Below are 72,089 nucleotides of genomic sequence, written 5' to 3' on the forward strand. Positions count from 1 at the left end.
TTCAGAAATTATTATTAAATTAATAAAATGTAACTTTTTGAGACATGACAGGAATAAGGTTATACAATGATATGCAAAGTCGAAATCTTAGAAGGGAAACTTAACATTGTGAGAATAACGTTGAATGAATGAATGACAAAATATGAGTGAAAAAAGTTGCAATATTAGGATACGTTTAAAGTTTTAATAAATAAATTGGTATGCATGAGAATAGTGTTAATTTGGCAGAACAAATTGTAATTCAATGTAGGGGAAAGGTAAAAGTTAACAACACGGGTCGAAAAAAAATATGAAAAAGTGAATCAGAAACATTGACAAGATGAAAGTCATTTTCTAAGAAAACGATAAAACTGAAGTAGTCATAATTCCAACAACCGCAGACTCTCTTTGACGCCCCGCTACAGCAGGCAAATGAAGCAAACAGATCTTATTCATGCAAATAGCCTCCAAAGCCACAAACGTCGTTAAGACGTCAGCAAACAAAGCCTCTTTTAACAAGTCAAATCTGCACCGTCTACATCATCCCCCCCACCACACCCAAAAAGATTTCATTTGGTGTATGTCTGTGCAGTTGTTCCAACTGGATGAATGTCATGTTAATAAAGCCCTTCTGATTTTTCAAGGAGACTATTTGCAAGGTGGGGTGGGTTGCAACTTGCCGCCACTTGCACCTTGGCATACAAACTATTTTTTGGGATACACACGGAGCTGCCACAATGAGTGATGTGTCGTCCGCGAACGAGCCCGTTCTCCTCACAAGAAAATGGTGGCCGACTGTTTTGTCCTCTATTCCCCGCCCCCAGTCTTCGGTTAAAGGCACGTGATTGGTCAAGAACGCAGCAGTGAGGGGGTGGGGGTTACAGACAGAGAGACAGTGAGGCCGTTCTCCCAAAAACAAAATGGCCTCTTCGGTAAAAGCCATGTAATTGGTTAAGAAAGCAGTGGGGGGGAGGGGGGGGGGGTTTAAACATTAAAGAGACAGGCAGACGACAGAGTGCCGGAGGGAGAAAACACACACACACACACACACACACACACACACACACACACACACACACACACACACACACACACATGCACACACACACATACACACACACATACACACACGAAAGGGAGACGACAGAGCTTGAAACGAAAAAACAAAAGTGAAAAAAAACAAGTGAAATGCGAGAAAATGCATAGAAAACAGTGAAATTTGAACTTGCTTCAACTTTGAGAGTTCAAAAGCAGAGTGCAGACTGGAAGGTTAAAATATCCCATCAATCAGGCTCCACAAATAACCCGCACAAGCCATCTGTACACTTGATGCAAAAAAGCTATCAACCCAGCTAAACAGAACACAATTGATAAGGAAAAACGTAAAATTATCGCAGAGAAAGCACCTCCAAGGGATCATTCCTCAAGATGGTGAAAGAAGAAGTGTTTCATTCTGATGAAACCGGCCACTCTATTACATCATGCCATCAACGACCATCACAAAGGACCATCACAAAGGTAAATAAAACGACTTTATTATACAGTACAGTTTATTTTTTTTTCTTATAATACCATTTATTATACATAAAAAAAGTATATTTTGTGTAGTTTTAAGGCTTAGAAAATTAGAAAGTAGAAAATCATGTTTTACGGGGACCTGGGAATGGATTATTCTCATTTTAATGGTGTCCTGAGGGAAATTATTTTTGGCATACACACTGATACACACTTTTCGCCTTACACACTGTCTGGGAACCAATTAAGTTTGTAAGCCAAGGTATCACTGTATATACAAAAGCATAAAATAAAACACACGTTCACTTTCAAGGAAGAGACATACTTGGATGGTTTTGGATTTCAAACAGCTTAATGTACCACTATCTCACCACACCACCTCACTCTACCCTGTCTAATGAGGCATCTGTCACTCTTGTTTTTGAAGTTATTATCGCTCTGGCTCCCTCTTGGATGTGGCTGCCGAGTGACGGCACCCACTTTAACAAAGTAGAAGCATTTGAATGGAATCCAGGAATCTCCCTCGAGTACCTGCAAACACGTTGGCGTCTTGTAAGAAAACAAATATATTATCAGGGAGCTCAACGGCGGCGGATGAGAAGTCGCGGTGGAGCGGGGGGGGGGGGGGGGGGGGGGTAGCAGGAGCTTACACCTTTGGTGGCAGTTCACACAGAGCGCTATACAAAACAATTACTGTCATTTCCAGATGTGTGAGCATGTCTGTGTGTAGGTTTAAGCATGCTTGAAACGTGCACAAGCAAGTCACGGTGATGCCAGGCAAAATGTGCAGATGATTTCCTTTTGTTCTAAAGAGAGAGAGAGAGAGAGAGAGAGAGAGTGTGTGTGTGTGTGTGTGTGGGTGTGTGTGTGTGTGTGTGTGTGCGTGTGTGCGTGTGTGCGTGTGTGTGTGTGTGTGTGTGTGTGTGTGTGTGTGTGTGCGTGCGTGCGTGCGTGTGTGTGAGTGCGTGTGTGTGCGTGTGTGTGTGCGTGCGTGTGTGCGTGCGTGCGTGTGCGTGTGTGTGTGTGTGTGTGTGTTAATGAATACATATATATCGGGTCATCTCCTTCAATGCAATGTAAAACAATACAAAACGTATGTGCAAAAAAACACAAAAAAACAAAGATTGAAACTTATAAAATGTGTCTGTTTAAAACAGATAATTGGTTGTTATTAAAATGTTGTCTTTTGTATCTGGCTCCAAAGAAAGGTAGAAAATACAAATTCTGTCGTGAACAAGATTGTGTTGTAACAATATGAAAACGTGTCAAGTTGGTAAATTGTGTGTATAAAAAAAATTAACATTAAAATAAATCCATAACATGAGACGTATGAGTGGTGATGAACAAAGAAATGGAAAGAATCAAGTATGAACAAAACATTGTCCCTGGCTCACAAGAACGTATGGCTCGCCAGCCTGATGTCATGTCAATGTGGTGTATTTGATGAAAAGGGGGTCTGAGTGAGTAAAAAGTATAGTTAGCAAAGGCTGCCACCCCTGGACACTTTTATTCTGCTAAGTTAGATCAAAGGTCATCAACATGGACTACAGGCACCATCTTGTCCTCAAGGACCATGGGAATAGCCTGCAGGCACGCTTTAAAATTGAGTCACCAGTAATGGCATCTTGTGATTTCCTTAGCATTTCATAGAAGTGATTCTCTGAAAATATTGAACACACAAACATGTAGAATAAAGCTGTAATGATATGTTGGCGCTCATACTTTGCCCAGTAAAATGACAAATATTGCTAATTTTAGGGACATAATAAATCCTGAATAGATCAAGAACAAACAGAGCATTTATGAGAATAGTGCACGGTATTGTCACATTGTGATATATTAAAAGGTAAAAATAACCTTATATATACCTTATAATAACCTTATATATATATATATATATATATATATATATATATATATATATATATATATATATATATATATATATATATATATATATATATATATATATATATATATATATATATATATATACAGTAAAGTCTCGTTATATCGATATTCTCGGGAGTCCGAAAAATATCGATATAACCGGGACTATCGATATATCCGACCCTGCGCGCATGTAATTTTCTCCTTGCGTGCATAGAAATACTATCGTAATAAGCGGGACTATCGATATAACCGATATCGATATAACGAGACTTTACTGTATATATATATATATATATATATATATATATATATATATATATATATATATATATATATATATATATATATATATAAAATCATGTTTGCGGGTGAGGATAGTCACGATACCATGGGTGCCTCGTAGCGATAAAAAGTGTCTTTAAGGAGGGAGTCCTTCCCCAGTCGCATGACCTGACCATGTCTGGGGTGCTTAACCTTCAGGGTGACTGAGACGGGACCATGATTGTCAATTAACTGCAACATCACTGTGCCTTTCTCAGCAACAGCAAACCAATGAGAGATATGTGATATCTTTAGGTCCACCAAACAGCTCGCTTGCCCACCACTACCTGCTATGTTATAATAACCTTTCAGAGAGTTCAAGTGTCACACGGCAATAAGAACCTTTTTTCCATCCCACTGCGGGAAAAATGAAAAGGAAAACAAGTAGCTGGAACAGAGGGGCTCCTGGAGGGCCGCTCATAATGTAAGGGAGATTACTGAACCTCGATCTGTGTGTGCCTGTTAGTATGCAGTAGGCAAAAAAAAGAAACGGAAGAGAGCGCTTCAGAAAATCAAAGGGTCAATGTTGATGATATTCCTAAAGATTAACAAAAACACAGTGTAAAAGGTACATGTGGTAAGGTCACATGAAAACCGTACCTAAAAAACAGATCTCTTCTTATGCCAAGAAATGCCTTATTTTTAATCATTGTTGATGCAAACCTCAATTACTCAGATCGTTTCTCTAAGCATTTACTTTGTAAACTGCAGAGAAGATTACATAAGTTGTAAAGACTTAACTTTTTTCTCAAAATTGTATTTTAGACTCAATATTAAATGTCAGCTTTCCAGATACCACATCATAGCTGTGGGCAGGGTGAGATGGAGTGAAGATATATAAGGAGCCACCCCGTGGTATCTGTCATAACGAAAATAACCATTGTCTTCGATAATGTATTTGTCCTTAGGAGGAAGTACTGGGAACCATTTGGGGTAAGCTATCATATGCACTTGTGGTCAGTATACAACAACTTAACGGTTTTGAAATAGTATCCAATGGTGACCCTTCTGGCCCCATGTAACCGTTCGGATTATAAAATCAATACATTGAATTAACATACCGGTACATAAAAATATGTACCGGTAGCCCACTGTCTGGACAAATGTAAGTGTTTTGCTATAAATCACGGAATCTGCACGTTTAACATGGCCTGCTCCTACATTTCGATGTGCATTGGAATTAATTGGTCAGCCCTCCTGGATATATGTAGAAATACTAAATACGTGTTTTGTTTAAAATCAACATCAGGTATATGTACACCATGTCACAGGTGCAAGAGGTTTCAGTTGTGATAAAAAAGATTCAGATAAATGTTTTAACAATGATCTATTTTCTCTGAGATTTACCAAAGCTTATCAGCTTTACAGATGCCACGTCTTTACTGTGGTAACTCAGGACATGGTGGCATTACAGCCAGCAGCACCCCCCCCCCCCCAACTCTCTCAAAACTAACATACACACGCACACACAAACACGTACACACACCAGGGTGTGGTATTTATTTACTGTATTTGTAAATAATTAAAAGATGATGTTAACTTGAGACAGTTATTCAGTACCTCTATTTTGTTATGAAAACTCAGACTGCCTCATCCTGTAACAGGAACTACATCTGTAGCTTCACTGTAGCTTTTATTGCAAGATTAAACATAACTGTCCAACAAAAAGCATGTATCCTGAAAGTTTGTTTTTGGTTGCCCTTTTTTTCTAAAAAACATGTTTAGCCTGGTGTTTAGGAATAAAAGCAAAAGAAAAGGGAAAGAAGTGTGTTCCTGTTGTTAACATTTTCTCACATTGACAGCTAAACTTTGCAACATGCTCGACATCAGAACGAGTTGTATGAATCCAAATTATTTCTCAGAGGCAACAACCATTGGTGGAACAGTGTTGAACTGTGTTTATTTAACACAATAGACAAGCGGTGATGGACAGGGGAGTAGGGGGGGGGGGTTAATAGCTGCATGTGAAATAGTGCAACCCCATTGTAGTCGATACACAAGTATTATTCACCTCATTGTTTCGGAAATAAACAAGAGCCGCAACTGATGGGGAAGCGAGACGATTTCCAGAAGATACTTTTTCATCTGACGGGTGGGAAAAAAGGGTGGGGGTGGGCAACCTGTTTACACAAACTGACCATCTTGTCAACAGCAGTTCAATCAAACACAAACACGCCCTCCACACGCACACACATCCCCGGCAAATAAAATCATTGTAAGCAACAGAAGCCTTTTATCCAGCAGATGCCTCTTGCACGTGATGTAATTCTCCAAATGGGACAAGCGGGCGCACGGACGCTCGGCCAGGCAGGCCTCTTCTTGACTGATTGATTTGGAGCCCAGCACCGACCCGCAGGACCTGGCGGCTTTCACAGACAATTACAGCGCTGTGTCCGTGCGCACCGAAATGGCTCGGCACTTTAGCGTCATTAAAGCGGTGCGAGGCACTGCATTATCCTTTCACCCAAAGCAATCCACCAAAGCAACACACACACACACACACCTACACATCGAGGCATTCGACTATGTCACCACACAGGAAACGGGTGATGCGTGTGTGTCAAAATTTGCTCATTTTAGCTTACATGGTTGACTAAAGCCTAATAAGAAGTGTATGGGGGCATGGGAGGTGGCGTAACCTCGGCAACCACTCAACCCATTGGATCCTACACAGGAATAATTTTGAAGCTCTAATTTTAACATGAAATGCATGGTCGTAAATGACCACAGCGTATCCCATGGGGCTTTCTATCAGACGCCAAATGATGTGGATTGACGCCGTCATCGAATGAAAGGCATGAAATGTATGTATGTACAAATTTTAATTTTTAAATCAGTAAAAGTCAAACACCCCAAAACATGGCACTCACTTGTGCACATCACATGGGATAATATACATTTTTGATGGTCATATATTGTCTATATATTCAGTATTGGTGAAATCTGAATGGGTTCTCCAACTTTATTCCATTTAAACATAATAATAATAATAATAATAATTATTATTATTATTATTATTATTATTATTATTATTATTATTATTATTATTATTATTATTATTATTATTATTATTAATAATAATAATAATAATAATAATAATAATAATAATAATAATAATAATAATAATAATAATTCTTGACATAAAACGTGAGTGAGTTAATTTTTGTGATTTAAGCAGTGGACAAAATGTTAACGCTGACCAAGCGCCTTAAAGTGTTGCCAACCTTTCCGCCACCTTTCTATCATATTTGCATTTTCTTCTTGTCTCCCTGGAAACTGTTGGTGGGGGGGGAATCGATACAGAATCAATCACAATGATAGGTGAGAGGGACAGTGTCACTGGTGCGTGTGAAGGGAGAGAAATAATCAACTATTGATCTGTGGCTTTTTAATCATGTCATATTAAAACATATGGAGGTTCAAAATTATTCTGATTGCTAATATGGAGTGATGGATTTATTCCCTCCTGAGTGTGTGTGTGTGTGTGTGTGTGTGTGTGTGTGTGTGTGTGTGTGTGTGTGTGTGTGTGTGTGTGTGTGTGTGTGTGTGTGTGTGTGTGTGCAAATGTACTAATGTATCTGTGGTGAGCTTTTCTACAAATGGAGGATGTTTAATTGAGCATCGTTAATATCTCATCATAATTGCTGGCATGTGCACTTGGTACATTTGTAATCATTATTATGGAGTGGACTCATGGCAGTCAATTTATGTAAAAAATCCAAGTTTTTTTGTTGTTTTAAAAGTGATTGTAAAAAAAGTGTTCCACTGGGCAAAAAAACTATTTACTGAAAGTGAATACATGAATTGAATAATTTGATCATTAATTGAAGCCCAGAGTAACTATATTCGACAATGCCGAGCAAGAGGGTCACGTTTGTAAAAAATGGTAACAAGTTGAAAAAGAGTTGTTGGCCTATTTCTACACTACTAGATGTGCCCCCTATCCAGACTTCTCCAGCACTTTTTGTGTACCGCTTTTCATCTGACATCTCTCCTTCATATATATAAGACATCTAACTTTTATGTCTTTTATAACACCCTCCCATGATGTCACAACTTGCAGATGCTTAAAACACTTTTGCACTAAAAACAATATTCACGAGAAATCAAGGAGATCATAAAACGAAATTCAGAGCACTTTACGCGCAAAAAGCGCAGACCACAACGGACCTTCATCCCCCTCCGCCCGCACGCAAATACACACGCACACACTTCTCGCAGTCACCTGGCGTTCGTGCAGTCGTTGTAGAGAGTCTCGAAGTCCTTCCTGGAGATGAGCTTGCACCGGTTGACGCCGGGCTGGATCGCACCGAGCCCGCGGAGGATTCGGACTTGCTCCACGTTGCACACCACCGGCGTGATCTCCAGCCTCTTGAGCTTGGTGTAAACTGTGTGCAGGCCCCCGACTAGATGCTTGAGGAACAGGTCGAACGCTTGGGGTAGGCAGATGAGCTCACAGCCGTCCACCGTGAATGAAGCCACCTTGGCCCCGCGCAGCTCCACCATCCGACACTCATTATTCTGAGGAATGTTCTCCACTGGCGACGGAGTGGAGTAGACGGGTTTGCCGGCCGCCGCGATGCCCGCCGGGCTGCCGGCGGCCAACAGCTCAGAACGGAAGAGCGTCTGTGCGGCTCCCACCGCTGCCGGCAGGGGAGGCAGCGAGGAGGAGGAGGACGGAGACGGAGAGGAGGTGGCAGACGGCGGGGACGCGCTGATGCCGGTGCTGCTGGACGCGACCTGGGGTGGAGGAGGAGGCGGCGGTGGCGCGACCAGAGAAGTCGGCGGGAGGAGAGCAGCCGGGACGGCGGCCATGGTCACCTTGCAATCTTTCGGGGGGGAGGGGGGTGTGGGTTACGGGGACGAGTCGCCGAAGTTCAAAGTATGCGAGCCAGCCTGGCCAAATATAAGAATCCTCCGGAGTTCTTTTTTGTGGTGTCGGGAGCTCCTCAGATAAGTTGCGTGGAAGTTGTGGCACCAAAAAAGAAGAACAAGAAGAGATACGTGAGTAGCTCGTGATGGGGGTGAAAGGAGGAGGAGTAGGTGGAGGAGGAGAGGAAGGAGGAGGGGGGCAGGACAATGATCAAAGATAGGAGGAGGAATGACAGCAGGAAAATGAGCTGAAAAGTGAAGCTCGGCTCGCTCGATGACTTGTTGTTGTCACACGGTGCGCGAGAAGGGGTGGAGCTTGGGGACAGTGCTACAAAAAGCCTTTAGAAGAGGACACACGCACATGCGCATGCACACGCGCGCGCACGTAGTTAAGACGCATGCCCGCTCCGATCTTGAATATGTGTTTAAACAAGTACATAAAACGTTTCTTTCCCGACTGTGGATGTCATAATACGCCTTTGTTTAATTTGCTGATTTTGAAATCTTAGAACCAAGATCGGGATTATCAAATTAAAAGTTAACAGGAAAAAGTCATCAAGGCAGCGTGGATCATACCGTGGTTTAATTCCAAAGGTCATACTCAAAACTCAAACGCGCTTTAAAAATACTTTGCACACACGCACACAATCATGTTATGATTACTTTTTTTTAAACAAGCACAGGAAACGCTTGTTAAATGTTTCCAAGTTATTTTCACCAGTGGAACCTTTTTTTTACTTACTCATTTTGCATCACAGCCTAAAACAGGAGTTATGGTTTGAAAGTTAAACGGAAAAAAAGGGCACACGTTTACACTAAATACATGTTCACTCTTATAATAAATATGTTCAAGTCAATGTGTGCACACACACTGCCCTATTATGGATATTTTAAACAAATGCATGAAATAACTGCTCAGTGTATCCAACACCCACATACCATCATTATACTGCTTTCCGTGAAGTGACAACTATCCTTTTGTTGCTACCTACAATGTTTCTTACAAAGTTACAATTAGGGCTAGTACTTTAAAAATTAAAACTAAACCGCCTTTAAGTTTTCAAGTGCAGCAAGCATTACAGTTCAATCAGATTCAATGTCACCCAAAACACCCACACAAACTTTCAATGCGCACACGCATGCGCACTTTCTATATTTTTGGAAAAAGTCAGTGAAACATTCTATCATTTTATGTTTACATGAAGATCAAGATCCTTTAATTAATTTAGAGAAAAACACGTTTTCAAAATGTATTAAATATAATGCATCACAACTCAACAGTCAGCTGTAACTACATTTTTGTCATCAAATGACTGTCACAATGAAAAACCACACATCATTTAAAAAATGATTTAGAATGCGCGTGCACTTCACAAACACACTCACCCACAACAACTCAATTCATGCCTGCTCCTCAATATTGCACGTAATGTTCAGGAAATAGTTCTCCTGAGTCCAAACCACCAGAACCACTGTGGTTTCAATTGAAGCCTCAACACTCTTAAATTTTTTCATGCTTTTTAAGCTTACAGCAGGGGTGCCCACACTTTTTCAGCCTGTGAGCTTCTTATAAAATGTAAAAAGTACAAAATACTTTATTTGTTTATTTACTGATTACCATATTTTACGGTGTATAAGGTGCACCAGAGTATAAGGCCCACCCCCATTTATTGGTGTATTTTCAAGCTTTTCCCATATAACGACTGACCCAAAAAGATGCGTACACATGAAAATGTGCATTGTGGCTTTGATTAAAAAGCTATTTATTTCAAATTACAACCACACATTATTCAGTTTATAGAAGACCATTCGCTAGAGTTTCAGCTATTTCTGTCAATTTTTAGTCAATGTATGGCTTTCACAAGATGTGTTCCAAATGTGTTCCATTTTGTTGCAAGCAAACCTGTACTCATCAGACTGCAGCGATGTTTTTTTCCAAAAGAGGAGTGTGTAAAAGTGATTGACAACTTTGTTAGACGAGTACAGGTTTGCTTGCAACGAAATGGTGGACATTTGGAACAGATCTTGGGAAATCCATAAATTGACTAAAAATTGACACAAATAGCTGAAACTCGGGTGAATGGTCTTCCATTAACTGAATAATGTGTGATTGTAATTTGAAATAAATAGATTTTTGATCAACGCCACTATTCAAATTTTCATGGGTATGCATATTTTTGGGTCAGTCGTTATATGGGAAAAGCTTGAAAATACACCAATCGATGGGGGTGGGCCTTATACTCTGGTGCGCCTTATACACCGGAAAATATGGTAATCAGTAAATAAACAAATAAAGTATTTTGTACTTTTTACATTTTATAAGAAGCTCACAGGCTGAAAAAGTGTGGGCACCTGTATAAGGCACACCAAACTGTAAGGCACATTTTCAATGAATGAACCAAATGTCGGAATATAATACATTAAAGTCTCGTTATATCGATATTCTCGGGAGTCCGAAAAAATATCGATATAACCAGGACTATGGATATATCCGTCCCTGCGCGCATGTAATTTTCTCCTTGCGTTCATAGAAATAGTATCGTAATAAGCGGTACTATCGATATAACCGATATCGATATAACGAGACTTTACTGTATATAAATATATGAAAGTTTTCCAACTATCAGGCACACCACATTATTGTCACATTCGGATTCGGCAGCAGGTGGCGGGTTTGCACTTCCTTGCATGAACACACCTGCTGCCAATAGCCTCATCCTTTCACCGGGTAGTTAAAGGACAACCGACACTATTTTTTTTTCCTAACTCACATCAGAAAAAGGTTTTATATCATCTAAAATACCGAAAACACACAGGCTGATATTTTTAGTCAAATGCAAAACACCAATAAAAATTACTTTAAGTGTCCCAAAACTGCCACAAAATGAGCTTTGAACTGGGCAGATTCAGAAAGTCCCGCCCCCTTGTTCGTGACCTCAATATTGGTCACACACTGCCTTGCTCCAGAATCAAAACAATGGCTTCAGAGAGTTCAGATTCGGAGAAGATGCTTTCTTGTTACTCATCCAGTTACGAATATCAGTGACGTGCAGTCGGGGGAGGCAGGTGAGGCTGTGCCTCACCTGTCATCATGGAAATATCAAATGACAAAATAAATTAAACAGTTATATTTCTTGAGTGATTTGTACTTGAACGTTCTTTTCCATTTAACTTCACCATTTTTTGATTTTTTTTTTTCAAACTCGCTGAATTTCAACATTTACCGTTCAAATACTAAGTGGAGACGAGCGGTGAGGCAGCAGCCGGCTGAGCTGGTTAGTCTGAAGTCATATTATTAATGTTTCCCCCATTCAGGAATAATAAAAACAAACACAAAAAAATATCAGCATTTTACATCATATTCTATGGAATAAACATAAAATTGCATTGTGATACTGTGATTGGAATGCCAACCAGGCCAGGGTGTATCCAACCTCTCATTCCAAGTCAACTGTTTTTGCCTTCAGTTCAGCTGCAAACAGAATATGGATGAGCAATCTAAAAGTGAATTGATGGGTGGATTTCTTGAGATAAGCTTGCCTTTTATCGTGACATATGGTGTCTTATAAAGATGAGAATTGACTTTGTGAGCAGGACAGAGATTCCCATAGCATTCATAGCTGTCCACTGGCACGTTCTATTCAGAGTGCATGCGACTGATTGCAAAAATGGCTGGTTGCCACAAGCCCATCTGCCAGCATTGTCAACCTTGCCTACATGTGCACTACTGTGTGCTATCCTAGTCATGATTCTATATATATTTTTTATTAATAGGACCCTATAACATAACACCCATGTGCCAACTTTAAACTGCTTTTCACATATCTTAAATGTCTTCTTTTAAATGACTTTTGGAAAGCGTGAACACATTACTACTCCCACTGGGAGGAAAGACTGTGTTGCCATCCAAAACGATACAGATGCTCTGATATTCGGTTGTGTCAGAGGACTTGAAAGAGATTCGGTTGTGTCATTTGAAAATTATCATTCAAGAAAAGAGGCGGCCTGTAGTTTCAAAATCAATAGCTGCTTAAAATTCATTGGGGTGGCAATCCATTTGCCCTTTATGTTGGTAACCTTTCACTTAAATATGCACTGTATTAAGATTGCATTGTATACGAAGAATGCCACAACAGTGTGCAAGTATTGTTTGCATGGGTTAATGCCGTTGCACTACTCACATTGGTCAGAAGAAAACAAATGGAGATCTATATTTAACATTGTATCTTGTGGGAAGGATCTGTATTAAACAATGGTTGTTTCAGCGACTGGTGTCTATCAATAAAGTGGGTGGTCTGCCACATTTTCCTTTCGGCTTTTCCCTTCAGGGGTCGCCACAGTGAATCAATGTCCTCCATCTATCCCGGTTTTGTGCATCCTCTTCTCTCACACCAGCTACCTTCATGTCCTCTTTGACCACATCCATAAACCTCCTCTTCGGTCTTCCTCTCGGTCTCCTGCCTACAGTTCAAGGCTCAGCATCCTTTTCCCGATGTAGTCACTCTCTCTCCTGTGGACATGTCCAAACCATCTCAGTCTGGGCTCTCTGACTTTCTCTCCAAAGCCTCTAATATGAGGTGTCCCTCAAATGTACTCATTCCTGATCCTATCTAACCTGGTCACTCCCAAAGAAAACCTCAACATCTTCAGCTCTGCTACCTCCAGCTCTGCTTCCTGTCTTTTCTTCAATGGCACTGTCTCCAGTCCAAACATCATGGCTGGTCACACCACTATTTTATACACTTCTCCTTTCATCCTAGCTAAAACCCTTCTATCACACATCACACCTGACTTTTTTCTCCAGCCGCTCCAGCCTGCCTGACCTCATGTTGACCCTATTTTTGATAACAGAGGAAAACATGCATCTACAGTACAGAGATTGTAAAATAAAATCAACAAAAGGAAAGGGAAAAAAGTAGGTCAGCATTGCACATGAAAATTAAATTTTCTTAAAAATCTGCAAGCTGCCCTCATAAAATCTGTTGTAGTGTCAAACTCTTGATTCAAATGTTTATTTGTTTTTTTGTGATTGACAGTTTTAAATTCTTAAATGAGTAAATGAACTAATAGGGATGGTCATTTCCAAACTCAGGCTTTTGTGACTATTGTGAGACATGTAATCATTTTTATACCCTTCTGGCTGTCAGAATGGAGGTTGACACCATTTATGATACATATGAAACTATGCTTCTGAGAGTCCCAAATGACCACCAGATTTTCATTTTATTTTATTTCTTGTGTTCGTGTGAGTAGATTCTGAGGTGTCATAGGGGCTCTATATACGGTACTTTGTTCATGCCCGGAATCATCTGGGGGTGGCCATGTTGGTTTGCATTCTCGACCTGTTTTGTTCTTTTGTCCTCCTTTTTTATTCCCTTGCCCATTTTGTGGGTTTATATGAAAACAAAATCCCAAATCTTCATCAACTGTGGGCCAGTGAACTCCTTTGAGACTTTGTTGTGATGAAAGGCTGTATAAATAAACATAATTTGACTTACGTTTCCAGCGTTCTTTGCCATTCATTCTTGCACTCCTGAAACGATCCTTCCTCTGTCATCTATTTCATCCTAATGTTGTCCACATCTTCAAAAGTTGTTGATAAAGAGGGGGGGAAAGTAAATCACATAGACCCAGTCAGATGACTTGGGTAGTATTTTCTTAGACAGCAACACTTGGATGCCAAAGGAAATGTAAGTACACGAGTTGTGATTCCTCCAAATGGGGTGCAGAAAGTTCAAACTGCGCCGCAGTTTGGCTTGAGCCACAGGTGTTTCATCTCAAGCTATTGGCAAATGAGCTCTTGCATTAAAACACCAGTTGTCAAAGCCATTATTTTCTGGATTTCTGGATTTGCCACCTCTGCCTGTGCCAACACTCTTCACTCACACTGAATGGAGCAAATGCATTTCACAAACTGAGAGTGAATAAGCAGGACTATTCTTGGTTTCAACCAAATGTAAACTTCATATTGTCTCATTTGCTTCTACACATGATTAATTAAGAGGTTCCACAAACTTGACAAATTCATAATGCTGAAATAATCAATCATTATGCTCATTGATTATTCTAGGAGAGAAAAAAGAAATCAGCAAACTATTTCAAAGTAAATCAACAGCCACTCTGCCCATCCATATATTTTCTCGACCGCTTAATCATCATTAGGGTCGTCGGGGCTGAAGATGAAGCCTACCCCAGTCGTCTTCAGGCATTCGGGAGGGGACACCCTGGATTTGTTATCAGCCTATCGCAGGGTACACATAGACAAACAACCAGTCACTCTCACACTCACACCTTCAGTCAGCCTGCCATGTATGTTTTTAGAATGTGGAAACCGGAGGACCCGGAGAAAACTCACGCGGGCCCAGGGATATCATGCAAACTCCACACAGGGAGGCCGGACCGGGTCTTGAACTTATGACCTCTGCACCGTGAATAGCCACTCTGCCAATCTCAGTCAATGTGTCCCCTTCATTTAACATTGACTGTGCCCATGCCTGATAAAAATTGCATAAAACAGATTAAAACGGCTTGTATGACATCTGATTGACACCGTAAACACCGTAAATCACAAAATACATACATTTATTGACGGTGTAACAAAAAACTCTTAATTGGAAAATTCTTTTTTGGATTTTAAATAATCAAGTGCATTGAATGCAACCAAATCAAAATGTTACACTTTATATATGAAGAGAATGGCCTTTCTAATGGAGTGTTACATGGATCCTGACATCCTGACAAGTTCATTCAAATTTATGACAAATTAGATTAAAAAATAATTGCCATACTGTAAACAAATCAAATAATAATTCCAATGAGTCAAACAGAAATAATTTGGTGTACTTTCAAATTGAACCGGAATCATTCTTGAAACGTTTCACTCTTCACATTTCAAAAACTATATGGGATTTTAATGTATTATTATTATAATTTGATATTATAAATGCTAACAAATTTGTTTTGATACTTTCTATGAAATTCATTGTTTTGGCATTACACAGAGCAACTTGGACACTTTTTTAATGTCATTATCATTGCGTGGTTCTCAAACCAACCTGAAAGAAAAGTAAAATCCACTTGCCATTTACAGAAAAGTTTCATCAAATTCCAAATTGGGTGTGATGAAAAACAAACTATTCATTGAAATACGTTTTCAAGAAGTGCACAGATGTGTCGGAGGTCGTATGAAACAAATGACTTTGTCAAAAACGTAATCAGCGTGTATGATGTATGGAGAAGGGCAGCCGTTTGAAAATGTACATTGCTTATGATCAATGGCACAGTATATTGTTTCTAGTGATAATTTATTCAGGCCGCAACACTTTGATAAAACAATGTTGAAAAGCAATTTAAAGGGAATTCATTTAAATGTCAATTCTCATGCTTAAGACTTTTCTATAATTGGCTATTTAATTAAAATAATTTTCATAGTCATTAATACGGGCCGGGCGACTTGTAGTGTGCTGACGTGTTTTAATTACATGGTATTAACAAAATTGATATGCTTTCGAAAGCATGGTGAATAAGAAATAATTAGAGCAATCATGCATCATCCTCTTATGGACATTAAGTGTAGCACAATATAATTGATGAAGTTGTGCTGGGGAGGGGGTGGAAAAAAGAAAGCAGAGAGATAAATAACTTTAATTGTGCAGCTGTACTGCGCTCACAATAAAGAATTGTATTGTTTCGTGGTTAATTCATAATCTACGACATCGCTTAGCTCTTCTTTAACCTATGATTACATGACATTTGAAAGCAGCGGCGATATGGCGCCCTCGTTCTAAACGTCCTTTTGCCTCATACGAATAAATCTCGCTAGAAAACGGGGCCGCATCGCCGCGCACTCTAGAATCATTGAGATGCTCGGAATAAAGCGACTATTGATCATGAATATTTGTTTTCCCCAAGGTCGCAACACCTTGAACTCATCTATTCCCGGGCAGCATCAAACACAAACATACCACACCAGAGGTGACGGGGACACTACACTGGAGCATGTGTTTTATGAGAATTAAGATGAATTTGGCTGTGAAACACATGCAATTTTTCAGAGGCAGGGGAACAAATGAACTACAAATGTGACACACATCATTTAAAAAGTGCAATCACCTTTGTTGATATCATTGTCAGGTCACATCATTCACAGTTCAACAAACATTAAAACTGCCTGAGTAAATCTGAACACCATTGCAAACCAAAACAGCTATATTAACTGTAGTGTTTGAAATGAAGGCTCATTGTATGTTCTTTGGAGCAGTTTGAAATAAAATAATTGGGTTTGTGTTGAAGGAGTCTATAAGAATGATTAGTATCATAGGTCAATCTTGCGATTGTTACACAATGTTGTCTTTATCCATACTTTTATTCCAGGGATCACTTTCAGTAGCAGTATTCATTTTGACCACTAGTCCATTAGCCATCTTTAGTCAAATGCGTGTCTGTCAAAAATGGGCATAAAGTGCATTTCAAACAATGCAGCAAGCTGACACTAAAAAAAACCTGCTTGTATATCACGTGCCATGTCATTAGAATCAGAATCAGGAAGCCTTTAATCATCCCACAATGGGGAAATTTGCAGTCCACAGCAGCAATTTGAAAGGGCGGCGGGGGTGGGGGTGTAGGTGAAAAGATAAAAAAACAAGGTATTCTAAGCAAAATGAAAATATATTAGAAGAGTGAGGTGTATACTGTAACTGTGCAAAAAAAATCATAAAAAACTGTATAGTGCAAGTATTAAAGAAAGCATAAAGATATAACTGTATTGCATCAACATTAAGTGGCTGTGCTATTTACACACGAGTCTTTTTTTTTTCTTTTTTCTTTTTTTTTTTTTTGTGTATATTGCAAACATAATCAATGTTACAACCAAGCGGTGGAAAAGTGTTTAGTGCAGGGGTGCTCATTACGTCGATCGCGATCTACTGGTCGATCGCAGAGGTAGTACTGGTCGATCGCAGCGTGACAGTAAAAAAAAAACATTTGTCAGCCTATCAAACGTCCCGTCACTTGATTGACATAAATGGCAACCATTCAGATGACAACTGAATTTTTACCTTTAGGTCGCCGTGCATGCGTAAACAACGGCGATAAATGCAGCAAAATTTACAAGCCAGTCAGCGAATTACCTCAGATTTTAAGCCCTTGCTAAAACATATGGTGATCAAAATGAGTGAGAAAGCGGGACCACTAAGGGGGCAAAACATATTACTTTCATACGGAATGGGAAATGTGGAGCGGCATTTTCGGACTGTTCATGGAAAATACGACATTGACTTCCCGCCGAAAAGCCAGCTGAGAAAGAGAACGGTGGACGAACTAAAATCCCAGTTGTCCGGACAGCAAGGTGATATTTCTTCTTTTTTTTCACTCCAGCCGCTCCAGCCTGCCTGACCTCATATTTGACCCTATTTTTGATAACAGAGGAAAAAATGCATCTACAGTACAGAGACCCAACAATCAAAGTCACGCCATCGTTAAAAACAATAAGTCCTTCCAAGACAGAGAGATGGTAAAAGAAGCATTCGTTGAAGCAGCTGACTCCTTGTTCAGAGACATTAAAAATGAGGCAGAGCTATTATCTTCAATCAAAGCTCTGCAGCTGTCAAGACATACAGTTACGCGGCGCTGTGAAGCCATGGCTGAGGATTTAACCCAGCAAATGTGGAAAGACATCGGAGATTGTGAGTGTTCTCACTGCTGAGGTCCAGGGCTCATGGACAGTTCTGTAACTTACACAGTAAAAGTACCCCAACATGAGGAAATGTGCTACCTCCTTGACGGCATTATTCGGCTCCAATTATTTATGTGGTCGGCCTTTTCCTACATGAAGATCATTAAGTCCAAATACCGTTCCACCATAAATGATGAACATTTGGAAATGTGCTTGAGGCTGGCTGTCAGCAGCTACTGTCCGGACTATGCATCCCTGGCTGATTCAATTCAGTGCAAGTCATCAAAGTAAACTCAGGTAATTACATTTTTTTTCATAGTTATTTATTATGTTATGTATATGTCGTTATTATGTGTGTTGTGCAATATTGGCTTATTCAGTTATGCAAGGTACATCAACATACATTGTACATACAAAGAATCCTTAAAACATTTGAAAATAATTACAGTAAAGTCTCGTTATATCGATATTCAAGGGAGTCCGAAAAAATATCGATATAACCGGGACTATCGATATATCCGACCCTGTTTGCATGTAATTTTCTCCGTGCGTGCATAGAAATAGTATCGATATAACCGGGACTATCGATATATCCGATATCGATATAACGAGACTTTACTGTATGTTTTGCATTTTTGTCGTGGCTAGATCATTTTGACCTGGTAGTTTTTATAAGTAGCTCGTATGCTGAAAAAGTGTGAGCACCCCTGGTTTAGTGCATGAGGCTCAGGGTGGAGAGGATCTGCATGTCCTCCCGTGTCATTGTGGATTTTCTCTGGGTACTCCAGTTTCCTCCCACATTCCAAAACCATGTGTTGCAGGTTGATTGAACATAATTTGTTCCTAGGTCTGCGGATGGTTGTTCTTCTCTGTCTACCTTGAAATTGGCTGGCAACCCGTTCAGGGTGCCCCCCGCCTACTCGCCGGAGACAGCGGGGTAAGACTATATAATTTTACTTGTATCTTTACTTTTTGTTTACAAAAGTTATTTTACTTTTAAATCTCCAGTTTACACAGCACAGTTGCAGAAAATTGACCTGAGACCATTGAGTAACTGTGGCTTGTGCCCAATGGGAATCATGGGAAATGAAGTACTCTATATAGATAATTGTCTTATTTCTCTGGTAACAATTCAATTACCAAAAGAGATCATTTACTTACGCTGTGTTTTCACACTTAAAAGGCACACTTATCGAGTGTTGGTGTTGTACATAAGACTAATTTAAGAGCTCTCTCTGCCAACACTCGAGGCAAGTGTTAACTTACAACACACAAAAGTACAGTTAGACATTGCCTTACGAACTTAATTGGTTCCCAGACAGAGTGTGTAAGGCGAAAAGTGTGTATCGCAATTTTCTTTTCCTATAGGAAACCATTACAATTAAAATAATCCGTTCCCAGGTCTCCATAAACTATAATGTTCAACTAAATAAGCCTTAAAACTACACACAACATACCTTATTTTATGTATAATAAATGTGATATTGTATTGTAATGAAAGGAATACACTGCATTGTATAATAAAGTCACTTTATTTACATTTGTGATGGTCGTTGATGGCTCTTAATTGACACCTGTTGCTTTCTGACTTGTAAGATCTTACGAAACTGAGGCATCACATTATCATTCATCATGTTGCTGATTTTCATCGCCTTTTCTGGATGGAACTGTTCAATAAAAGCCTGCACATCAACTCCTGGATGGCCTGCTTCTGCTTGTCCTCTTGAAGGCAAATCAAATCCTCTGTGTTGAGGACCTCATTATGGTCAGCAACAAGCTCCTCGATGTCATCTGCATCCACTTCGAGTCCCGTAGGTGCTGGCAGAAATGTTATTACAACAAAAGGCGCGAGTCTGATGATTCCACGGATGCGGAATAAAACGCGACAAAAGAAGGCGGGCGGGGCGATCCGTCCAGCACATTCACAATCCTGGAAAGCACCAAACTTACGACATCGCGGCTAACAATCACCTCCGGCAAAGCAAACTGTTGGACTTGTCAGCACAAGCGTCGTAATCATGTCACTGGTGAAGTGACAGCGACTCGTTGAAATGAAATGAAATTGAAGTGTCTTCTTCGGCTGGCAGAGGTCGCGAGCGGTGGCCCCGCTTCAGCTGTCAACGCGCACGTGACAATTTCGGTGTCATTAGTCACGTGAAAGCATCGACTAAATAACGCCTTTGTGTAAAGCTTTTAGGCGAAGGATGGTAGCAATGGTGAACGGTACCGGGCTCTTTATTTGTAGAATGGTCGTAGAAAGTTACTCTCAGGGAAGTGACACACAGCTTGAGAGATGTGTTAGGCTGAGATTCACATGACAGCCGCGGTGTGCAAATGTGACGCCACAAACGCATACCTCGTTCGTGTTTCTCAATGATTTTTTTCTCCTCGACGGTGATTATTAGGCAATCATCTAAGATTCATTTCCTAATAATAAAATTATCTACAAAAAGCTCCTCGGAGGCGATCGACATGTGAATTCAGAGAGAGGGGGTGTGGAAAGGTGCGCCGGCTGGATTATCGGTAGTGTGCTTCCGCTGAATATCCAAAGATCACTCCGCCAGATCCGAAGATCACTCCGCCAGCCGTGGTGGGTGTGTATCGCGAAAAGTTCAAGGTTTAATTTTCATAAATTTCACGTTCGTAAACCTAAAAGTTCGTAAGATAAGGTGTTCGTAAGTTGAGGTCTCACTGTACGTCAACTGACAGCTTCCTCGATGAATGCGGCCCCGCAAAATGAGGCCTGCATCATTTTCAGTTGCATTTCATTTAGCACCACACTGCTAAAAAAACACGAACACGCTGAAGAAACGAGATATGTCGATCTCCAAATTGCCAGTGAACCAACCTGTATAAACAGTTGTAATTACCGGCCCATTGACGGCACCGTGGTGCTGCGCTGCGCTCGTTCTGGCAACAGCCGCACTGATTAAAATGAATCCTCATCGACTTCTCCATTAAAGCACTGGCGGCGGCGATCTCATGAACTTTGCGCATTGATTGGACATAACAATCACAATTCAATTGTAATGCAAAGAGGACATTTGTTATAATGTACACCAGATGCATGAGCCATTTCCTGTGAGTTAATCAATGGAGCGACTCTTGCTGGGATGCACAGAGAAGCAGGCCTTCTGATTCATACTTGAGAAAACAATCATGTGGATATGGGCAGTCTGTTGTTGTTGAGAAACCAAGAAGCACATTTTTCCCAGGTGCTAATAGCCAGACACTGAGCGTTGCTTCACATCACTGCATATGACCCACAAGTGGAATTTGATCCATGCTGCTGTGCATTTTAAGTTGATAAAAATAAATTATTTTAATCACTTAAATTGGGTCAGCAGGAGGAAACCATTCACATGCACGCCCATGGAGAACTCAGCATCTTCACTTAACCAAATATTGATCGGCAAAACATGCAAACAACAAGCTGCGTGTTGAGAGATGCAGGCAGTCGCAAATGTGCCGACTGAATTGAATGACATCGGACAATCTGCAAGGGTCCAAACACTTGACGTGTTGTTCTGTCAATTCAGATGATTCAATGGCAGTCAAGAAAGTACAAATTTGCGCAAACCACGCAGAAAAGCATAAAGTGCATAAGCATAAAATGTCTTTAAAAGCTGCACTCGACGGAATCTTTCAAAGCCTTCTGATGAAGCCATGTTGCCAATGATGTCCTGAAGGGGTTTTCTTTTTAGAATCAGGAGATAATAGTTTACACGGACATTAAACCGGATTAAACCGGGCTGCCTTCTCAAGGCATTTCATCTAATAGAGGAAATGTGCTATGCTAATTGAGAAATTCTGTTGGTAAAATTATATTCAAAGCTGTCTCTCTCTTTCTTGCTCTCACTCTGCTGGAGGATTTGGCGTGATGAAATGTAGTGGCCAGCGGCAAGATGTCAGCAAGACGGAGGTAGTGAGGGAGGGGGGGGGGGGTGTTGTTTGCTAAGCTAAAAGGTAATTGTCTTTGAAAACTTCATCGATGACAGATTCAATTCCATTTGGCAAATGTTGAATAAACGCTCTACAAACAGCGGTGGTGCCTATCTGGGAAAACAAAGGGAAACTTTAATTGCTTTCATCATCTTTGACGCGGCGGTTGCCCTTAAGAAATAGCAGTTAACAGAAACTATCCCTACCAGGAAATTGAACCGCATTTGGCAGAACGATGCGTAATTAAGATAGCACATTCTGAGCAAGGGGGCAAACTTGTTGTGGCTAGGAACAACATTCCGAGCCTATTCAATTAACGGATGGACGCAAAGGAAAACAAGCAGCCTATTACGTATCGCCTGCTTTTAATCTGATCCAGAGCAATCGTATCACTTTTTGAAAATCCTCCAACACAAACATGTTAATTAACAAATAGGCGGGTGGAAAGATGTAATTTTCATTAGTGGGTGAAATAATGTTGAACAACAAGGAGGAGAAAATAATCCAGTGCGGTTAAAACTAGTGAGTAGTGTAGATTCCCCGCCAGCATTTTTATTTAAAAGCTCATTACTGTGTTCAAAGCTGCACCTTTAATCTGCACTAAAAGGAAATAATGTGTTTCCTGTTTTATTTACCAGCCATATTTAACAAGTGTTCCTGTACAATTAGAATTGTGAAGAAGGATCTGGGAAACAAAAGGACTTTGAAGGTGGCAAAGTGCTGACATTATTTCTCACGGGAATACACAAAAGAATCAAACAAAAATGATGCTGATATTGGTGTGAAGGGGAAGGCAGTTATTTTGTGAAAAGATTACAAGATTTGTATTCATGAAAATGTACTGTCAAATTAAATAGGAACAATGATAAAAACAAAACAATTCTTGGACGAGGAAAAAAAATATTCACAATGTCAGATTATTTTTCACTAAAATATATTTTAATGTGTCCAATGTCAATGAATTAGGAATTCAAATGATTTGTAATTCCTCATAACGGTAAATCGTCTTTTATCAAGCCAGTAATGTAGAGCAAAAGCCAGTACATCTGAAAATGAGTTCATGAACTGACAAAATGTACACTAGACATGTACATAACATCTGTTGACATTCATATTGTCTTGATTTTGGATTTGTTTACATTACATTTTCGGGAATTTGTATTTTAGATTTACCAGTATTTTTTAATTTGTTTTTTATTATTACAGTGAGACCTCAATTTACGAATTTAATTGGTTCCCAGACAGAGTGTGTAAGGCGAAAAGTGTGTTTTTCGCCTTAATCCCATAGGAAACCATTAAAATGGGAATAATCCGTTCCTGGGTTTCCATAAAATATACTTTTCAACTAAATAAGCCTTTAAACTACACACAACATACCTTATTCTATGTAGAATAAATGTGCTCTTGTATTGTAATGAAAGAAATACACTGCATTGTATCATAAAGTCACTTTATTTACATTTGTGATGGTCATTGATGGCTTGATGGAATGGTGTTGGAGGTCGAAGGTCAAAGGGAATTGCTGTTTGGAAAGAGAGGCACATTAGGACTGTAATTAAAGAAATAAACTGTGCTGTAAAATAAGGTTTTATTTACCTTTTTGATGGTCGTTGATGGCTTATGGAAGGAGAGTCACCTTCCATAAGGACTGTTGGTAACTGAACCTCTGGTGTGGCTTCTCTTCTTTTTTCTTTGGAGACTGCTCATCATTTTTTCTGATTAAAAACCTCTTAATTGACACCTGTTGCTTTCTGATTTGTAAGGTCTTACGAAGCTGAGGCATCACATTATCGTTCATCATGTTGATGATTGTCATACCACAGTCTTTTCTGGATGGAACTCTTCGGTAAAAGCCTGCACATCATCCCACTTTGCCAACATTGCCTTTATGAGCTCACTTGATGCTGCAGCCATCTCCTCCTATAAATATATATAAATAAAATTATTTATAAAATAAAAGTATTTATTTAGTCATTTATTTTATTTTTTAGAAATAAGGTGCAATATAGCAGAAAAAAAGTTTTATTTTTTCAAGAATAGTCTGAATTTCATTACAATTCTTCATGCATATTCCATATTAATGCATATTCCAAGAATACAGTAATAGTATTACATGCAACATAAAAAAATATAATGAAGTGAAATGTTTTGAATATTTTCTATTCAATTGGGAGAAATGCAACTTCTACAAAGGTAGGAAAGTGCTGATATAGAGAATTAAGAAAACATCTCAAGCATAAGGTGTGAGAAATGTATTTTCCTGGCAGAAACGCACACTGAAATGATATCCTCGCAAACATCATAAATCAACCCGTAAAACATTTCACTGCCACACAACACTAAATTACACAGATTCTGTTTAAACATTGTAATTTTGCCTCATTCACATTAAACCAATGCCCGCTCTTTACTATCCATAAACAGAGTATCTGCAATAAAAGCTAATAAATGTCAGAATTTGCATTTGCAGAAAGACAAGGAGGGGGAAAAAAACCCTGTTTTTTTCCTCTGCAAATATCAATCTATGAACCTTTCAACATTTTGTCAGACAAAATGCTAATTGTACCTTTAGGAATTTTAGACGACATGTGACAAGAAATGAGATGCAATGTCCTTCACAATGAGGAGAAGATGGAATATATTAAAGCGTCACACGTAAAAAAAAACAAAAACAAATTAAATCGTATGATACATTGTCACTGCTGTGCACATACAGGATATGTGTCTTTTTAATAACACGCTTGTTTTTTTTGCCACATGATCACACATCATTTAATTGCGTTAAAGTTGTAACAGTGTCTTTTGATGGCATCCTTCATGCTTCTCAACTGTCTCCTGCTCTCCTCTTTATTGAAAAATGCTGATAAAGGATGTACTGAATTATTCATGAGCACAGATGAGATTATGGGAGCATACATTGACAAAATGCAGAAGATGCGTTTGAAAGTTCATCTTTCAGTTGTTCAGTATAGTCAATTGAAGGGCCACACTGTCAAGGAAAAGATTTGACGCGGGGAGGATTTGTGTGTCTTTGTGTGTGTGTGGGGGGGGGGGGTATTCTGAGGGGAAAAAATGAACATGCAAACTACCACAGGTCCAGGCAAGAAAAATATAGTACTTTACTCTAAATTCAGATATTTGTTTTTTTCTAAAATAGTACGAGAATAATGTCACATAGACGATTAATGTTTTGATGTTAGAGGGACAAAAATCTTATGTTACATAGAAAAATTGTTTTAAATGAAAACAGTAGATGACTACAAAGTTATATTATCTTCACAAGAAAAAACATTTAATGAAGCAAGAATAAAATTACATTTTGGTGGTAGAAACTATACTGAGATTCATATTTTTTCACTCATGAGAAAGTTGTATGTCCATTTTTCATGGAAGAAAAATGATGCAACAAGACAGAGGTTTAAGACTATTATATTTTTTATTACAGATTTTATTAATACATTCTCAATGAAAAGAGAATAAAGGCTCACCGTTAACATAAAGTCATGTATGTTCCGCACTACACTGTAAATCACACTTAAAAGCCTTGCTTTTTTTTCAAAAGCGGATCATGCACCTTATAGTCAATCCTTCTATCCTTCCATCCATTTTCCGTACTGCATAATCTTCATCAGGGTCGCGGAGGTGCTGGAGCCCATCCCAGCCATCTTCGGGTAGTAGGCGGGGGACACCCTGGATAGGTTGCCATATATATATATATATATACATAAATGGTGAGTATAGTTTTGCTTTTTTGATTGTTGCTGTGCTCATGACCATTTTGTGTTTGGGAGCCTTTTACTGAGCGTGTTGCTTGTTCTGTAGCCACAAAGGGACATAAGTCTTCTTGTGCCGGTCCCAAGCCCGGATAAATACAAAGGGTTGTGTCAGGAAGGGCATCCGACGTAAAAGCTGGGCCAAAACAAACATGCGTGAAGATGGAGGTTACTGATTCGCTGTGGCGACCCCTTGAAGGGAAAAGCCGAAAGGAAAAGAAGAAGATATATATATATATATATATATATATATATATATATATATATATATATATATATATATATATATATATATATATATATATATATATATATATACACCTCACGTCGTCACAGTCAGACTTACATACATATGAACTCTCCAGAGAAACGTATTCACCATTTGATTGGCAACAGTTAATGTGTTTTGTATAAAATATCATGTCAGCATTCTTTATATAAACTGTAGCACAGAAAAAAAGAATTAAAAAAAACGTTATTATCGTGTCACCTTTACTTATAAATGAAGTCCATGCGCCGCTCCTTCTGAAGAAAGGCATCTATACCTTCTTTGTAGAAACCTTCCTTATCTTTCTTTCAATTTATTTTCTTTCGATGTAGATATGTTTTCAGTCTTTTGTGCTGAGAATGACCGCTCCACTGATGCTGTAGTAGCTGGAACAGTCAGCACGAGCTGGAGCAACTTTGTCGCTTCAGGAATAGTTTCAATGAAATGCTTCTTCGTCAAAAAGCTGAGAAGGTGTCCAGGAGATTTACATTCATACCTCACCGTTTCTGAGCTATACAGTCCGGTGTTGGTCTTCCTTTAAATATTATCTCCTGCTTCGATTGAAAGTCCAGTTTAGAAAATTATTTCAATTAGGAGGATATGTAATCCACCATTCTGAAAATAAGGCCAAGCAACACAAAAAAATGACTGGATGGTTGCAGTTAACTTGCTAACTGTTTACTGTAGCTTGCTCTCACTAATTCTATTATTCTACAGCCGAGGAGGCGCAAGAAGAATCTCTGTAATCCCCAGCGCCCCCTGTCATGAGGAAAGAGAACTGTGTGTAAAGTGGGCCACTCCTCACACATCTCATTGATCTATGTCAAATCACTACAATGGGTTTCTGTGAGTCTTAAAACTTGCCGCTGGTTCTGAAATCTTGAGGAAGTGTGTGACAGTGATACGTGCCAGATGTGTTAGTACTCAATGAAGCTCCAGACTCCTCAGATTTCTGGCTCAGGTCTCTTCTGTTATTAGACCCAAATAAATAGTGACGCACCATTTAGTTACTATGCTCCTCCCTTCTAAAAAAACAAAATAACAACAACAGAAAAAAACATTCCCTTAGACTGCAACTGCTCAAACTGGTTATTTTTATGGAAACATAATTATTGACTGCAGCGTTCAGATCAATCTATCATTAATTCTCTTGTTTTATCACCGTTTGCATTGACTGTTTTCATTCATCCAGCCTGATGCTTGGTTTTCTTTTTGGTATGCAGTTAATTTGTTTTTTTTTTTTTTTTTTCGTTTTGTTGAGTTTATTATGATTTTGGTCATGTCTGAATCTTTTTTTTTTTGTCATTCCATAAAGACCAATGTTTTCTTTAAAGGACTTTGAATCTTTGTCTCCATGAAGTGTGCTATACGATTAAACATGCCTTGCCTTTAATTTGTCAAGTAATAGTTTCAGATCATAATCCACCAAATAGTACAAATTGGATTGGATTTACCTTCATTAGAATAATGAAGGTAAGAAGTGAAGAAATTTACATTTCACAGCAGAAAAGTTATGAAAGGAAGATTAAAGGAATGAAAGAAGTAGAAAAACAAAATACAGGAGCTGCTGGAAAGGCAGCCACTCTCGCGGTGCCATCTTGAAGTCGAAAGAACCAAAAAACACTAAATAACAAATAATATGACAACACAAAGACACAGAGAGTCATTCATTCTTAAGCACTTTATGTACCCTCTTTATTACATGAAGCAGTTCTAGATGAAAGAGGAGAGATCAAAGTGCCCTTTTCACTAGTGGATCAGGGACGTCATGGATGAATGTGTATGTCTACTATAAGCTAAATGTTGAAAGCAAAATGCTAATCAATTTGAGAAGTGTTTTATGAAGAAAGAACTTTGTGGACTCTCACTCAGTGTACTTTTTTTTATCTCACCAAAGGTACTGATCCAATACACCATGTGCTGATGCTATCAATTCACTAAATGGGAACGACTCTTATCGCAACCATTACAACGTGATGGCATCTGGCCACTTCATCAGGTGAATCTAATGATATACAATGCAAAATATGCATTTATTAATGAAACACTGTTGTTTATTATTGTAGGTTGAGGTCATAGTGGTGTATAAAAGTATTACAGCATGCATATATGATGAGACCATTATTAAAGTTGGATCATAGAATGTAAGAGGTTATGTTACAATGCATTACACCTGGGGTGTCAAAGTCATTTTTTGCCGCGGGCCACATTGTAATCATGGTTTCCTCTCGAGGGCCGTTATGAATTTGGGGAACCCATTAGAATGTTTAAATCCCTTCAAATATTACATATAGAGCACACAGCAAATTAATGAATAACTCGTTTTCAAATCTGAAGTCAAGAATAATGACTTATTGTGGTTGACATCCAAAAATATGAAATTTTGGCTCAGATTTTAGCAATCATCATGGAATTTAACAAGTTTGATTTGCTTTCGCGGGCCGAAAAAAATGATGTGGCGGGCCGGATTTGGCCCGCGGCCCTTGACTTTGACAACGGTGCATTACACAATGTCAACTTTACAATCGAGCGTTTCGAAGTGCAGTAAAGCAAAGTGCATTACAATGTATCGAACAATATAGGATATTGGAATTTTTGAAAATCAGTGCATTATGTTGTGCTATAAGTGAACATGTCCACACATTGTATATTTTTACAATTTATATTATAATGTGATATAATATATTTGTATAAGGTATGTAAAGTCTCCGCAATATTACACGTAACGACGTCACAATAAGTAACAGCAATGCAATCTCTAATTTCTTTTAATGTTACACTTTACATTTCAATTAATTACACAGTACATTTAGGTTACATGTTCAGCATGAATGTAAGTATGGTTACAATATATTAAAAATCATTTATTGCATTACATACTAGGCTACAGTGAAATATTTTGTAGCATACAGTGATTATGACGAGAGAAATGTTTGTCTATTCTTGTTCAAAGAGTCATGCATGACACGAAATGTCATGCCGTGTTTCACAATGAAGTTTCCATGTGCCACAATACTTTATCCCACAGTACTGGACGATGCACTGGGAATGATATATTGTGGGTTGGAAAACAAGATTAACCATTGTCCGTCTTCTTGACGTATGACTTTTTTTGGTCCCGCCCACTATTCCAACTAACTTCCTCTGCCGTTGAACTTTCTGCCTTTATTATTCACGTCTAATCTCATTTACTCCTTTTCCTGCAGTCATAATTACTAAGAGTGGCTGGAGGGCATCTGTCACCTGCACTGGAGCAGATAGACTACACCTGCACCCTTTGTCTTAAGTTTCCTCTTTTGTTTTCCCTTTAGTAATAACAGGACGTGTTCTCAGGGCCTTAATTCACTTTAGGCCAGCGCAAATCAAAATGCTTGCAGATTGATTTTTAATCTAAGAGACTAATCGCATTTAGGGTGTATGTATCCATCACAACAGTGACGCTTAGTGATATGATGCGATATGAATTTCGCATTACGAGCTCAGGCTACAAGTTCACTTTTAGCGTTCACGCTGTAATAAAGCTTGGCAATCATTTGCTATGACAACTTTTAATAAAGTGTGCATCCAGCAACAATAATTAGTCATGTCATTCTTCAAAGGTCCTTGAGAAAGATCTCCAGATTCATCCTTTTGTATTAATTCAAGCTTGGCGACGACTGTACCATCTGGGCCCTTGTACTTTGTGATTAATGCCAAGCGCTTGATTCATATGCACAACTGCGGATTAATAAACACCGACTTCTGGAGCTAAATGGCACATACAAATGCTGAGGATGAACTCATTCAGATGCTCTCATTTGTGTTGGTGGTAATAAAGCCCACTCATCACTGCACACTACAATCATCTCCCAGATACATAAATAAGGAAGGGGAGGGGGGATTTGGTGATTAACATAATGTTTTTTTTTCCAGAGGAGAGAAAATAATATTTATCCCGCTGTCCTAAAATGCCTTGAGGCATATGAACACAGCACTCTTCATTTGGTTAACTTACTAACAGTGCAATGTGATTAACATTGGCGAACCGTAATGACGGATCATCGCTGTGTAGATTCGAAAAAAAAAAGAAAAAAAGAATCATTGTTTATTCTAGATGTTACGTCTGGGCGAGCAAAATTAACTCTGTAATCCTTTCTGACACACAACTGAACCTGCCATAATTCTGTTTTTTTTTTTTTTTTTTTGCATCTCCAGTAGGTTGCAAAGGAAGGCCTTGTTAATCATAATCAGTCAAACAGGACTTCCACGCTGCCAAGTCTATCTTCTTGTCTTTTCACGACAAGCTATCGTTGCCTTTTGCGAGCATTTTCAGCTTATTTTCATTTTACTGTAAACAAGGTTATTTGTTGTTGTCACGATCTGGTTGGCGACTGTTGGCGTAATTCGCTATACCAACATATTTTTGCATCGTTTTGTTTTTGTTGGACTTCCTGAAACGTTATATCCTGCCTGCCTTTACATGATGTCACATTCCATTACGTCACATCCTATTACGACACACCCTGTCTGTCTTATATAAATGCTCTCCCAGCGCGTCTTTCGCTCTCTTCCTTTCTGCCTCTCCTCGCCCGACCACATAATGTCCCTACAAGATTAAACTAATTTGCTGATTTCACCATCCCACTTCTAACACCCTGAAGAGCCATGAACCAGGAACGAACGATCACTTTTAACCCCTCAGCAACCAACGGGTGGCGCTGTTGGCCCCGCCTGCACTTGCAGAGGTGTTGGTCGTTCCGATCAGTGGCAGACTGTCACGTTCTGGTTGGCGACCAACAGGTAGTGCTGTCGGCCCCGCCCTCAGTTGCACAGGTGCTGGTCGTCTTCATCAGCAGCAGTTAAAAGGACTCCCGGCATGACCATTCGGTGTCGGGTCATTGTACTGTGTATGTGTTTGCTGCACCCTGGCAGGTTTGTTTCATCTTGGCAGACTTTTACTTTTGGTTTTCTTTGATACTTTGTACTTTTCTGTTCAGATGACTTTGATGTTTTAGATTTTGTTCCTGCTCACTTTTTTTTAATACAATTTGTCAAATACATCCTGCTGCTCCCTCCTGCCTGCTTTTTGGGGAACCACAACCACCATCACCACCTGGCAAACCGTGACAGTTGTACGTTTTAAGTCTTGCGTTTATTCCATTGGAGTCGGTGGTACCGAGTTTGTTTGCAGCTCCGACCTTCCTGTCTGGAGTCCATATGTTCTCCCTGGGCTTGTGTGGGTTTTCTCTGGGTTCTACAGTTTCCTCCCACATACCAAAAACATGCATGCCAGGCTGACTGAACACTCTAAATTGTCGCTCAGTGTGAGTGTGAGCACAAATGGTTGTTTGTTTCTGTGTGACAACTGGTTCATGGTGTCCTCCGCCTATGGCTTAAAGATAGCTGGGAGACGCTCCCGGCACCCAGGATAAAGCAGTTCGGCAAAATGGATGGACGGATAATTATATAACATATGATAGTTTTACAGGTAAAACAAAGATGTTCCGTTTTGACAACATTCGAGTGGGATTCATTCTACAAAAGTGATTGTTAGAAGTTCTGCATGACCCTCTTTCTATCTCTTTTTGGGAAAGGGGGAGGACAAGACGCATTCGGTGGAAGTAAAAATCATGATCATTGAGGAGGAATGAATGATGCTCAGATAAGAGACAAAGGGGGCAGACCAAACAGGAAAAGTACAAAGGGGAATATGCGTCTGAGCAGGAAAATGTGCTGATGTCAATATTTTAAAAATCTTTCTTTGGTCTTTCTTTTGTATTGTTTTGCATGTGTCCGCATTCATGCATGTACATTTAGTCATAACACTTGGTGAGCACTGGTGGGAAAAAGTTTTTTTGTCCTTAGTTTGATACTTTGTCATTACATTACGTCAAGGTTATCATTCCTGACCGTTGAGCATTACAGTGCAGTAAAAGCTCTAAATACGCTTTCATCCTGATATGGCTTGGAATTTGAACTACGATTTGAGAAAAATAAGCATTATAGAGTCAAAAGTAAGAGATTGAATTCTTTTTCGGGAGGGTCGATCACATTTTTTTTTCAATGTAAGTTTAACTTTCATACTAGTAGAGCTGCACAAAAATGCATCTCATAATTTGGGTGTTTTTACAGTGGTCTACACACATTTACAGTTATGTGTTATGAATTTTTGCAATACATTAAAATGTGTTTGTAAATATATTTGTAAATTTGAAAAAAAATATTAAAGATTGCATAGCAAGTGTTCAAAGTTCAGGTTAGACTATAGTAGAATGCAAATTCAATTTCTGGCTCAATTACTGAACATTAGTAATTGCAAATAGGGCCAAATTGTTGAGAAAAAAGATAGCATGGGAAAAACTGCCTTTTCCTTTCCCCAGAAGGAAACAGGAAAAACAGGGAATTCTCTATCCCCATTTCTTTCCTACTTCAATCCTCCTTTATGTATTCAAAATAACTGCAACAGCATGAAATTCTCGCATGAGATGGCATTGTCCTCCTGAATGTTTCTTGGGCTCCTGATCTTTCTGCTACCTCTCTTCACCCACTTCCACGTGCTCCAAATATACCGGAATTTTATTTATAATCCATTTCTCAAAAACAAGTTACAACGGCTAACTTCAGTGTTGTTTAAAACAAAAACAAAAACATTACACTTAATCTAAAATAAATATGTTCCAGGACTGAACAACATCTAAATACATTAGTTCACAAATGATATTGAGATAAATATTTTACATTCTTTACTGCCAACTAAATCCCTGTATAGTGTGCTAAAAAGCAAACATGAAATAACCCCTATGTGGAAAACATGCAATGGGATGAACATCGGACAGTGTTTGTAGAATTAAGTGGTATTTTTTTTTTTTTTTTTTTTTTTGCTGTGTAGCTTATTGCTACAATTTAAAAAAAATGATGTGTGAACTGCCTAGTGCATTTACCTTACGATCTACTTGTTAGTTCATTTGTGAATGTAAATGATAAACCACAATGAACAGCACAATGAACATGCCTGAATTGTGAACAGTTAACATGAATTTGTCTTTCGAGTGTGAGAACAAGATGGTGACTTATTTGGTCCTAATAACAAAAAAGGTATGCCATAATTTCAGCAGTAAGATTTCCACAAAACACAGCCTGGATTTACTCATCCGTCTTCCATGTGATTTCATGACAACAACATCAAAAGTGCCCTCTTATGTTGGGGAAGCAGTGATTTCCAAAGAATTCCAATATTATCATATCTATTCACCACTAGCATAATTCAAATAGGCTCAACGGCATGCCTGCCTCTACAAAACTCTCCCACAGGGTTCTAATAAAACAGCACCATTTCCGACTCGGCGTATCCCCCGTCGCAAAGATCGTGGTCTGAAGCTTCTGTGATCTGCGATCGACAAAATGAGACGCAGCAGTTGCAACACAGCCGAGGCGCAGTTGGCGTATTCCCGGCGCTCTTAGAATAGATAATGCTCTCACATGCCTTTTATTCCCTCAAAAAGAATGCATCAGAGGTGCCAAACATTAATTCTCCTCGTCATATGGAGGAGCTATGCAAGTGGCATACCACCATGGGCTTTTGAATGATTAAGGGAACACATAAAGGGGTCCGCATGGTGCTTTGAATATATATTTTTTTCTGCAGTACCAGAGTTCCAAGCACTGTCAACTTTATTCCCTGGCTCTGCAGGAGACTCCATGCAAAAAGACTACATTAATGAAATATCCGTAACAGGTAGGGACAAAGGAATAAATTCAATGCAAATGCATAAAGCCTATTAAAAGATGATGTCGGCTTGTAGTTAAAGATACTGGCTTTGTCTTTTTTTTTCATGAACAATTTGGGAACCATTCACAAATTCAAAATAAAATAAAGCGTATGAAAGGAAATGCAACACAAACACAATCTTGTGGAGTCTACTGGAATGTTTGCTACTCCCAAAGACGATCACAACATAAATAAATAAGTAAAACAGTATCAAGACTGCAAAACAAACTAGTTTATGAATAAATAGGTAACATGAAACTGTGCCCCCTTTTTTATTGAACTTTTCAGTTGCAGATGACAATTGTGTGTGAAGCTTTTTTAAAAAAAATCAGCTGTTGTGACATTTCTTTCTTTGAGAGAATGGATGAATGGCCGAATAACCCTCATGGATCTTTTTGTAAATATTTGAAAAATGTATATTTCGGCTTTGTAAGCTCTTAGTTGTACAGGAGTGGTCCATCAATGAAAAGGTTTCTTCAGCCGTCATTGCTTCGCCTGCAAACTAAAATTTGCACCTAAAAGCTAGCAACGACTCATTTGACGACATTGAGGTTAACATCTTAGCGAAAGAGATGGTTTGAAAGGGGGGTAAAAGAAGCTATTTTTATAAAACAGCAAAATCCTTCACTAAATCACCCTGGTGGTGTGAGGTTTAATTTGGATCGTGCATACCACAGACTTCTTAGATCGTTACCATGTAGGCCTATGAATTGATACCAGGGAAAATGGGGCAATCAGGCAAGTCATAGTCCATAATCAGTCAGGACAATAAAAGTAATAAGTATAGCCTCAGGGAATAGTCCTCTGCCCAACCCCGCCGCAACCTTAGTGCGGGCACCTATCATAACAGAAGACTGGCACCCCCACCTCTGGACAGTAGGGATATATATATATATATATATATATATATATATCCCACACTCCAAAAACATGCATGGCAGGTAGATTGAAGACTCCAAATTGTCCCTAGGTGTGAGTGTGAGAGTGACTGTTGTATGTCTTTGTGTGCCCTGCGATTGGCTGGCAACCAATTCGTGCCCGAAGACAGCTGAGATAGGCTCCAGCAACCCCCGCGACTCTAATGAGAAATAAGCGGTACGGAAAATGAGATGATAGATTGTATATATATATATATATATATATATATATATATATATATATATATATATATATACAGTAAAGTCTCGTTATATCGATATTCTCGGGAGTCCGAAAAATATCGATATAACCGGGACATAACCGCGCATGTAATTTTCTCCTTGCGTGCACAGAAATAGTATCGTAATAAGCGGTACTATCGATATAACCGATATCGATATAACGAGACTTTACTGTATATATATATATATATATATATATATATATATATATATATATATATATATATAGCTACCAGCAAAAATTTTAGTTTGCTGACAAAGCCTCTTGGATGAGAAGCGTCCGACACCTTCAAAGAAGTACAGATGACGGCTGAAGAAACCTTTTCATTTTTCAATGTTTTTATTGTTACATGTATTTTTCTTTCAACAAGTCAAGAACTAGTTTCATATATGTTTGTGTACCACATTATAAAACACAGATTTCTATTGTCATACAGGATATTAGAATTAATTTATTTTCGTTGTTACAGTCCACTTGTATAGGTGGTCTTCGGGTGTAATCACCAAGCCGATTCAGTTGATGGACCGTCGCATTATCGGGCTGGAGTAGAACAACGTATGCAGTGATTTGTCAGGTGGACACATTCTGGATTGTTCAGCCTTGGTGGAAGTCTGCGGTATCAGTGCTAACCAGTCTTTGTTTTAGATAAATGCCACAGCCTTAGAGTGTTCATTAAGATGCAAGCGTGCGAGTGTGTGTGTGCGTGTGTGTGTGTGTGTGTGTGTGTGTGTGTGTGTGTGTGTGTGTGTGTGTGTGTGTGTGTGTGTGTGTGTGTGTGTGTGTGTGTGTTTGTGTTTGTGTGTGTGAGTGTGAGTGTGTTTGTGTGCACGTGTTAGGGGGAGGGGAATCACTTCAAGGAATGTCATTGACGGGAAGTGCTGACTTGCACCACTGTTTGTCTTTTGATGTGAGGGATCAAATCAATGTACACGCCACTTCTCTAGGGCCACTTCGCAGGCAGATCAGTATTAGCCTGAAGGTGCGGGCTTTGCCCCTCGATCATTAGCGTTTACTTGCAGCTCTCCAAATAATCAAGAGGCACTGAGTGCCGCTGCTTCTATACTGGCCCATCGACAGGTTGCCTGAATTTCGAAGATGCAAGGCAAGTTTGAGGTTGTCATTAGGAGACTCCCAAACTGAGCCACAGACAGCTGCTGACAGTGACATTTGTTATTGTCAGCTGCCGCGTGATTTGTCAACGACCTGGTGTGCAATGGTGCCTTCACACGGAAAATACCACAATGAGATCTCCTGGGTCTTAAGTCAGATGGATGGAATGTTCCGGAATGTTGATAAAGGTTGAGCTCAAAGTACCCCGACATTCTATAGTGGGGAAACTAATGCTGAATAATTGTGTCCCATCAAAATACGGCAAAATGACAAAAACGTTGCCCTTGCATCACACAGCAAGAACATTTTACAAATAAATGAATGGATAATCAGGCGTATGATTTGAACTCAATTTCCTTGAACGACTGCAGCATGAAAGCGAATTGACTTTCATTTCTAAAGAATGATTAATGGTGTTCGAAAATGTGTGTTTAATAAATAAAAACAAAGTAGCAAATCCGCTGAATGTACATTATGTCTTTACGCAGATCTCTCACAACTATAAGATATAAGGACCTTCATTTGTCTCACAATGGAGAAATTCCCAATTTCTACTGTACATCTGGTCCCTTCCTCTCTGCAACATTCCTAAAAAAATTATTAATTAAATGTGTTGCGCCCTCTAATGATGATAAATAAATAAAACAACAATGTATGTTTCCTTTTGGGCAAAAAAAAACACAACAAAACCATGATTAAAAAAAACATTTCTCTCCACTCCCAATTATAAAGACCATCAAGATTTTGTCATCTTGTTTAGCAAGATGACAAAAAAGACAGATGGCTACAAAGTGCTTGTAAATGTTACTTAGGAAAAGCAGATTTATGCATGCCACTCTGCCCCCTGTTGACAATAGATTGTAAATGAGGAAAGTGGAGCATCTTCTTAACCACACCCAACAGACCAGCCCAGCCCCGCCCCTTTTGCTAGCAATAGGAATACTATAAATTCAAAACCTTTCCACGCCCCCACCTTTTGTATAGATTTTTAATATACCAACCAATCATGGTAACGCTTGCCGAAGCAGTCATAATATTTGCCTTAATGTGAAAATGTCTTCAAGCACATCTGACAACAGAACCACCTGAATTTACAGTTCATCCAAGTCGACTAATTATTCATCCTCTCTGCTTTCACTGAAGCACTTGAAACTGCCATTGAAAAGTGTGCTGCTATGCTATCGTTTGAGGCACCGACTCACGAAGAGTTGGAAAGGTTGCACGTCTAATCACTGTCCTACCACTGCCGTTCTTCACTTACCTCAGTGACGGCAAATCACTTGCTAACAGGTGGTGTTATTGTTGGCGCTCTCCACTATAGTAAGGGAGATACGGTGTTGTGGGATCCAGAAAAAAACCACAAGACAAGCAATGTGATACGTCTTGACTCAACAGTGGTTTACTTCGAATGCCCCGATCTAATGCAAACGTACGCGCACAACCATTTCGGGTCGAACGATCTAAATCGGTCCGACACGAAACATGAACCGAAGCAGGCGTTCCATGTTTAAATAAACATTTTCGATATATATCATTTGTAAACCAATAGAACTACGCGAATGTAACCAAAATAGGAAATACGATAATTTACAACCTGTCACATACTCCCCCTCAAAATAGATGTTGTCCCCAACATATGTACTAGTAAATACATAAATACGCTGGACGACGTGCCCAAAACAATGACGCACGGTATTATGAACTGCATCCAAATATGAACTATAATAATGAACAGTTTACAGACTGGAACTCTTTTCATACATTCTGTTTACATTATAACAATCAACAATTCACAGACTGGAACTCTTTTCATACATTCCGTTTTACTTATACAGGGCTCATCGGGGTCTTCTTGTTTCCATCTCACTGTTCTATTAAACCGAAGTGTCGATTAACCATTTCTGTAGTATTTCGTGGCATAATAGGGGTGTGCGCCATACATCCAAGGCATTGTCTGTTCACCATGATATGGTACTGTCCCTACATTGTAGCAAGATGGCGAACCAAGGCGATCATACGTGAATACCTTGGGTCTCCTGTGTTCTCGTCGTGGCCGTTGATTTCCCCCAATATCAGGATTACTGGGGGTAGCTGGGGAAAAGGGGGACACACTATCACAGGTGGATCATTTTCCGGACCAATGTTGCCCTCCTGAGATTGGTCAACTTCCGCAGCTCCCGGCTCCGTCCCCGGCAGTTCATTCCCCAGTTGATTGTCATCATGGTGGGTTGTCTCCACAGAGCTCACGTCCCGCGGTTCTGGTGAGTCTGGTCGGGTGCTCTGGCGATGCAACACTGGATAATACTCATCCTCCTCATCATCCTCTTCCGGATCCATTTCCGGCATCTTGTTCGGTCGTTGCCGAGTGGACTTTTCCTTGGACTGGGACTGTAGTGAAGTCTCTAATGGCAAATGATCACATGGCAGCAAGAGATTGCGGTGGAGTATCCTAGATCTGCCCTTCCCCCTCTCAGGTTTCAGCTCATAAACTGGAATGTCTTGGCTGACTTGACGAACCACTGTATGAACAACATCCTCCCAGTGGTTTCTCAGTTTGCCTGAACCTCCACGTGGGGTTAAGTTTCGAACCAGAACACGATCACCGGGCAACAGGGTAGAATACTTTAGTTTACTGTCATATAGTCTCTTACTCCTGGCAGCAGCTTTGTTGTTATTTTCTTGCGTGATCGCATACGCTTCCTCCATGCCCTGTTTCCACTTCTTCACATAGTCCTTCTGGTTGGTTTCACCCTGGTTCGAGTCTGGATTCAAACTAAACAACATATCAACTGGCAAACGTGGTGAACGTCCATAAAGTAAGTAAAAAGGTGAGAACCCTGTCACCTCACTTTTGGTACAGTTGTAAGCATAAACGAGTTTGTTTAGTGAGTCTTTCCAGTTACTCTTTTGTTTCTCTGTCAGTGTCTTTAACATCTGGATCAGTGTTCGATTAAATCGTTCAACTTGTCCATTTCCCTGTGGATGGTAGGGGGTTGTCCTTGAACCCGCAACCCCACAATATTCCTTCAGTTGAGCAAAAAGTTGATTTTCAAATTCACCACCCTGATCATGGTGAATTCGAAGGGGGAACCCAAACTTTAAAGCATAGTCATTAAAGATTTTGTCTGCCGCTGTTTTGCCAGCTTTGGACGTTGTAGCATAAACTTGAGCGAAACGTGTAAAATGGTCTACTAGCACAAGCACGTATTCATAACCACCCTTACATTTGTCAAGATGCAAAAAGTCAACGGAGACAAGTTCAAAAGGCTGAGTAGTCACAATATTAGTAAGAGGGGCTCTGGTCTCACGGTTGGGCTTTTTGTGTTTTAGGCACACACACTCTCTCAGTACATAGTCCTCTATTTCTTTTTGCATAAAGGGCCAGTAAAAACGATCCCTTACAAGGGAAAGAGTCCTTTCTACACCATGGTGGCCCATTTCATCATGCAGCTCTTTTAACACTGTCACCTTGTGTTTTTCAGGAAGCAGTAGTTGGGTTCTGTTTGCCGTTTTTCTGTACAAAACACCTCTGTCATTAAAGTGTAGCTTGTCCCATTCCCTCACAAGACAAACAACTTGAGGACAATGCTTTCAAGTTCAGTACCTAGCGGTTTCATCTCCGCCAGTTTGTATCTAATAATATGTCCTATAATGGGGTCAGTCTCTTGATCTAGCTTGATCTGTCCAACAGTCAATGGGGCTATCGGTGTGTTTAGTGACACCTCGGCACACATAGCTGAGATTCCATAGACCAAGCAGCACTAGACTCGTTCTGTTGGTCAACCGCTTGTACGGCAGCACTCACAGCATCATATGACATTTCTTTTGTACATCCTTCCATATATGTTACCATATCAAGGGGCATCCTAGATAAACTGTCTGCATCAACATTTTCCTTACCGGGACGATATTTAACAGTAAAATTAAAATCAGAAAGTTCTGCGACCCACCTGCACCCAGTTGCATTTAACTTAGCAGTCGACAGTACATACGTGAGTGGATTATTGTCACTATACACAGTGAAGAATGGTGCATAGTACAAATAATCACGAAACTTGTCTGTGATCGCCCACTTAAGCGCCAAAAATTCCAACTTGCCCGAGTGTAAATTATAATTCTTCTCAGCTGCAGTTAATGTCCGAGAGCCATAGGCTATCACGCGAAGTTTGCCATTTTGTCTTTGGTACAACACAGCACCTAAACCCCGGTTAGAGGCATCTGTATGCAAAATGAAAGGATGCGCGAAGTCAGGAAAACCTAAAACTGGTGGTTGAACTAAACAGTCTATTAGCTGCTCTAACACTGACTGATGCTCATCACTCCACTCAATACGTGTGTTGGAAGACACACTGTTATGTCTCACTTTCCATTTTTGTCTTTGATGCTGCTGAGTCTCAACATTCAGAGGGGCTTTAAGCAAAGCATACAAGGGACTAGCGATACAAGAGAAATCTTTGATGTATTGCCTATAATAGCTTAATAGTCCCAAAATGGCTCGAAGCTCACCGACAGTGCCTGGCTGCTTGTTTTTCAGGGCACGCACTGCTGCTGTATCTGCCGGGTCCATTCTGCTCCCCTCAGCAGAGACAATCCTGCCGAGGTACCTCACTTCCGGCTTAAAGAGGTCACACTTTCGGGCTTTGAGTTTTATTCCATTTTCCCTGAGACGTCGCAACACTCGTCTGACGTCCTCAACGTGGTTGTCAAATGTCCCGCTGAAAACAAGAATGTCATCAAGATAGGGGACACATATTTCGTCCCATAACCCCTCCAGACATTGTTCCATACACCGCTGGAACGCTGCTGGTGCATTCATGAGTCCAAACGGAATTCGAATCCATTCATAAAGGCCCCAAGGGGTCACGAAGGCAGTCAGGTGTCGGCTCCCTTTGGACATGAACCCCTGGTGGTATGCTTTGCCTTGGTCCAGCAGCGAGAAGATGGTGTTACCCCCAAGGCTATCCACCACGTCCTGTACCCGTGGGATGGGGTGCCGGTCAGGGTGTGTTTTCCGGTTCAGCTCTCTGTAATCAATACATAAGCGCAGTGTACCATCTTTTTTCCTGACACAGACGACAGGGGATGAGTAGGAGGAAGTGGACTTTTCCACCCACCCCTGCGCTATCAAGTCCTGTAAATAGTCTTTCACCTCTCTGTACATTGGCTTTGGGACAGACATATATGTCTTTGAAACAGGCTCAGTGTCTTTCAACAAAATGTCCATCTGTAGGTTTTCCACACACCCTATGTCGTCGTCCGATTTTGAAAATGATGCCGATTCCTCTCTCAACATCTGCTGAACGGTCTTTCTTTTATCTTCGTCCAAATGAGAAAGGTCAATTGGGGGGTCCCACTGCTCACTGAGAGCGATGGTGGTATTCTGGACATGGACCTCATTGACAACCACTGAAGGAAGGTCCCTTTTAAATATGTTAGCTGGGTAGACAGACCCTACCGACTGCACTGTACCAATAATAGCCTTTACTGGAAACCTAATATCATGATTAGTAGGGTTCTGGACACTAACAACTATCCTAGGGATGGAACCTGCCTTAACTGAGACCAACGAGTCACAAAGCTCGAGGCCATCTGGCCACTGTGGGTTTTCACTTGGCTCAAAAACCAATGTAACATCTTCCTTAAAGGGCTTAGCCTGTACTTTGCATGGAATAATAAGTGAGCTATGCCTGGCTATAGTGAATCTCTCATTTGTTGTTTTTACACAGTACTCATGTGCTTGTCCCAGACTAACTGCTTTTATGAAAGTGGCAGCTTTATTGCGCTTAAGGTGGGGAAAAGCTAGTCTAACCGATTTCAAGAGCTTTTCTGTATCCCCTGTTTGTGACTCATTAGAGAGGCTATCTAACACAAGACGCTCAATGACATTAAACCCTATGATAGGACACTGTTGCTGGTCACCTTTTAGTACTAATACTGGTACAAGTAGCCCTGGATCATTAGCACCAAGTTTAAATGATATCTCAAGCCATCCTACATAAGGCATATCCGTTCCATTAGCTGCCACAATATTGAGAGTGTTATCAGGGTCAATAAGTTCATTCACATTTTTCAATGACACGTCAGGTAAGTTTGTTTGTTTCCATAACTCATCTACAGCACACACCTGGGACCCCGAGTCCCAGAGTGCTTCAACCCTTTTGTTACCCAAAAAGCACCGAATAAGACATTTCTTTCCCACTAACTCCCTGACCGAAGGTAATTTGCCACACTGGTTCTTATCTGTACGCTCGACAAATGACTGCTTATGTCTCTTCTGAACGGGGCCACGTGTGTGGGGCTTACATTCCATTTTCATAGCACCACTGTAACACTGGGACCTATCTGTCTCTGTGGTCACACCATGTCCCACTGGAGTAACCCTTTCTAGTTTAAAGCATGGTTCCTAGCTGAGTTCTGTGCTTTGCAGCCTGATCTGAAATGTTCACTACTTCCACATTTAAAACAGTGCTGACAATATTCTTCACCTGTCTGAATACAAGAATAACACCTGGGCTGAGGGCGACGGGGCATGTAGTACTGCGGAGGGGCGAACCGCTGCTGGAACTGTGCTGCCCCCCTCATCGGCCTGGGCCCTGGTGCTGGGTGGTACTGCTGAAGAGCTGATGGGGAGTGCTGGGTGTAGTAGTGCCTGGCTGGTGGATCTACCTGATATTGTGAAGGTGGAGTGAAGGCGACCTGTTCAGGGTAGTGGTCAGGCAGGCGTTCAGGTCCTCCGCTGGTGGGCTGAGAAGTGGCTGTTGGTTTCTGAATAGTCTCTTTGATCTGGGACACTTCTGCACGCAGCTCTTTTAACAGCATCATCTCTGACCTCATCTCTTTGATCTCTGAAAGGAGTTCATTCGGCACAGTAACAGTATTCTGCTTTAAGACTGTCTTCTTCCCAATCGGGACTGGTGTGTCATCTACCTGGACAGTGTTCAGCGTTGTCACCCGTGCAGCAGCATTTTTCTTTTTTTCCTGTCGCTCTTTTTCATTTGCACATGCCATGTTTAATTTTTCTAACAGTACTTCATCTGATGTGGTGGTTAGCAGGAGGAAAGGTTGCATGTCACTCTTTACATTGTCACTCTGTAACCCCGTCAGAACTGTGTGCAGGAATAAACTCTGGACCAACGTGGGATCATACTTCACCCCTGATTCAGCTTCTTGAGATGCAAAAAGAATCCTTTGACGAAGATTCATTGCACGCAGTAGAAATTTCTGTGGGGACTCTTTATTAGTCTGCACTTCCGATGAGAGCTGCTTGTACAACTCAGTGGCTCCTCTCTCTTGATAGTGAGATCGGAGAATCCTTCGTAAAGAAGTTAGGGTAAGATTTTCTTTCCCTTCGAGGTAGCTTCTCAACTGCAGACCTGGTGTTATGGCACGAACCACTGCATCGATGATCTCATCCCCCTGGTAGCCTTTACTGAGCCCACTTTCTATCTGTCTGACCAAATTAGGAAATGTGAGTTTATCTTTTTGTCCGAGTTCACCTATTTGTCCAGATATTTTGAAATCTTTGCGCCAGGGGGCAGTGTCTGGGGGCACTATGCTTCTCTTTCGCACTGCATCCCGACCTTTTTCACTTGGTTTGGCTATTCCTGGTTCAAAATCTTTTATACTTTCAATCAAGTCCTTTATACGTAGCAAATCTGACATTCCTCCATCTTCTAGCTCTAATTCAGCTCTTTCAATGTAGGTTGACACAATATTAATTAGTTGGCCTCGAGTCTTTCCTGTAAGTTGCTCTCTTTCCAGTCCAGATATTTGGATTTCAGCACATAACTCTGACAACTGTTGAAAATTCAGTCCAAATAACTTGCCTTTGATGTCCAACTGTAATTCCTCTAACGCCATTTTCGAGAGGGTAGACGCAGTTCAGCTGGCGGGATTCACTTCAAAGTCTTCCAGTGCCCTCTAGTGGTGGCTGTACGCACAGAGATGCAACTAGAGCACATGTAGAAACAAACCAGTAAACGGCGACGCCACTCCGACTGGGTTGATTGGGGATATTCGGCGCGAGCTTCTACCCACTGCGAGTAGACAACACTCGAACGCAAATATCCCAGCGGTGCCTCCAAAATGTTGCGCTCTCCACTATAGTAAGGGAGATACGGTGTTGTGGGATCCAGAAAAAAACCACAAGACAAGCAATGTGATACGTCTTGACTCAACAGTGGTTTACTTCGAATGCCCCGATCTAATGCAAACGTACGCGCACAACCATTTCCGGTCCAACGATCTAAATCGGTCCGACACGAAACATGAACCGAAGCAGGCGTTCCATGTTTAAATAAACATTTTCGATATATATCATTTGTAAACCAATAGAACTACGCGAATGTAACCAAAATAGGAAATACGATAATTTACAACCTGTCACATTATCATGAAAAGACAATATATAATTACCAAGGAGAAAATGCAAAAGCTGAGCTAACCACTAAGGTATTGTGAATGTAATGCTTAGGAGAGGTGGTTGAAGGTGGCTGAAACTGTTATCCAAGGAAGATTAAGTACTGTAAAAATAAAAAGCAAATTCCAGGTAAATAATGTGTCTACAGAGAAAATAACGTCAAAACCGCTATGGTAGCGCCCAGGAAAGGTCCAGAAACCGGAAAGGAATCACTATGTTATCACACGCACCAGAAGGAAGGAGGTGCCCATAAAAGTCAAAAGTATATTCATATTCTGTATTATCTATCCATCTATCAAGTCTTTGTATGTGGCTTTCATTTCCCTTGTATAATACAAAATCAACAGTTTTTTTACACAATAATAACCACATAATAATATAACCACAGAAAAAAAAGATGTGAAAAATGTCGCTGTCCTGATTTCAAAAATAAAGAAATTGCTGTAATGAAGCATGTTTCAGGCTTTGCCAATAAAAACAAAGTTGATCAATCTCATGTCCTGGAGACCACAAAAAGGACTGAATGAGGAAGTGAGGGAATGAGTGCATTAAATACTTAGCCTTTCAAACAAGCTTCATTTGACAGAAATTAATCTTTGGGATGTAGATGTCTGATTTGCATCCACTAAAAGTGCCTCCTAAAACACATTTAATTTCAAACAAATTTGCTTAGTTGTGTATGATGACAAATTCCCAAATGAGTTGTGAATTTTACTACCAACACTTTCCTATTGAGAAATAAGGAACGTAATTGTGTGTGCTTCAGTGTTGAGGAACACTTTGAATCTAGGCTGAAGAAAAAAACATTGCTGCTCAAGTAATTACAAGAATATGCATTTTTCATTGTTAATTGTGGGTGTCAGCATCATTAATTTTCATTTGCAGCAGGCAATAAAATTAAAAATACTTTGTGCTGATGTTTTAAATCAGGTCTGTGAAGGGGACACATAGCATGGCTTATATCGCAAGGAGATATTGATTGTGGCTGGACGGGACTTTTCTATGAATCTTAAATAGCCCACACTGGAAATGTATGTCACTTTGCAGAGTAAACTTTACAAGATAGACGGCACAGGTTCGATACAATTAACAAGGTGTCATTTGACGCATAACGGCATACATGTGCAAAGTTAGTTGGACCATCAAAACTTCGGCGCTGATTTAGGTGCTCTGCTGATTTATTCCTAAAATATTTTTGGGGGAATCAGGCACAAAATCAAGTCTTGTAGTCTGACATCACATGCAAGTCTACTCCTGGCATAGATAATATTAAGCATGTCACTTTGTCGTGAACATTGATGATCAGAATTACAAGTCCGCAGATTTGTATTTGCTTTGACAGGCAATTAAAACTCACCGCAGGCATTTCTGTTATTGCAGATGCCGGTGAGGTGAAACTGAATATTACTTGTCAAGTTTTATACGAGTTGAATATTACTATGTGATTTACTGTAAGTATTTAGTAGCTCACAATTGTATCCACAGAAAAACTCCACTGGATTGCAGTGTCACAGATTCTACTAAAAATGAGTAAACATTTCAGTTACCATTGATACTCTTTGATCATATGGTTTGTGATATATGTTGGACTGTTTGGAGTGTGAAAGATGTTTGTTGGAAGGTCAGATGTGAAACTCTGGATGTACAGTCTACGTGGGGAGATGACATTGTGTGTTTCTCCTCCAACACTTGATTTATAGTTCCATTTGGCTCTCTCTTGTAGTACACACATCCTGCCTGCTGCATTGTAGTCACTAAACAAAGGAAAAATCAAATTGATCTTAGTGGACGCACACAAAATCAATGACTGACTATTTCCTGTTTCATGCAATGTAAGAGCACCTCGTTCAAAATGTTAAACTTTCCTCTTCTGCCCATGTAGAACAGGTCACCAAAGTTTAAACTCCGATTATATCAAGCAGTATCCTTTGGGACTATTTCACTGTACCGGTCAGAGTCCCCTCTAAACAGAACAGATTTCAAGGGTCATGGTTTGCTTTTATTTACAAACATGCGCACTCTTGGCGCATCTCTAGGGGGTGCTAGTCAACTGCCCTCTCATATAAGCACAGGAAACCATTTCTTCACATCAGATAGAGGTACTTATTGTGAATCAAACCTCTGAAGATGGAGGACACCGATTCGCTGTGGCGACCCCTTTAAGGGAAAGCCGAAAGGAAAAGAAGATACTTATTGTGTATCAACTAATGAATACAGGAACTGAGTTTTGGGAAGCTGGTGACTAAAAGCTCCTTTTAATTAGTTACTTTTGATTTACCTCCAAAAGCACAACAAAACGTAGTGCATTTTATTTTATATTTTGCCAGAGATTTTCTTTTCATGTCATGGAAAAGTTCGTTTTTTTTAATTAACAGGAATCTAAATACGCCGATAGTCATCACGCGTAAATATCAGGCAAAAATCACCCAAGTAAACTTAGGATGCCCATTTTCAATTGATATTTTAAGGTACCTGGTGCTTTGTGAAATGTGCCTTTCCCCCTTGTTAAAACGTAACATATACTATTATTTGGAATATAATATTGGTTTGGTCAGTGAAAATTTTATTTCCACTGACCAAACCCAAGCCTGATTACCAGAAGTCCAAAAAAGAAACAATTGAACCTGTCTGACAAAGCAAAATTGGTTAAAATACCTTATCTCAAAAATCTGCAACAAATAGCTGTGCTCCAAACAAATTCTAGAAAAGATGATAAATTAAGCAGTGAGAAATATTTATGTTTATTTAATATTAGTACTCATTCGAACTATTCTCCAAAATAAGCAAAACAGAACAATGGTGAACAGCTAGCCGACAAAAATAACCCCTAGATCACAGTGCAGACTAACCTGGTAGATCTCAAAGGACCTCAGGACAAAATCTAAGGAACTGTAGGCCTGCCTTCATGAGTCAAAAATATAGCTTTCAGATTTGGCGAAAATGGCACCCATGGCTGAGTTCCAAGGTTAAAACAGTTGCGGATCAAATAGAAAAGAAATACTGTACTTACTTTTGAGTCAGGAAAAAAAAGAATGTTTCCCAATACTTTGAGAGAGTATTTCTGAACTGACGAGAAAAGTTTGTCGTAGGTGTGAGTCCCCTTACAGGTAAAAACAAACTTTTAGACAAAAATACTAAAAACTATTAAAAAAAAATACAATATATTGTTTTCTATTGTGATGGTTTGTTAATTCAGGACCTTTCTGTGAACTCTGCTCTTTAGCAGAAAATCCTGAAGGATGATCAAGACTACAATTCTTTAAAAATGCTGTGGCATAATCATCCAAAGGCTGCACAAACCCAAAAACTAGAATGGAAACGATTCTAATGATCTTGGTCAGCTAATCATGATCCTGAACAGGATATAGTAAGGGGTGTATAAACATTTGGATGGATTATTCAATGCGAGTGGTGAATCAGAGTAAACATGCAGTGGTTTTATACACAGAAAGTTGTCAAATGGAAAACCAAAGACAGCTGGTGAGTGTTCCGAGTGCCGGGGTGTTCCAAACGTAACGTGACGTCAGGAATCGTCACCAACTCTAAAACAAGACTTCCTGTATATTCAGTGTGAGTCTTAAAACATAAAATATAGCTATATGTAGTGTAATCTTTGTAAAATACGCTCAGTACAAGTCATTTGAAGCGATTTTACAACTTCTGGACACAACTTGTCCGGAGGCGTCGGTTGTCCTTTAAGGTGAGCCCAGTTGTTCTTAACATATTCAAAATGATTCATGATCTATTGGGTCACTTGCATCCTACCTGTATTATATTTTGTACTTATTCCAAATGATGTGCTTGTATCTGTTGTGAAGCACATTCCGTTGTCACACAGAAATTATATTTCCACAACGCATAAGTATTCCAAAGTTCCATGTTCAATTGTTCTTTAAGAGACTGGCTGTTTGCCAGTGGCCCCGGCATGACACATGGATTTAGCGTACTATCAGACCCCCAATTCCTTTTCCTGTCCCAAAGCGTGTCACATCCCCGCAACAATGATGGTTGATTTGGACTCAGCTTACCCGGGGAAAAATAAGTGCTTAAGCAGCTGTTTGTACTTTGATCCAATTTACTTCCTGAACGTGAGCTTCCTCGTGCACTCTAAACAACCCTGCCAGAGATGCCATTAGATTAAAGACAAGGAAAATAGTTCTCATGATTATTGTCGGTTGTATGCTCCTATTGCCGCATACAGTAGCTCTGGTACAGGGACTAACTACAACAGTCTAGTCTTGGCCAAACTTGGGATCAGGACCCAAAACAAGTTCCAGCTAAGTTTCTATTATTTGGTCACCAGAAAGTAATAGCTTTTTATTGGATATTCATGAGCGCGATGGTCAACCAGTTTTATGCACACTTCAGAAATAACACGTTTGATCAAATTACTTTCCTTATTTATTTATACAATGTAACTGAAACTAATTATGTTAATTATGCTGTATTTTAAAATTACAATGGTTGGAAGTGCACAAGAAGTGATAGTACAACTAAAATGAAGTAGGTTTCTTTAGTTTTCTTCTTTTTTCAAGTGCAACCAGTTACTTTTTTAGAAATAGTAATTAATTGGATTTTTCAGCGTGGCTAAAAGCGAAATGTGACCTGACTTTTACTTCCCAGACCTGGATTTTTCACCGTTGATAAACGTTTTTTTTTTTCTACACTCTGAAATGTAAACGCAAGTGCAGGTCGTGCATGTATTGCCAAGTCAATATCAAGTGGAACTGAGAAACAGAAGAAAAAGTGGTAGAAGACATTGTGAAGTCATTGCTTGATTTGTAAAGGGGGAAACATTGCTCTAGCCGTGTTCGGTGCTGCTTTATTTTGCTGCATCAAATAGCGAAGTTCCTTTGAAGATTGTTACTTATTGCAAAGCTACAATTTGTACAAAGAGTACTGATGCTGTAGATCTCTCATTTTGGGGAAATGTAGCTGCATGTTTCAAACTATAATGATCTACATGCTAAAGAAGGTATCTTCAGTCTTTTTATTTTTTGTCTCATTTGCAGAAACGTGTCCTTTGCATTTAAGTCATCCCTAAAAAAACACTGTAAGGAAGTGGAAAACCAGATCTCATGGTAGGACACATCAGACAAAGATACTGAAATCAACTCCAGTTGAGTTATCAGGAGGGACTGTGTGAAGTTCCAAATCCCAAATTACTGCCTGGTCAATCACAAGACCTTGTCAAATATGCATGATGAAAAAATAAATACATACATCTTGAACTTCATTTTTACTTCTTCATTGAAGCAGTACACCTACACACTATGACATTTTGTAATTGCGAAATGTATTTACAGTCAGGTCAGACAGTGCACAGATAAAATATTGCAGTTGCACAAGAAACCATGGTGGCAGTGGTAGAATCAAAGCAAATCATTTTGATAAATGGCTTAGGGTAAGGAAAAAAAGTAAATCCTAAAATACAAAATAAAATCACCATCTCTTTAGGATATTTAACAAGCGCACACATCTGCAATTTACATTCTAAAAAGCTCCTCCAGATGTCATTTTAAACATTCATTACCAATTTATTGATGTATGAAGGCAACATTTGGGGAACTTAAATGAGCCTGTATTTAATATATGGGCAAAGAGGGGAATTCCTTTTAGAGCATGTTCTGAGACTCAGCTGACAATGTATACCGTATTTTCCGGTGTATGAAGCACACTCAAAATCATTCATTTTCTTCCAAATTGGACCCTTATACGCAGGTGCACCTAATATGTGAAGTAATATTGACCAACAACGGGTCTCGCAACTATTGTCAGCAGCCATCGACTAAATTTGCCCCTGTAGAAGGAGTGCGTAATCCCAGCCTCTACTGTAGCGCCTTATGTGGTATGCCTTATATTTGGAAAACATAATAATAATATACAGTAAAGTCTCGTTATATCGATATCGGTTATATCGATAGTACTGCTTATTACGATACTATTTCTATAAACGCAAGGAGAAAATTTACATGCCGCAGGATCGGATATATCGATAGTCCGGTTATATCGATATTTTTTCTCCCGAGAATATCGATATAACGAGACTTTACTGTATTATATTTGGAAAACATTTTTCATTAATTTAAGGTGTGCCTTATAGTCCTGGGCGCCTTATATAGGAAAAAGTTTGATAATGCGTCATTCATGAGGTGTGTGCCTTATCCTCCTCATACACCGGAAAATACAGTACTTCCGGCATGTACATGTATGCGTCGGCAAAAGGCTTCACACTCAATGTTACCTTGCCTTTGAAATTAAAATGGAGGAACCATATGGTGAATATAACATTATTGTGTACTTGACTTATTCCCAAGGACGACGTGGCTAAAAAAGATGATCAGTGAGAGGAAATTGATAGAGGTGATTTAATAAACATCCTCAAAATGATCCCCGTGACCTGGCAGGAAGTGCAACAGTCGCTCGCACTTCAGCTAGGATGAAGAATCAAGTGCGATTATTCATTTGAGTGACTGGGGTAGTTGAGTTTGATGGATCATCTTTAAAAGCATCATTGCTAATCTTCGGCTCTTCTTTTTTAGGTTATTCACAGATCAGTGAGTTTTCCTAATCCTGGACCCGACTGCCGCTGCCGTCTGTGTACATGGTATTCATCACGTGCTGACAGGTGGAGTCCTTCAGACGACAAATAACCTTCAGCGTGAGGAGGCATGCAAGCAGTAGGTGTGCAGTTATTTTGGATACATTGGACAGCGGAGTGGAGAAAGCTGCACAGGAGATGTATGGTGTCCTTGTTTGGTGCGCCGAGATGGACCCCTTTCCGTTTCCTGGCATAATCATTCTGAGCCTCAGCCATGCCTTCGACAACTCAATCAGACAGCTCTCTACCTGTAAAGTGGCTAGGCTGATTTGATTGCCATTTTTATTGGATCACGCGGCCATAAATCAAACCAATGGGGACGGGTCTACAGACGTGACCACTCGTCATTCGCCAGCAGCCTTGGAAACATTGTTTCGGAGGCCGCGTGGCTGTCATCAGAGGTAAATCAGGGCTCGGAAGTTTCTTCCCTCTAATACAGTTAAATCATTTTGAAAATGGATGTCACAGCGACCAAGTGTTTTCACCTACCCCTTCAATAGAGTCCCATCAAGTGGTGACAATGTCAGCAATTTTAGGGACTCTATCTCAGGGGGAAAAATAATCTTTTCGTGGTCTGCTTTCGGTGATAAGAGTATTTCCGACTTTCTAGTTTCAAGTTTGTTAATAGGAGCGGGAATTGTAGAGTGAACCACAATCTAATATGACAAGAATTTGTCAAAATTAACACATTTTGTGTATTTATGAGCCAATTTTGCAATATTTCACAGAATGTATATTGTGTAAAAGAAAAAGGGGCTAAACATATAAAACGCTTCCTGTATGTATCATAGTTATAATATCCAGAATTTAATATATTATAAAACAGATAACTGTTTCCCATCACAGAATACCAAATAATGTCACCTCTTTCACATATTAAAAATAGTGTTATGTGTCAGATTACACATAATGAAAGTCGGACAAAATGGTTGCCTTTTATCTCAAAAGAAATATGGCCTTCATCCATGCCGGTAAACTGTTTTTTACACTCCCATTGAAAGTTGGATTTCATTGTTCATCATCGCTTAGCACTGTCTGCTCAGCGTTTGATTCAGTGTGAAAGTGAAGTCTATCATGTCCGCCAGCGCTTACCGCGGCAACATATTCTATTAAAACGCAGGTAGCTCATTTCCTCTCCCTGCATGAGTGAGCGGGACTGTGAACGAAGGTGATGTAAAATTAATTCCGACCTCTGAAATTTTGATCACGCCAGGGCTATTTTAAGTTTCTGGCGGTGACAAGTAATAGGGGGTTGTTGCTCCCTTCCCTCATTCCCAGGGGGCCACTTGGAATCATTGTGATTCAGTATAAATATCACTTGATCTGTAAAAGAAAATTGGACATAAGAAAAGCCATAAATGTAAGGAAACACTCTGAAGACAAAGATACAAGAGGGCAAGATATGCATACGGCAGTAAACACGTAAACAAGACGGCCGTTAGGAGCGCGGATGATTTGAATCAACAAGGGTGAACAGATATGGATACTCGGCGCATTAGTGTTAATAGGAATAGATTATGGAGGGATTTGGCGGAGTGACCTTCAGTGCACTAATTGAAATAGTATTCCGAGTCAGCAGTGCAGTAATCAACTTAAACACAGAATCATAAATCACGGTGAGTAGCGCTGTCACAACGCGGCCATTAGCTTTGTGTTTTTTCCCGCCGGCAACCTCACGAAAATATTTGCCACGCCGCTCCGTAGGTTAATAGGAACAGAAATGGCATTTAGACTCTATTTGGATCAAGCGCACTGCGGGGTTGAAAGTTTGCTAATTTGCAGGTAATGTGAATTGATGTAGTGAACGGGCTGGAAGACGGGTTCAGCGGCGGCGGACGGCAGCATGCGAGATAAAAGCGACATCATCACGCCGCTTCATGACAGGCTGTCTTTGCAAGGTTGACTAAGAGGTCCACTAGTGACCAGATCTGTTATCAAGAAGGAATTAATCTTACAGGCTTTCAATGACCTTTGCTTTTTCTTATTAATTATAGCTGACAAAAGTGCAATAAATTGTGTTTACTTAGGGCTCTTGCTCTTTCTGACTGAGGGTATCTTTTAGCTTCAGCAAGTTAACTTTAAGACTTTAAAGGCCATTTTTAAGGCCACTTTGATTAAATTTAAGACCTGATGTGAACAAAATGTGAGATTAACAAATCGTCAACCAGCCCGAAAGCAAGCAACTCTCCAGTTTTTCCTCTTATTGATAGTTCATTTCTATCTCGCTTCGCAAACATGCTCGGATACCCGTCATAAAATAGATGTACATTGTACAATATGGCGTTCAGACAACTTGAAGGTTTGAAATTTGAAATAAGTAGGTGAAATGCAATTTTGGAAGATTGGATCAGGCCACGGAGATCACCATGTGTGCTTTAATATACACTAATTGCAGTTTCTTTTAAAAATACAACAAACGCAAGTGTACTCTCTCATGCAGATTTAGATAGTCAGCAAAACTCATCTTCTACACCACAACCCTGAAAACTTTACTCTTAGTTGGCGATCTATCAGTTTTACTTCCTAGTTCTGCTTTGATGACGTAACGTTCAATTGTTATCAACGCTGCTGTTTGTGTAACTTAAATGCAATATTTGAACTTAAGTGAACTTTAAGCTGCAGATGTGAATAGCATGCATCAAACCTTCTGAATAATTGAAGAAATCAGTTATCAATGTGCATTTTTTTTCTTTTAATTATCACTCGAGCACACACAAGTTCAGGTTTTGGCATAGGTACATGGCATCCACCAGCGGTTATCACCAGGTCATTTAATCATGGTAAGCAGTCTTTGCAAGTTCTTTGGTCGAGTCAAAGATGTTACATTTAAATTTTTATGTCCCGTATAGTATCTGCAGTCTGTTTTATAATTGCTTTGTTTGAAAGTGTTACAGCCCTGAAAATATATGCTTTTCCTTGCTAATTAATGTAAAGATATGAGTTTACTTGTATACAAATATCTGGGTCACTTCAGTGTCAATCACATATTAAATTAAGGACATTTTTAATTTGGCTTTTTCTGAACAGGTTGCTGCATGAAAGATGTTCTGCATCCCTGCCAAATTATACAATGTGGTGCACTGACTTTTTTTCCACCTTGGCTTGGTGGCCAGTTGTCACCTTCAAGTGATGGTTGGGGTCCAGCCACCGAATTACTTTCCCTAAAACACTGTCACTTATTTAGGTTTAGATATTGTTGAGTGATGAAAAGCAACTATTGAGCAATATCACTAGGCAGATTGATGTTCCATACTGACTTATTCAATTACTATTACAGTTTTTCGTTTCCAAGTTGAGGCAGATGTCTTATTTTAATTAAAGATCAAATATAATTGATGACTGAAATCATAAAGTCGTTACTATAAAGAGGCTGAGATCAGAGAAGATTACACCATGTATGTAATCACTCGATTATGAACATAATTCTCAATTATTTTGGTAAATAATTGGCTGTCAATTAATACATTGCAATCGATTTTTACAGCTATCTTTTTCAACATTGCATGTATAGTTTATCAAAGTTGAACGACGGCAAATTCACCCCATGTACAAATAAACCTAGTGGGAGATTTTGTTTTGAAAGGCAACCCAATAAAAAAATAAACAACTATGACAGAACAGACTGTGATTGAACTTGTTTGTTCAATATAAATAAATAAATAAATAAATACATAACATCAGAAGCAACCGAGTCAATGAACAAGTGTATTTTTTAACAGCAAGAGACACCTTGAATCAGAACACTCACACTTATATTTAACAATTTGTAAAAGACTCTCCGCTGTGCTGCTTGTTCATAACGCAGCTCTTGATTAGCACTAATGCGCTTGATACACGTTTATTTACTCATCCTCACTTAAATGTCATTTCAACTATCGCCACTGAGTGGATTGTGGCCACATCTATATCAATATCAACAACTGCCCTGCTGGTAAATAGCTTTTTAATTGCAGCTAAAGAGTTGGAATTGGATACTAAACAGTCTGGTAGCGACGATGAGATGTCTTTCACACAACAATACATGGCAAATTTGTCACAAAAGCTGATAGGAAGGCCGATCCCGCGCGCTTGCACGGCATTAATGAAATCGTAGGTATAATTAAAAGCGCTTTAAACAAAGCTTTTCCTCTAAATGTTGCTCAGGTATGACAATAATTTTTGATCAGCCAAGCCTGCAAGACAAATAATTAGAAATGCCACAACGGCCTGATGAGTGATGTCAGCATCGAGGAGTGACCTTCCCCTGCTAATTAATTTTCATTCCCATGGAAAAAAAGAAGGGCTCCGTTGTTGCACATTATTAATTGAGTTCATGAAAAGATGCACCTGATTAATTTTTGTTGATAATACGTGTCATTCTGGAGACCGTCAGTAATCATTTGAGTTGTTTTCATTGTCTTTGTTTTTCAGAGAGTTTATCGAAGTACGCTTTGGTGGAGATTAATTGATCCAAAGACAACAGGACCTCAATTAGCAAACTGTAATCATCTATATCTTATTTTTAGATCTTGTTTCATCTCATATTATTGCAACAGATATGCAGGGATATAAAGCAAGGACACATTTATTTAAAAAAAATATATATATAACCCAATTTTTCATCTTGGTGTTCAACATTCGTTGAACATAAAAACAATTTAAAACATATGTTAAAAAAATATGGAAAAGAAATAATGTAGCAGTACAGGTTTCATGTAAATATTATTATTAAATAGTATGTAAATAGTATTATTAAATGGTAGTAGGAGTTTTAGTTTACAAATAAGAAACAACATAACATACATCAAGTATTATAGTGTACATTAATTGAAATGGATGATTAATTGCTGTGATTGGCACGCCACTAGCTGAGGGTGTCCCCCGCTGACTACATGAAGACGGCTGGGATAGGCTCCGGCGTGCCCACGTAAAGATAAGTGGCTCGAATAATGGTTGGATGATTAATTAGGGGACACCGTCTATCGGAGTAGAGGCGACTAAACAGTTGTAAAGTTGGGCATGTGGTCATTTTACAATTCTGTGTATTTTTTTTTTCACTTAAAAAAAGCCCTTCATGGAGCAGTTTTCACCATTGTATTGTTGTGAACGAAAACATGCTACAAAAGTCTGTTGTTGTATGATAAGCACCAAAACATGGAGAGATGTATCACAAATACCAATCCGTTTGGAATTAATAATACACAAAGCCTTTTTTGTTCATTGAAATGCATCATTCGCTTCAGGGTAATCTGTGCAATGCAAGACACCACTAAGCTGCCATGACTGTAGGGTTTAATGGCCACTCTCCTGGTGATGTTGCATTGTTCTTGACAGCGGCAAATGATGTGAATAGCTGGTGCTCATCATTATTGTGAAACTATTAAAAACATTTGTAATTACGCTGGGCAAATTGTGGATTTGTTTTCTTCCCTTCCCCTCTTCGAGCGGTATTTGATATGCTCAGCACAACGAAGCGATGAATGAGGACTAATAAACAGGTCTCCTGATTCCATGTTTAATTGGACAATAATTATATCTCTTCCATAGAGATGCCCCCAAAGCTAAACTCCTTGGTTTCAAATGGGACACAAAAAAAGGCTTTAATGAATACTCCTGTGACTTAGCGCCATCTCTCACAAAGGGGGAGGCACATCATGTGTTTTTATCTAAAACATAGTTTCCAGTAATTGTTGGGCTGATGTACGAGATCAATGCAGCTTCCCTTGGAAATAATTAACGCAAAGGTTGAATTTAGGTTACACTCAGTGTAATGGATTGCTGTTCATCTGATAAATTTGATGTGACAATGAGTTTAAAAGAACAATTGGCAGTTCTGTGAACTAAAATTTGTGAATAGTAGACTTGGCTGCCTGCAGTCCTGACCTGTGCCCCTTTGAAAATGTGTGTTGACCACAAAAGGTGGTGTCTGTGATTTACGCACATTCAGTTTAACTATGCATCCCAACATCATGCATTAAACGCTTGGTGACCAGGGGCATGTACCATGTTGTTCTCACATGTCTTTCAAATGCGGATTGGACCATACCTTGCCGGTAAAACCTTCGATTTTCTGCCACAGTCGGATTCGGAATCTGATTTCATTTTTTGAACCTTCACTCAATCATCTTTACCGTTTGATTGCTATAAGCGATCACTTGATTGCTATTAGCAATCACTTGGTGCAACATCCTACCTGGCTCCAACCGCCCGTTCAATTCCTCTACCAGTTGAACGATGGCTCCTCTATCCTGCGACAGAGCCACTCAGCTCGAGCCTTCCACCGTTGATTCACCACCACCCGGACATCGACCCATGGAAGAACGGCTCAAATATTCAGCGGTCCCAATGGACAAGCCCCCCGCCCTCGCCCACCGTGGATCTCGTCGGAGATTCCCCCTCGATGACTCGAAGGATTTCACCTCCCTTTGGTCAGCTCGCCGCCGGCCTCACTAATACAACCGCTGATCTGTGGATCATAGCGCATTGGCCACCCTTGCTAGGTTGTCTAATTCTCAAAACTGCGACACCACAAAGGACGACAGCGGGGCCCGCTGTCATCTTTGGGCTATTAAACATCTGCTCGCTTACTGGGAAGGGGGAACTAATCCAGGACACCCTAAAAGACCGTAAGCTTGACGTTCTTTGCCTAAATGAAAAGTGGCAAACTCCTGGTGACTTTTCGCAGCTAAATGACTCTACTCCTCCGGGATTTGTGTATACAGTGATACCGCGGTTCTCGACCATAATTCGTTCCAGGACCCTGTTCGAAAAGCGATTTGTTCGAACACCGAAACCATCTCTTTGCTCCTGTCACTTGCGAGTTGACAGCGAGGGGGTGGGGCTGCCTCTCCCGGCCACCCTCCACCTGCTGTCAATTCTCTAATCACGGACACGGGGCATTTATACGGTTCGCGATCACCTTGCCAACGCTGGATGATTGACTCACCTCGCCACCGTACATGGACTTTTCCTTCGAAGCGCGAGTGTATCCGGTCCGAGGTATTTTCCCTGCGTCCCGTAAATTTACGTCATCTTCCGGGATTGCGTAATTTTGCCATCTCTCCTTCCATTCATTTCAGCCAGTATTCACTCCTCGCTATCAACGGGAATCGTTGTTATCCCTCTCAAAACACCAATTCTTAAAAAGCGTGGATCTGATCTCAATGACTTCAAAAACCTTAGCCCCATTTCTCACCTTGCTTTTATTTCCAAAATCCTTGAAAAGGGTGTGCACTCCCAGCTACACTCTCACCTCTCCCAGAATGATCTCTACGAACCATTCCAATCTGGTTTCCGCCTACCACAGTACAGAATCAGCTCTCTTAAATGTCACAAACGATCTTCTTTTGGCAGCTCACGCCGGTTTACTCGCCATCCTCGTCCTTCTTGACCTTACTGCAGCTTTTGACACCATTTCTCATCCCAACCCCTTGACAGACTTTCCTCCATAGGGATCACCGACACGCCCCTATGCTGGTTCCACTCTTATCTCTCTGGCCGCTCTCAGTTCATTCAAATTGACTACAGTCCTCTCCTGTATCTTCTGGTGTGCCCCAAGGCTCTGTCCTGGGACCTCCCCTCTTTGTCACCTACCTTCTTCCCCTTGGCAATATTCCCCGTAAAATTGGTATACAATTTCATTGCTTTGCGGATGACACCCAGCTCTATCTCTCCAGCAAACCTGATGGCCCTCTTCCACCTTCTTCCCTTTCACTCTGCCTCTCAGAAATTGAATCCTGGTTTACCCATAACTTCCTCAAACTTAACAGCGAAAAAACTACAATTTTCCTCGTTGGTACCAAATCCAAAGCGAACAGTTTCTCTCTCACTATTGACAATCCCACCCATCAGGTCAAAAGCATAGGCGTCATCCTTGACAGCACACTATCTTTCCACTCCCATATAAATAACTTAACCCGATCTGCGTACTTCCACATACGCAATATCAATCGTCTTCGCCCGTCTCTCACTCCTTACACCACTGCTATCCTTGTTCATAGTCTTGTGAACTCCCGGATTGACTATTGCAATTTACTTCTCCTTGGTGTCCCCAGGAAGCTTCTCCACAAACTTTGATCCGTCCAGAATTCTTCAGCCCGGATCATCACCAGAACCTCATCCTTTCACGACATCCCCCCCGTCCTCCAAGAGCTCCACTGGCTCCCGGTCAAATATAGAATCAACTTTAAAATTTTTATTTATACATGTATAGCTATCCATAACCTTGCCCGCCCATACCTATCTGACCTTCTTCAAATTTCGTTCCCTCTCATTCCCTCAGATATTCTCCCTCCCTCCCTCCACCGTCTCAGCATTATAGGGGACAGAGCGTTCAGCTGCTCTGCCCCTCTGGAACTCACTTCCTCCCAACATTTGTAACATCGATTCTCTTCCCACCTTCAAATCCCATCTCAAACCCCACCTATTTAAAAGTGCCTTTTCTGTGTAGCTCTATCTCTTGTTTCTATTTATAATTGTATTTTATTTATTGTATTCTATTTGTAATTGTACTTTATTCATTATACTATCTATGCTTGTCTGTGACTGTAAAGGGTCCTTGAGAGCTTTGAAAGGCGCTTAAAATAAAATGTATTATTATTATTATTTGCAAATTATCCTTGCATTTTGTATTTATTTACACTTGATACATCATCACTGCAAAAGGTGTTTGAAAAAAAGGTAAATCCTGTAATCCCACAGAAAATACATTCTGCAAAAAAATGGTCTCTTACTGCAGCTTTAACAATGATCTCAAATGTGTTTCTTGTTTAAAGCAGAGTAAAATAGGTACTCAGAGTGAATGTAATGTGCACAGGAAATGTTCCATTTGCTCCCATAAATGCATTTGGTAGTCAATTGAGAGGTGTCTCCACTCTCAGGCCCCTCTCTTACAAATAGCAGGTACAAATAGCAGGACGGAAATATCAGGTGCTATGTGGACTTTCAGCACTAAGGAGTTATGATGTGTAAACAAGTCTCAGAGAAAGATGTGAAAAAGGGACAATGAAGTTTTTCTTCTCACAATGTCAGGTGGGTTTTCTGTTTTTTGATTTTTTTTAATACATCACGTTTGACCTCCATGCGAATGAAGGAGCCCCTTCTTTATCTATTACTGACCAACGTGATCACCCTTGGACGGTTTGAAAAAGTGCTGAAATGGTCTAAACGATGAGAAGAGGGATCTGCAGGCTTTTTGCATATCACACATCCTCCATGGCTTTAAGCGGAAAAAAAGGTGAAAGAGGTCAGCTCAATATGCATATAATTTGGCGTAACATTCCAAGTTTGGGTTATAAGCTGCTTGATGAAAGAAGGCTATGAATAAATGTAATCTTTTCTCTCACATTTTGGTCATTTGCGAGTAGGAGTGCCAGGCGAAAAGTCTTTGTTCAGCAAGCTGGATGTGATGTTAGGGTTCTTTAATACCACTCCCTGTGAATTATTATCCTCCTTAAACCCTCTCAATGTGTGAGCAATGTCAACCGGTTCACACGTAGCACCAGAACAACACAAAATTGCTTGAGAGCACCTTTGTCAAGCAGCCTCTTAACTGAAGTGGGCGACAATGAAATCCTGTTTGTTTCTGGCGGGCTACTGTCACATTGTTGGATAAGATGACAAACAGACATAACATTGTTGTATACAAATGGGGAAGTTCCACACACTGCATCGTGTGAGGCAGAGTTTTTGATTCACCGATTAAACAATTTTTGAGAATTCAGTGGATTTTGGGAGACCACGCATGCTGACAAATGCAGGTAAAATCATGCTGTCCAACACAATTACTGAAATGAATTACTCCACTTTCAGAGACATACACCCCCATTTGTTGAGATATCTTCATTATTCCATTTAATGTTATGAGATCGGAGTCTGTGGCACGATTACACATCACACACACGCACACACACACACACACACACACACACACACACACACACACACACACACAAGAGCAATGTGGGCAAATGCCACTGAACAGGATATACATTATGGTCGGAAATTCACACCCGCAGAGCTTCTGACTGCGGCAATTTTATTGAACCACAAACACGATTGTCCAGGAAGAAGTGGAATTCCCAGTCCACTGATGATGCATTGCTATGTACAGAGACGAAATGGACAAGAAGCAAAATTGAGAGTGTTGATATTTGAGAGACTGTTGGCGATGATTGTCATTGTCATAGTTCTAAGTTAGCAGTGGCCACCCTGTTCGACCTTAAAGTACAACCGACGCCTCCGAACAAGTTGTGTCCATAATTTGTAAAATCACTTCAAATGACTTCTACTGAGCGTATTTTAAAAAGATTCCACGGCATATAGCTATATTTTACGTTTTAAGACTTGCGCTGAATATTCAGGAAATCTTGTTTTTGAGTTGATGACGATGCCTGACGTGACGTCACGTCTGGAACGTCCCTGACCGAGAAAGCGACACACAATGCATTTTGAGTACTTTGTTTGGTCTGAAAACTTCGTGTTGAACACATAAATAACGCAATGGTGAATCGTTGTGTGTTGCACCAAGACTACTATTTTGATACGAGTTGACACAAATTCCCAGCAGACAAATCAGCCCATTTCCAACGGAGCTTGGGCGCCATCTTGTGCATTTTCTGGGACGCTACATTGGAGTTCAGATGCCTCAAAATGATACGGAAGGACTTCTTTAATCGATTGCCAACATTTATGCTTTCCTCTTCAAAACTGTTTGAATCATATTCATAACTGGATGAGTGACAAGAAAGCATCTTCTCCGAATCGGAAGCCATTGTTTTGATTCTAGAGCAAGGCAAGACATTCTGGCGTGACGTTACGAACAAGGGGGTGGGACCTTCTGAAACTCGGCATCTCTGGGCTCATGTTGAAGTAGTTTTAGGACACTTTAACTCATGTTTATTGTTGTTTTATATTTGACTAAAAATATTAGCCTGCATGTTTTGGGTATTTTAGATGCTATAAAACGTTTTTCTGATATCAGTTAGGAAACAAAAAAGTGGTGTCGGTTGTCCTTTAAGTTCACTTCCACTGGCCTGAATGGGCTAGTGCAATCTTTCATATGTGACTTGGATTTTGAATTGTAGAAATAATATTCACTGAATAAGTACCAGTTGCACACTGTAGTTTGCATAGGGTCAAAGCAAACTCTCCACAACAAGATAATCCCTTACATTGTCTTTTTTCCCCATTCTTTTTGTAAAAAAAAAATAAAAATGAGACTGACTGAACTGCCAAGCTATGTGAAAAATTATATTTCCACATATTTTCCTAAGAAAAACAAAAATGCCAATCGTGTGCTTTTGCAGATTATTAATTTTTTTGTCCACCATGCTCCCAAGAAACTTATTTGTCGAGCCTTGCAAAAATGGTGAGGAATGAAGGGCAGTCAGTCAAAGGCGCGAACATGCCATTCATCTGCTCACCTGTTCAAGGTGCGCCTGGTTGATGTTGTCCTACTTTCATGGTGAAACATATGTCCACAGCAGCTGTGCCACCGTCAATAGGCGGTGATTGTATGCTTGCTAACCGCATTCCCGGGAGGCAGGCCAGGATTGAGCCGAGTGAGCTGTCCCATTTTTTTCCTCCAGGCAAGCTTTTCAAGACATTCCACCTGACAAATAAATCTCAGTGGAATTAGTGACCATTCATTTTGGCCACAACTGTATACAAGCTCAAATTTTGTCACACGACCGCAGCTGTGGTAAGGTTGTTGAAAGGAACTGTTTCAAAATGTCAGTTTTGTTTATCTTTATGGTTTTTGATCGGGATCAAGGTCAGAACTCTTGTGTTTTAGTTTTACATGAGGACCAGCAAATTGCCTTTGTCAAACCTTTCGTTGAGAGTATATCATATAGTATGAGAGTATAGAGTTGAGAATATATCATTGTTCAAAATGTCTGGTTACTACCCTGCGACTGGCTGGATACCAGTTCCGAGTGCAGTATTCCGTCCGCCCAAAGTCAGCTGTTAGGGTAGTCCCCGCCACTCTGTTCAAGATAAGTGGTGTTTGTCACGGTCTGCGAGGTGGCGATGGTGGTTGTGGATCCCAAAGAAACAGGCAGGAGGGAGCAGCAGGATGTATTAGACAAATTGTATTAATATAAAGTCAGCAGGAACAAAATCTAAAACATCAAAGTCATCTGAACAGAAAAGTACAATTTATCAAAGAAAACCATGAGTAAAAATCTGCCAAGATGAAACAAACCTGACAAGGTGTAACAAACACATACAGTGGAATACAATACACTGCAGTACAATGCAATGACCCGACCCCGAATGGTCGTGCTGGGAGTCCTTTTAACTGCCACTGATGAGGACGAACAACACCTGTGCAACTGAGGGCGGGGCCGTCAGCGCTATCCGTTGGTCGCCAATCAGATCGTGACAGTGTTAAAAACGGATGGATGAATAGATGGCTGTCTGCCAAGAGCCATCCATCCGTTTTCTATCGCACTTTCCCTCAGTGGGGTGTCTTGAAAGAATGTTGAAATTGAGCAAGGAACTCAGGGGTCCAACACACGTTTTGGTAATGAATTGGTTTGTGGCGGTTTATTCACTCAACTATGCAATTTATTCCATCCATTTTCTATCCCACTTGTTTTCATGACAGCTACATGCATAGTAGAGCCAAATAAAGTTGCCTTCTTGTCACTGGCGGGCCGTGCATGTCATCGATAGGCCTTCAGTAGTGCTACGTTTCAATCATTCCGCAGCTGTGATTTTGGTGTGATTTATTATGTGTCCACTAGAGGGTACCCAATTACGCCAAGTGCGTTCATATGAACACAAATAAATGTATTTTTTTTAATCAAAAGACAATCAAAACAAAGTATCAAACACAGGTAACATCCAACTTATGTCCGTTCTGACCAAATGTCGTGAGTCAAATGGTCGTAAGTCAAAATCCTTTCAAACTGTTGAATAGAGACTCTAATAGAGGTGCTAAATGACTTGCAAATGACTTGATTTGGACGCCACGGAGAGGGCGGGGGTCTGGATCACCGGTGTTCTACCGGTTTCCCTCTCCCTTACACGACTCTCCCAACGACGTGCAGGCCGACCCCTCGGCCATCTGCAGCGTCGATGCTCCCGATCTGCCACCTCGCCCCGAAGCAGAACGATTTGTTTCAAGGAGGCGCCGGCCATAGGCTCGACGCTGTTTTTTCGGCGCGGCAAACCCGCGCGCCCGAGCACAGGCGCCCACCCGTCTCGGCTCTGGTTCTGGCCGCGCCGCTGCTGGCGGCGGTGAACACGGCCCCCTCCGGTGCCATCACACGATCGATTGCTGTGCCAGAGTGAGATGCTCGCTGGCTGGCCAAAATTGTCGTATATGTTGGCGGGCTGCTCGCGCGTTGCGGTGTCAGGCGATGATTTAAAGTTAAAAAAAAGAGGGGCTGGCATGGTCGTAAGTACGCATGGTCGTAAGTCGCGCCAGTCGTAAGTCGGATGTTACCTGTAGTTTTGAATGCAGGATATAATTAATGTTAATATAAATATATATCATACTAATTATCAATTATCACAATAATTAATGTGGCAAGAAACAACATTAATGTATTTGAAAATGAATTTATCAGTGTTCATATGAACACGCTTGCCGTACAGACGCTCCCCATTTTACGAACATTCGAGTTATGAAAAACGGTACATACGAACATTTTTGCGGGTCGAAAAATTTTCGGCCAGAGATGCTGTATGTTCGATTGTTGTATTGCGCTTTTTGCCGGCCGAACTCGCTTGCGATTGGCTGCGTACTGTGATTCACGCATGCACACAGACACATTGGAGGTTTCGAGGATGGATGTTGATGCGACAGACACCAAGGCTGACCAATCAGCGCCGGGCTATATTGAATGTTGTCAACGAGTTCAGGCCCCCCCTTACAAAGTGACTAGCCAATCATAGTTTGCCAAAAACTCTGACGTTTCCAACGCCTTCCAGCAGGCTTTGGGTTGCCAACTCAAACTCTGACTGGTTCGAGCAACAATTTCAGCGACATTTATGTTTTATGCTCAAATGTTCTCGCAGAACTGATTGTGAAGGTGTCCAGATAGATTTCTGACCCTGGTGACAAATTATGGCTGAAATGTGATATGTTAAATCAAGGGTCTCCAAAGTCGGGCCTCGAGGGCCGCTATCCTGCCTGTTTTCCAGCTCTCCAAGGAGCAACACACCTGATTCAAATGATTAGCTCATCAGCCAGCTCTGAAGCAGCATCAAAATGGTCCTGATGATTTGAATCAGGTGTGTTGCTTTGGACCGACTTTGGAGAGCCCTGTGTTAAATGCTTAAATATGAAACACATCTGGAAGCAGCTCAACAAGGGAAAAGCAATGAAAGACAATTTAGATTTAATAAAAATTAATGGAAAAAATATAATTACTGTTGTAAATGCTCACACATCACATAAAAGAATTAACCATCAGTACAAAGACCCAGAGTCCTCTGTTTCGAATGGAAGCACAACCGTATTTATTCGAGTACAATGCGCAACATTTTCTGCCTAAAAAAAGAACTCAAAGTTTGGGTGCGTGTTATAAACAAGGTGGAAATGCAAAAAAACTCAATCCTTCACACTCACAATCAGACCTCGGGACAATTATTCCACAAACTCACAAAGCATGTTTTTGGAACATGGAAGTGAACCCTTGTCACACTGGGAGAAAACGCCACGGGAATAAAATGCAAAATCCACAAGAGGGGCCTGTAATCAAACCCTGCGCCTCTGCACTGTGAAATAAATGTGTTAATCAGTCATCTACCATTCCGCCTTAGTTTTATATGTGTGAGGGTGCTCTACCCCTGCTCCTTTCGGATTGGTAGCCCTCGTTCGCAGTTAAACCGACCAATCCGTGCAGGAGACAGTGACTCAATTAGCAAATAGCTTAATGTGTGCCACTTCCTGAAAAAATCTACCCCAACTGTCTTAGGGTCTCAGTATTTCACAGTTAAGTCATGTCTTGAATGTGTAGTTTCTAGCTGTCATGTATTTTGCTATGTTGTATTTGCAGTGACTGTAGCAGGGGTCGGGAACCTATGGCTCACGAGCCATATATGGCTCTTTTGATGATTGCATATGGCTCGCCGATAAAACTAAATACATATTGTCGTTTTTTTCGCTGTTCATTTCCCGTTGGGGCTGCAGTTGGCAGAAAGCGCAATTTTCATTGGATAACACTGACATAGAATGGCCGAAAGCGCCATTTTGACTGGATGATAGTGGCCGTCATGTTGAAATAGGTAAACGCCCCTTTAAATGAGCCCAACTAGTGCACTTCAGCGTGAATGCACCGGAGCATTAGAGGAGAGAAAATGTTCTGATTCTAATTTGCAATGAAACAATACCATCGATGAAACAGTTGAATGTCAGTAACATTTTAACAAGCACTATGTTAACGTTAGCGTTAGCATGAACATAGTTCTGCGAGAAGTAGATTGCAGATAGCAAGTGTGGAAGCTTATGAGCCGTGTGCAGGCTAGCTAGCAGTAACTTCGCCTCTGGACCGGCAAATTGAATTTCATTCCGATCGTTTGCCTGGATTTTTACCAATCACGAGGAACGGAAAACCATTCATGTTAACGGTGAGTACTATCACAAAGTTATTTTAAATAATACATTCTGATATTTTGTTGAAAAGTGGCCGCGCGTGCGTGTAGGGGGTTAGAAACGACCTCTGTTATTGTATGTTAGTCGATTAGACTACCAAGTCAGGAGAGGGCGCTACGCGCCTGTGAATGGAACAGAGGAAGGCGATGTAGGCTCAGCTCACGCATGCGCAGTTGTCATAAATGCCGTTGTGTGAAGCTGATTAACACGGTTGTCTCGTGTCGTCTTTCCTCGTCGTTCACAGGTATTCAAAATAATAAGTGTTAGACATTCTCAAGATGTTAAAGTAATTGGGGACTTATTGGGCGATGCTAGATATGAAACCTTGTTTGTGGCTTTGATGAATATTTTGTGGCTTTGATGAATTTGGATTTTTGGATGTCAATTGTAGTTCCCAGTACAACACACACGAGCGGGCAGACGTGCATAAGCATGTGCGAATGTGGAGGATATATACAATGTATAGATGTTGAATGTATAGATCTACACATGAATGTATTCTGATATTGAAATTGCTGAATTGATGTTTTGATGAGTGGTCATAAATGCCGTTGTGTGAAGCTGATTAACACGGTTTTCTCGTGTCGTCTTTCCTCGTCGTTCACAGTGCTACCTGCCTGTGAAGCGCTTTGGACCGACCCAGGTATCCCCTAGGCCTGAGGCCGGTTACATGCGCGTGTGTGTGTGTGCGCGCGCACGCGAGCGTTTGTAAGTGCGCGCGTGCGTGTGGCTCTCACTGAAAAACATTTCTAAATATTTTACTTTTATAGCTCTCTTAGTCAAAAAGGTTCCCGGCCCCTGCTGTAAAGTGTCCTTAAGAGTTTTGAAGGCACTTAGAAATGAAATCAGAAATTAATTACAGTAAAGTCTCGTTATATCGATATTCAAGGGAGTCCGAAAAAATATCGATATAACCAGGACTATCGATATATCCGACCCTGTTTGCATGTAATTTTCTCTGTGCGTGCATAGAAATAATATCCATATAACCGGGTCTATCGATATATCCGATATCGATATAACGAGACTTTACTGTATTATTATTATTATTATTATTAGTAGTAGTCGTAGTAGTAGTAGTAGTAGTAGTAGTAGTAGTAGTAGTAGTACTAGTAGTAAGTTCTGATCACTTTTGATACTGTTGTGTTACGGTTAATGTGACAAATTATTCATGTATTCATTTTCTGATGGGCTTTATCCTGAACCATTAATTCATTTTGCTGTTTTGTTAATTAATTAATGTTTTGTAAAAGTCATCATAATTAGTTTTGGTTCGGCAGTCAAGTGGTTAGTGTGGTTGCATCACAGTGCAAAGATGCATAGTACAAGAGTTTGCTTGTTCCTCTCCATGCCTGCGTGTGTTCTCTCCTGTTCCTCTGGTTTCCTCCTACATTTCAAAAACATGCATGTCAGGCTGATTGAGCCCTCCAAATTAACAATTTGAAATTGTCTCGTGGTTTGAATGTGAGTGAAGATGTTTGTTTGTCTCTGCCCTGAAACTGTATGGCAACACGTTCAGGGTGTATGCCAGGACAACCCGGATGTGTCCTGTGCCCCTTGTTAAGGTATCCCTTGTGTGAGTAGTTTGTTTTCAGAAAGACCGAACCTATGTACCATCTTCTAATTCTCATAGTATGTTATGGCCTTCTTAATAAAGTAGTAATAAAAAGAAATTAATTAATTAATTAATTAATTTTACGAACCGCTTTATCCTCACAAGGGTGTGGGTGTCGGGGTGCTGGAGCCTATCAAGCTGTATACTTGGTGGGGGACACATTGAATTGGTTGCCAGCCAGTCAAAGGGCACACAGAAACGAACAACCATCGCCACTCACACTCACACCGCGGGAAAATTTGGAGTCTTCAATCAGACATACACGATTTTCTTTTTTTTTTTTTTCAGATTTTGGGAGGAAACCGCAAGATCGGAGGAGAACATGCCAACTGCACACTGCGAACACAGAAAGGCCAAAGCTGTAATTGAACCTCCGCACTGTGAGGTCAACATGCTAACCACTAGACTGCTGGGCCACCCTAAAACGAAATTATTTTTCTGAAACTGTTTTTGTTGATCATACAGTAGCAAAAAATATCAAAGCAAACATGGCCCACATCATCCCCCTCACAATGACCTGCAACACCACCTGTGAATGTTGTTCACTTGTACAGGAAAAGCAGAGCCTGTTTTGTTAACGGCCAGCACAACACTGTCAAAAATAATTCTCAGGCAGCTGCAAAATGAAATTCTCATTTTTGTTGTTGACGTCTTGTCCACAAACAAATAATGGACATGTGCATCGCTCCTCTTGTCCTATTGCTGACCTCCATCCCGCCAAGCGCGAGGTCAACAGAAGAGCTCCGACATCCCAAAATAAACCAATCCCGCCTCTTTAAAACAACACAATCGCACAATCGATGTTGTGCCGACTTTGCCTCATTGTTTAATTCCGAGCGGCTATCTTAGATATCTGCGACTGTTCTTATCTTTGACCTTCAGCTGTTGCTTTGTCGTCAACCCCCGCTGCACACACACACCTAGCTTCCCTCGCCGCCCCCTCCTGCACCCTGCTCCACAGCGACCTTCAGAGGGGTGCCATTACTCCCTGACCCATTTGACGATCCCCTCATGTGGAATGTGCATATGCCCAATGGCTTGGCTGGCTGGTGAGCGGCACAGTATGGGGTGAGGTGAAGTACTTGCTGAAATATGACTTGACACGCTTTATCAAATGGGGAAAGATGAAGACGAAACAGCTGCTGCTGCTGTCTTAAGCAATCTGGCCGTGATTGAATAAAAGTGTCAGGAAAAAGGGCCGCTTGATGGTCTTTTGTCCCCCCCCCCCCCATCACCACCACCATCCAGCTTGATGTTAGTTTGAGCTGTCAGGGGGGAATCACAGCTGGGTGATTTATCAATACTTGAAGTGACCTTGCAGCCACAAAGCGTTGGTGCGAGTATGTGTGTGTTTGTGTGGATTAAAGATACATAAAGTGGGATATTTTCAACATGCTTGGCACACACACAGACAAAGACTTGGCCCAGCTTGGAACAAAATCAGCTCTCCTCTTAAGAGCGGATTGTTATGCCAGTACGATAAGACTACATTTTCATTTATTCTCCACTTCAGAGCAACATCGGTAAATGTGTGAGTCTTTTAACTAGTGCTGCTTTTGAAGATTGATTTTTTTTTTTAATCTGCTAAATGAAGAGTCCGAAATCAGGTTAGGTGATAGTTCATGTGGGTGCGTGGATTTTTTTTTAACCTTGGGTATGATTGTGTGTGTATTGCAATTAATAACAGTTAAATGATATCGTAACAACAAATAAACAATGAATCACGATAATACAACAGAAGTTGCATTCTTGTCATTATTGGGGTTATTGGTTCAAATGACTGGTTAAGAAGCAAGGTATGGAAAGCCGCCTGAATGTTCTCGCAAGAAACTTTACTCTTCAGTACAGTGATACCTTGTTTAACGAAGCCCTTGGTTTACGAACTTTTCGGTTTACGAACGTTTCATTTATGAAAATTTTACCATGGCATACGAATTTGACCTTGGCAAACAAACTTTTTTCGTACACGGAGCTGACTCAATGAGTGATGTGTTGTTCGCGAACGGACCCGTACTCCTAACAACAAAATGGCAGACGACTGTTTTTGTCCTCTATTCCCCGGCCCAAGTCTTTGGTTAAAGCCACGTGATTGGTCAAGAACGCAGCAGTTAGAGTTTGTGGTTTAAACGTTAGAGACAGGCAGACGACAGTGAGAGAGTTTCAACTTTGATAGTTCAAAGGCAGAGTGTAGACTGCAAGGTTAAAATAGCCCATCAATCAGGCTCCACAAACAACTGCACAAGCCATCTGTACACTTGATGCTAAAAGCTAAAAACCCAGCGACACAGAACACAATTGATGAGGAACTAGATAAAATTATCACAGAAAAAGCACATACAATGGATCATTCCTCAAGATGTTGAAAGAACAAGGTTACGTTCCTCATCAAGTGTTTAATGCTCATTAAACTACTCCATTCCATAATGTGGAAGAGGATGTGGAATCAAGCCATCAACGACCATCACAAAGGTAAATAAAACAACATTATACAGTACAGTTTATTTCTTTAATTATAATACCATAGTTCATTTATTATACATAAAATAAGGTACAGTGGAACCTTGGCTTAATTGGTTCTCAGACAGAGTGTGTAAGTTGAAAAGTGTGTATCCCAAAAAATAATTTCCCATAGGAAACCATTAAAATGAGAATAATCCGTTCCCAGGTCTCTCTAAAATATAATTTTCAACTAAATAAGCCTTAGAACAACACACATTATACCTTATTCTATGTATAATAAATGTGCTATCGTATTGTAATGAAAGAAATACACTGCACTGTATCATAAAGTCATTTTATTGACATTTGTGATGGTCGTTGATGGCTTGATGGAATGGGATGGGAAGTTGGAGGGAATTGCTGTTTGGAAGGAGAGTCACATTCCATAAGGACTGTAATTAAAGAAATAAACTGTACTATATAATAAAGTTGTTTTATTTACCTTTGTGATGGTCATTGATGGCTTGATTCCACATCCTCTTCCACATTACAGGAAGGTTGGATTTAACCACCTGGTTTTTCTTGAAGGCCCTGGGTTTTCTGAATGATAAACCAACATTAGTTTTATCTTACAGTCACCACTGGCATTAGCGCAAAACAGGAGGGTTAGCCTATCTTTCATAGGTTTATGCCCAGGGACAGACTTCTCTTCCTGTATTATGAACGTCCGGTTCAGCATCTTTTTCCAAAAAAGGCCAGTCTCATCTGCATTAAATACTTGCTGAGGAGCGTAGCCTTGTAGGCTTCGGCAGCTTTACCTCCAGAGCTGGCTGCCTCACCATGACGAATAACGCAGTGAATCCCTGTACGGCGCTTAAAGTTCTCAAACCATCCATTGCTCGCTTTAAAATCATCAATAAACGGCGAACTTCCAGATTGCCGCATGACAATATCAGAGTGAATTTGCCGTGCTTTCTCGGATAAAATTGCTTTATTCACGTTGTTGCCGGCGAGCTGCTTTTCGTTAATCCAAATTAACAGAGGTTTTTCAACCTCTTCTATTGCCCGAGACCGTTGCTTTGACAGCACGGAAACACCTTTAGCAACCCATGCACCTTTAATAGCTTCTTTGTTCCGAAGGATGGTAGCAGTAGTGGACTTAGTATACTGGTACT

General features: G+C 40.3%; 2 protein-coding genes and 1 long non-coding RNA gene across 5 annotated transcripts in view; 1 reads left to right on the top strand and 2 right to left on the bottom strand.

Moving 5' to 3' along the window:
• Positions 1 to 9,930, bottom strand: part of dachd (dachshund d) — a 212,087-nt gene extending 202,157 nt beyond the window's left edge. The window contains exon 1 of one of the 3 annotated variants that reach the window (XM_089003288.1): positions 7,934 to 9,930. In XM_089003288.1, coding sequence (XP_088859414.1) covers positions 7,934 to 8,523 — 590 coding nt within the window. In that variant the 5' untranslated portion in view covers positions 8,524 to 9,930. The remainder of the gene's footprint in view (positions 1 to 7,933) is intronic. The other 2 variants (XM_089003286.1, XM_089003287.1) reach the window with 2 other exon arrangements.
• Positions 9,931 to 23,649: 13,719 nt separating this feature from the next.
• On the bottom strand, positions 23,650 to 45,384 carry LOC148894690 (uncharacterized). Its single transcript, XM_089003086.1, has 4 exons — positions 42,921 to 45,384; positions 37,516 to 41,278; positions 23,792 to 24,115; positions 23,650 to 23,717 (listed from the first exon to the last, which is right to left on the bottom strand). The coding sequence occupies exons 1-2, from the start codon at positions 44,112 to 44,114 to the stop codon at positions 41,252 to 41,254; spliced, it is 1,221 nt and encodes a 406-aa protein (XP_088859212.1). The 5' UTR covers positions 44,115 to 45,384; the 3' UTR covers positions 23,650 to 23,717; positions 23,792 to 24,115; positions 37,516 to 41,251.
• Positions 45,385 to 48,110: 2,726 nt separating this feature from the next.
• LOC148894691 (uncharacterized) lies at positions 48,111 to 56,871 on the top strand. The gene is made up of 3 exons (XR_016115836.1): positions 48,111 to 48,373; positions 49,686 to 49,754; positions 51,216 to 56,871. It is a non-coding gene; the product is annotated as an uncharacterized LOC148894691 (long non-coding RNA).
• Positions 56,872 to 72,089: the final 15,218 nt, after the last annotated feature.

The sequence above is a fragment of the Hippocampus bargibanti genome, linkage group LG08 (assembly GCF_051943395.1).
Source record: "Hippocampus bargibanti isolate YZ-2025 linkage group LG08, ASM5194339v1, whole genome shotgun sequence".
NCBI lineage: Eukaryota > Metazoa > Chordata > Actinopteri > Syngnathiformes > Syngnathidae > Hippocampus > Hippocampus bargibanti.

What these genes read in the sequence shown, in the direction of transcription:
- LOC148894690 (XM_089003086.1), bottom strand. Translation starts at nt 44,114, where the DNA reads ATGGCGTTAGAGGAATTACAGTTGGACATCAAAGGCAAGTTATTTGGA. An exon ending in CTCCACCTTCACAATATCAG is followed by an intron (nt 41,279 to 42,920) that starts GTAGATCCACCA and finishes TATTGATTACAG; the next exon opens with AGAGCTGAACCGGAAAACAC.